This window comes from Solanum tuberosum, unplaced genomic scaffold, assembly GCF_000226075.1.
Source record: "Solanum tuberosum cultivar DM 1-3 516 R44 unplaced genomic scaffold, SolTub_3.0 scf00010, whole genome shotgun sequence".
Lineage (NCBI taxonomy): Eukaryota > Viridiplantae > Streptophyta > Magnoliopsida > Solanales > Solanaceae > Solanum > Solanum tuberosum.
In genome coordinates, this window is record NW_006238936.1 from 3,786,647 (window position 1) to 3,842,769 (window position 56,123).

Below are 56,123 nucleotides of genomic sequence, written 5' to 3' on the forward strand. Positions count from 1 at the left end.
CTCACTCGCCTCTCTCACTTTATACAATTGATCTTTTTGTATATGTATACCAAAGCAGATTATACAACTATTTTTTTTGTATATGTATAACGAATTATACATATATATGTTTGCTATGGAGCGCAATTATGCAAACTTTGTTATATCATACAAATATGAATTTTGTGTTTGCTATATGTGAAAGTTGCTCAAATTAAAACAGTACAAAATCAACATTCCATATGATGAACTTTTTGTCTTTTTCCTTACTTGTAACCCAAACAAAATACGAAATCGACATGAATAGTCGTTGATCAGAATAATATTCAATAAATATACATTTTATCAACGTATGATATATAAAAATATATTTATTTTTAATGTAAAATAATATATATTTGACTAACGAATGTAATTATTTTTAATCAGTAAAATATGTAACTTGTACTAAGAAAATATACAAAAGCCATGTAAGTTTAAGTAAAGGGTAACACTTGCCTATTTTCTTAGATGAAGTATTCATTTTCATTAATAATGTGGGGATTATAAAAAATAAAAAAAAAAAAAAAGCATGTTAGGTTTCTAATTATCTTAGTACATGATTTAATAAGGTCTTCAATTGGATCATTAATTACCTTCTTTAATCCTAGCAACTTGTATATAGATGCACAAATCAAGTGCATAAATGGGAAAAGTCCAACTTGAACTATTTCAAGATCCTTATTGTCCAAAGATATGAACATAATTGTAGATTCTAAATTTGGTTCTCTTTTTAAAAGAATAAAAAGATTGGTGAATATTAATCTTATCTACTTCATTTTCTCCTTTTAAATCCTTATTTCATCAGAGAAATGCAAGTTTGTATTTTATTCAATAGTGCAATTTTTAACTGTGGAGAATTCGTTATTTGAACTTTATGAGTTGTGTCCGAAATTTTGTCATAACTATTTTTCTTTACTAGTTCAAATATATTATTTATTCTAATTTAGTGATTTTTTAATACCCTCAACTAATTTGAATTCACCTTTGCTTCGAGGGACAAGCACCGCATCTAGGTAAGCGGCGGATTCTTTTTATATAGAGGAACGAAGTAACCTCATCCAATGGCCTCCTTCCTCTCCTTTAGAGTCGAGTCACTTCGTACCTTCCTAGCCGTCTATTTCAATCGTGCCAGTTGGAGGAAAGCCCGTCTTTTTTTGCCTCTCTCCATCTCAGAAGTGGGTTCCCCTGCAAGGGTACTTGAGTACGACTACGGCTATGAAAAGCTTATCGAAAGAGGAGGAAAGAGCGTAAACTCGACGCCCTCACTTGCTTTCCTCAGTTGATTCTTCTAACAAAATACATCTAAAGAGTTTTCGAATACTAGTCATGCTTTTAATTTTTTTAGTCTAAAATTAAAGGACTGGTTATTCATGGTCATGAGTATCTTAATCAGAAAGAGATCACAATTGATGAAGACATAAAACTACTACTACTTAGTTGCTAATTTTATACCTATAACCTATGAGTCTATGACCTATTCCTTTCACAAAATACATTAATATGTATTTTTTTTCCCTCTACCTGCAAGGTAGTTGCAACTTGCAAATCCATCTTCAGTATATATGTACATAGTAGTTTTATTACCCATTTTTGGGAGATTCACCTGATAGTGTTTTTCCTATTCACATAGAATTTAAAACGTGTAATTAAGGAGGAAGAGATTTCGATTATTACATCATGAATATTTATTATTCCTTAGACGTAACTTTAGTTCGTAGTGCCATTTTGGACCTAAGCGAATAAAAAAAGTTGTGTGCTTAGTAACTTTCTGTGGTCCAAAATTCTTTGGCCCTTTTCTTTTGCCACAGTAGTTGTGTGCTTGAAGTACTTTTAAATGTAAAATAGTCAATGATTATTTTGTTTTATTATTACTGGTTTAATTTGCATGTAATCAAAAGAGAAATAATAAACAAACACAACAATCCAAATATTGTTTCTAAAGTAAGAAATTGAAGAACAAATAATGGCAAGGGACTATAATTATTAATTAATTACATATAAAAAAGTATTGGGAAATGAATTGAATTCGTTACACTTGAGTTGAGGGTCTTTCGGAAACAGTTTATCTATCTCTACGAGATAGTATCAAGGTTTGCGTACATCCACCCTTGACAAACCTCACTGGTCGAATTTTACTTAGATATGACATTGTTGTATTAGGAAGTGAATTTTGATTTGTATGGCTGAAAGTTGTAGTAGGTTATTTTGAGGTACATAAAAAATATTGATAATACTATAAATTTTTGAAGGCAATGTATGTGGTCCAATCCAACAACATATTTAGTCAGTTAGGGTATCTCATCATTATAAAATTAATGGCCTCTTCAAACAGCGGCGATTTTGCTAGTTGCCTGGCCATAGCGAGAATTATTATACAACTAAGCATATTCTCCACGACATTTAATATTATTATTATTCGAAAGAAACGTCAAGTAACTTCATGATATTTTGATCATTATGTTTATGCCACGATTTTCTAATTTATTGTCTTTAATTTGTTATCTCCGTTCTTTTTATTTTAATTAATAATGCATTTTGTTGTCTTTTGGCATAAAACAGTATACGTGATTACGCGTACCTAACGTGTAAGCTATATTAATAATTCTATAACAAGGAACTACCACATATATTATACTATATAATATAATATAATTATATTTATGACCTTTTCATTTCAGTTCTGTTCTTTTTAAGTTTTTTTCCCTCTGATTATTTCATGCTGTAAAAACAGCATTTTATAACCAGAAATTGCTAATCCGACGGAATTTCTGATGAAAAGGCGAGTTGGTAACGTTGATTTCGACGAATTTTCGTAATATTAATAGTAATTCCCTTATTAGGTTACCTGCCCTTTTCGATTTTCTGTTTAGCAATTCTTATACTATTTGGGATTATTGGATCACCAAAATTGGACTTGTTCACTAAGATGACTTTATCCGCACGATCGATGACCATGTGTTAGATTTTTCTTGCTACAAAACATGGCTTTAAGTTTCTCTTTTCTAATAAAAAAATTAAAATTATAGAAAACATCAACTAGGTAACTTACTCAATATTATGTATATATAATTGTTTCATAGTCCTCTTATATTTTTATATTTACTTTGTTATGCGATGTAATGTAGAAAAAAGTGGCAATCTTAATTATCTTACCCTTCCTTTGTTTTCAGTATACTCTTAAAAAATATATTTTAATAAGAAAAGGAAAAAAGAAACAAACAAAAAATGGTGAAAAGAAAAAGAAGAAAACCAGATCTCACAGCCAGGGTGGCTAACTGGAAAAACATAATTATCGGCAAAATTAAGAAAAAAAATAAAATTCCACTTGATTGTTTTGCACGTACGTATAATAAATAGATAGTATATATTTATATAATATAATAATATAATATGTGTAGGATGGTATATTTTGAGGATGGAAATCGCAAGCAATGCACAAAAATTTGTCAATGGCAAGTGTAGCATACGTTTGATGAATCTTCTACTTGTATCCATCCACTGCACATGTGTGTATATCTTTTTGTATAATTCATTACACACCACATGACTAATGTACATGCCAAGGTGTATTGCTTTTATTTTTTTTAAAAATTTATTTGGAAAATTATTGAAAACACCCTTAAATTCGGAACATAGAGAAGACATATATATGACCTCTTCATTAGCAAAAATAAAATTGTTCAACATTTGTTTTTAAGGTTAAGTTTTCACTGTTTGATTTGTTTCTCTAGAAATATTCAAATTATTACGCTAGTAAGGGATTTTTTCATTGAAATATATCATTTCATATTGAGATCATGTAAAGAGAAGTTTCATGAAATACTTAAAGGGAAAATTGTATAAAATAGCAAATTATTAATTCAAATTAAATGTTATAACCATAGTTTGATTTAATTGTAACCTGTAGCAAACTGTTGTCATTCGCCTCTCTCTGAAATTCTCGCTCGCCACTCTCCTTTTTTCTCACTGACAGTCTCTCCCTCGCCTCTCTCACTTTTATACAAACATAAATGTATAAAATGTGTTTATGTTTGTATAAAGTGAGAGAAAACTATATATATACATATCTTTTCGTTCGCCTCTCTCCCCAATGAATCTTGCTCGCCACTCTCCCAGATCTCACTCGCCACTCTCACTTTTATACAAACACAAATGTATAAAATTGTGTTTGTGTTTTGTATAAAGCGAGAGAAAATTGTATATACAAATATAAATACATATATTTTCGTCCTACACACTTATAATTATACAAATACAGATCTTCCCCTGCCCAATTTTCTTTTATCTTTCTCTCTTTCTCGCTTTATACAAACACAAATTATACAATTGATTCTTTTGTATGTGTATACCAAAACAGATTATACAATTGATTCTTTTATATATGTATACCGAAATATATATATTAATAGCCATAGCAAACATAAAATTTGCACTTTGCTATGAAGAGCAATTATACAAACTATAGCTATAGCATACAAATATGATTTTTACATTTGCTAAACCTAAAATTTATTCATACTTAAAAGATAGGGAAACATGGGCCTGCTAAATTAGTTGGGCCAATGAGCATGTGCCCATATTGTTATCGAATATTGATTCATGGGCTAATGACTAATGAGCATGATTGTCAGATTGAGCATAAAAATGAAGGGAATTGAATATCTTAGGTCATTAAAATTTGAATTCATTTTAAGGTAAATTTGGTTGTTAAATGGTATGTTTGATTATTGAAATTTGAAGCACAAATTACTGTTTTTGGAAAACTTTATCCACGTGAACTCCATGCCAGAAAATGTCTGACGTTCAGCCAAATATATTCCCTAACATCATGTCAAAATATCTTAGGTTCATAAAATTTAACAATAAATATTGTGATCCTCAATCAGTATGTTGATGAAACTTTGTGATGATTGGAATCTTAGACCAAAATGATAATTATATTAGTACCTTTCTGATTACGTTTCATACGGGAAGAATTCCCATATAGCTATAAAACACAATTATCAAAACTATAGATATATAGACTTATTATGTTTGCTATTTTTGAATTTTTTTCTGATATATGAAGTTCGACCTTTGGGAATCCATCAAAATCAAAATGGTGGGTTGGCCTAGCCCAATTAATCAAATCTCTAGGTATATCAACACCTCTATATTTTTTAATCAATTTCTATGAGTTTTCGTTTTTTTTTTTTTTTTTATGATTTGAATTCACATATCTATAAATTGAAGGCGAAGAGTTTAACTATTTAAGCAACCCTTTCTTGTCCACAAAATTTGGTAATCAATGTGCAGTAGTATTACATGACTTTTTTAATGTTTAATTGACTGATTATTTTGATATTCTTTTTACTACTCTCTAGTTACTCTCACTCTTTTTTGCTTTTTTGATGACTCGAACTCATAATCTTCGGATTGAAAATACTGAGGATGCTTACCATCCGAACAACTCCCTCTCATCTTTTGACAAATATAATTCTTAGTTTCCAGTAATTTCTTGACCATTTTAACGTGTTAGTAAGACGATACTCGAAGTTTCATACCCAAAAAAGAAAGAAAAAAAATTATGGGCCACAAGTATTATAGTACGAATTTCTGTGTTTGGTTTGATATGAAAATATGTGGAATATATATAGGGAACGTAGAATGTTAAATAGTAAAAAATAATTAATTATAACTTAGATATATAAGTATATTTCAAAAAACATATAATACTTCTATTTTTGAGTTAGAATAAATATCACCTGCATGTAACCATATGAAGCTTATCCAATAATAATAGCATGATAGTATGATTATTGGCAACACTAAAATATAATGAAATGGAATTTTTTTTATTGTATGCGTATAATTTTGTTTATCCCAACTTGGTTCTTTTCTCCTACATTTTTTGAATGTAAGAAGATACGGATTTTCTTGTACTTAGATTGTCGGAAATATTACAATATTTTAATATTTCATATTTTAAATTTTCTCCATGATTCGAGAACGAAAGTAAAAGGTTTGTTTATCAAAATTGTGATTACAATTTCCTCAAACATAGAATAATTTCGCCCTCCTTGAAAAATGTTTGATCTTCAATAACATCGAGTCACACTGCTAGTTGATCTTGAAAAAAAAATATCCTTTAAACTCTTCAACTTTGAGAAAGACAAGGTTTGAGAAAAATAAATATTATGATATTTTTGATCTCTTGCTAAATAACCAAGAGTCTATGAAATATACATCATTTTTATAGGTATAAATTCAAAGTTTTAGAATGAAATAACCTCTAATGAACCTTAAGATTTAAAGAACATGAGGACTAGTAGTATAGAAACTCATCTTAATTTGAAAACTACTAATGATTGACGATAATGTTATGAAAATATTTAACAAAATAACTTACCTAAAATAAGTAAGAGCATATTTTTTTCTTATTTATATAAAAGTAAAATAAATAAATACCCCTTATAAGAATTTGTAAATAGGTACAAAATCAATTCTTTGGAAAGGTGCGGACAAAAAATTTCGTTATCTTTTTCTCCTCCTGTCAATCACATTATCGTTTTCTTGAAGTTTCTCCTTCCTAAACGTGTCAGACAAAATCAATCTTTGCACAGACCATGGCTGCCACACTTAGCCTTCTCAAACTTCCAATCTTGCCCTCAAAACCCAAATTCAAGATTTCAATTCCCAGCTGCAAACATTCTCCAGTTACTCTTCTACCACAACAATGTCATCAAGATTCTTACAACCCACAAAAGTTGCTCCTTCATGACACCATTGAACAGCTCAAATCAGCTTCTCTTCCTCTTACTGCACTCACATTTCCTTTCTTTCTTGATGCCCAGGCATGTTTTTTCGTTTTTTATTGAGAAAGTTTTGATCTTTTTGTAATTTTACTCGTCATATTGATGATTTTGAATCTTGGGGTTTTGTGAAATTTGATGGAATTACAGGATGCATTTGCAGCAGGTGGAGAATTTGGGATTTTTGAAGGGAGGAGTTTTGCTCTGATTCATCCCATTGTTATGAGTGGTTTGTTTGTTTACACTTTATATGCTGGTTATCTTGGATGGCAATGGAGGAGAGTTAGGACTATACAAAATGAGATTAATGAGCTCAAGAAGGAAGTTAAACCTGTCACTGTGACTCCTGAGGGCACCCCTATTGAAAACCCCAAGCCATCCCCTGTTGAAGCTAAAATTCAGCAACTCACTGAGGTCCATTCTTTTTTTGTATCAGTTTAATTTTGTTCTTTATACCCTTTAAGAATGTATGTAGAGGATCTAGAGGGGTCCTAGGTTGTTCACCCAAGCCCCCTTGGCAAAAAATTATACTGTGGCAAGTTTTTACATTTTTATGTATATATACAGAATTTGAATACCCTAATTACAAGACTAGAGGTTGACTTAGTGGTTTAAGGAGTTCACTTTTCATTTTGAGATTCCAAGTTCAAATACTAGGCACTAGGTTTTCCGAACTCTCTTAGTGAAAATCCTAGATCCGGCACTTCACTGCAGTGGGGGAACTATGTGTGTTTTTGAGGAAGAAAACATTATTGATCCTTCGTAGCCAAGCTATTGCAAAGTTTACAACACATTTTGTGGATCTATGTCATCTAATATGACTAACTGGTAGTAATTCTTTGGTAGTTCTGGCTTTTTGCGATCTTAATGATCTATTTTGAATAAACTTTCCATTGCAATTATTGTATGTCACAGCAAATGAAGAGATATTTTACAACGTGTTGATGGACTTTATAGTTTTAATCTTGTATTCCCTTTTGGTTGAGCTCCTAATGAAATGACTTGCAGATGTACTACTAAAACTGGTGGTCATGCTTTATCCACTTTCCGAGTTCTGAATGTTTTATGTCGCCTCTTTTGAACTTTCAGGAGCGGAAGGAGTTAATCAAAGGTTCATTCAGGGATAGACACTTCAATGCAGGTTCAATATTGCTTGGTTTTGGGGTGACTGAGGCAATTTTCGGAGGTTTGAATACCTGGCTTAGAACAGGAAAGTTATTTCCAGGGCCTCATTTGTTTGCAGGGGCAGGTAATGTTCACATCTCCTATCAATACATGTATCTACATTAATATAAATGTGTCATATGTTTCATCCTCTTTTGTGTTTCTTCCCCTTATTTGTGAGTACTAAATGATTGTATCATCTTTAATTTATGTGACAAGAAAGGTAGTAAAGACTTTCAAAATAGGACATTGTATAAATATCTTTGTTGTACTTAAACTCAATGTGTTATATTTTTCTCTCAACTTGTAGTTCTAAGTTACTCCAAACTAGTAACAACTAGGGGAAACAGTTCTATAAATAAGAATCTTAGCTTCTGCGTGTATGTGGAATCCTATACTTGTATTCAGCTATAGTATAACAATTTTTTTTTATTGTCACCCCTATGATTTTCGACTTAAATGCTACCTCACAGATTAGAAGTTGGTTGAGACTTGAGAGCTTGCTTACGGTTTTGAGGACTATCCATAACTGCCTTACTAGTCCCATGCCTCTTGCATGCATTTTCCTCCTATGGTTGATAAACTTTGTCCATATTACTTCCATTCACAGCAAATATAGTTTTAGGCCATAGTTTGCCTTCATTAATCTAAACATAGTACTATTTTGAGATTTTAAGCAACTTTATTCATATTAATCATTACTCCATCTAGTATCATTTTAAGAACTGTAAATATTTTTGGTAATACCTTAAATAAAATCATGTATGGTTATACTTTAGTAGAATCATGTGGTCCGCAGAAATTTTTTTTGCCTTTTTTTCCTTCTATATTTAATAGTTATGAGCAGCAGTCCTTGACTGTAAATAGGAAAAGATGTAGAGGTGCATGCCACACTCATGAGCGACTGAAAAGTTGACGAAGTAGCGAGTCAAATGAGAGGCTAGAGTCAAAGATACACGGAATAAAACACAAAGAAGGGAAAAAAGAAAAAAACAATACAAAAGCAACACGGAAGCAGAACTATTTGTTCTTGAAACGTTATTTGCCTTTTAATTGAGACGGAACAAATATGCCTTGATCATACTTTCATTCCACTTCTAGTTCCTATGTTAATAGGTGTGGGACTAATTCTTTTTCCAATGGCAACAAAAAAATTTCGCTGTATGTGGGATTTTCAGAGTGTTCTATTGTTGATCATAGTCATACATTTTTCTTGGAGAAGTATTGAATAAAGCAGCAATATGGTCAAGACAGTGTTAGCAACAATCTCTTAATAGGAGAACTTTGTAATTGCTGCCTAAACGTGTTTTTTAATTAGAAGTGGGAGCAATAGATCTACAATCAGTGGAAATTGGGAGTTTTACTCCTGCCAAATTAAAATATTATTATAGAAGACTTTAAGCTCCGAATAGTTCCTGTTTACAGAGTTCCTTGTATTTACAGATGACTATTTTAAATATATAATATTCTCCATATGTTATCAGTGAGTTTGATGAAGTAACTCATTGTTTTTTGAGGTGATCGGGTCCTGCATTTCTGAGTACAAGGCTTTAAAGCATGTACACCTTTTTATAGTTCTTACAAGCTCCAAGGGTATAAAATGCTGTAGAACATAATGTTGGTGTGAACTTGCAACCTTATCTACATGACTTGATTTATTTTAACTTTCATGGAACAGGGATTACAGTTCTATGGGCAGCAGCAGCAGCTCTTGTACCAGCAATGCAAAAGGGGAACGAAACAGCTAGGAGTCTGCACATAGCTTTGAATGCATTAAACGTTATCCTATTTGTTTGGCAAATCCCAACTGGAATTGACATTGTCTTCAAAGTATTCGAATTTACCAACTGGCCTTGAATTGGCTCGAAGTTTGAAGGTCGAGTTGTCTGCATTCTTGTGTGTAAACATTCACAATAGAAGAGATCCTACTTAGTGTGGCAAAGTTGTTGTACACCAGATGTAATGACCCTTTCAAGGAATTGTCTAGAAACAAAGAAAAAAAGAAAAAGGATGGATGTCAAAACTAGTTGTGTAAGTATTGTTATATCAATCAAAAGCTACTATGCCTCAATTCACAATCAGTTGGGGTTTACTATATTAAATCTTTTGTATCCATTCAGTTCTGTTCTGGTATTAGAGTTCTTTGTAACAATCCTTTGAATTCATATTCCTTAATTTGTTTAAGCTAAAATACTTCATGGGATCAAAGTGCCAGGAAGATAATAATACACAAAATGTAAGAATGGATGGTTGAAAAGAACTTACTATTCTACAACTTAAATGGACGTACTAGGAAATCAATCAAGATACACAAAAAGTAGTAAAGGACTAATGAAAAGAAGCTGATTTATCTTAGAACCCTGTTGAAGCCTCTTGAGAGGGGGAGACAGCATCATATTTCAAGCAAGCAAAGTCAAGACAAAGACAGTTGAAGTGAATTACACCCCATATCAAAATACCCCTTTTTGTTAACCTGTTATTCGTTATTGTTCGTTGATTTTCCTCTTTTTGCTTTTGATGTCTGTGTTCTTGTAACAAAAATGAATCTTGAGGCAAGGATAAACAAAGGGAAGATGACTCTCCAATTAAAAGGACCATATATATGCTGTCTATGTATCATAGATAGTTTGATCAGAGTCTGCATGATCAACAGTACTGTACAATTGTAGAAGCCGCAATTCAAACATTTTACTTCATATACACACAATATCTAAGACAGATTCTGCAGGGAATATGAGCATTTCACTCTCATCCCCTGTCTGTTTCGAAAACGGCTTGTTCTAGACTCAGAACTGTTGAAAATTCTGTTACCCCACCAGCAGGGTTGTTTCTGCTGTAAGTTGTTATTAGTTGTCACCGAGTCTTTGAGAAGCCAATCAAAGTGAAAACTTCATTCCACTAACAAAAAAGTATGTGATGTATTCTTGAGGAATGCAGACAACAAAGATTTTATACCAAACCCTGTAAATGAACCAGATGCTTTTCTTACTTCTTTTTCATCTTTTTATTTGTTAGTTTAGGTAACTTTTTGTCCCCGTTTCCCACGGTGAATTCATGAAGAATCCTTAGTCATAGACATGTATAAATTTATGTGTGCATCAAAGAATTGAATAACCAACTCATTGAAGTTACCTAAATTCGAGTTCAATTTAATTAGTCCAGTGGGGGTTCTCTATTGTGTGGTGTGTTCCTGAAGAATGTCCAACCAACAAAGACCATTTTCATGGTTCCGTTTGGCTCCTTTTGGTCGCCAAATGCAACCAACTCCAGCTCCCACTCCACCACCAACCCCTCGGCCAACAGCATTTCGATCTCCTGCTCCACGACCATATAGGCCTCCTGCCCCTCAGCCTCGACCACCTGCTGTCACATCTCCTCCTCCACCTGCTACTCCAATTCGAGCATTGTTCCCTGGCATTACTGCACCAAAATCTCCAACACCATCTACTGCCCCTGTCTCTCCAGCCAAATCAATACTTTCTTCATCACCTACATCTCCTGCATTTCTCCCAATTGCTTCCTCTTCCTTCAGCTTAAAAAGCCCTGAAACCAAGACCCCAAAACCAACAGCTAAAACTGCAGCACCTCCACCCCCTTCCCCTGCCACCACCACTCCTACTACTTCAAGAATTGTCAAGCCTTGGAACGAATCTCCACCAAAATTACACCCCGAAACAAAGCCTCTGTTTCGTCTACCTGGGAAAGAAACCGCTGGAAATTCTAAGATGAATGAGAAATCTGCTATGGATAGTAGTACAAAATTTGAAAAATTACCAAGGAGGTTGGTAACACTAATTGGCGAAAACAAAGGGGCAATAATGCTATTGAAACCAAATTCCACCAAGAAATCTTATACTACTACTAATAATGTGTTTGGAGGTAAGTCCCAAACTGTTGGCAAGAAAGAAGAAGGCAATACTGTTGAAGGAGATCAAAAGAAGAAGAAAGAAGATCAAAGTGACATTAATTCAATGGAGATGGAAGAATCTACTATGTTCATTAACAGTAATGTACAAGGAGTGAACAACTCGATTTTAGACGAATCGAGTTTCACTGACCATGATCCTGGTTTCCATATCTTCTTCTCAACGGATTAAAATCCTCTGCTTTGCTAATTATAGATACAATGGTGAAACGCAAGCATATGAAGTTGAGGTAACAATAATATTCTATATACTATATGATGTTTGAGAAGTTGATAATAAACAAATTAAAATGAGGAGGGCGTGGATTCTGGATTCTCCATGTTTGAGTTGTAGTCCACCTTTTGATGTAATATGTTATCGGCATTAATTTATGAATTTCCTTTCAAGTTGTCCTGTTTTGCAAATATTTGTGTTACAAACTATTATTATTTCTGTAATGTGAATCGGGATAACATAAATAAATAAAAAATATAATGACGGAAACCAAGCTAAATCATCAGTTGATCGGCCTTGATGACATAACTAGCTAGTTACGATTTTAATTTTAGCTAAGATATTCGTGTTACATTTAAGATATGATAGCAAACGCATGCATGTCATGCATCTTTGGAGGCGGATAAATTTTTACCTCTTCCAGTGAAATAAAACATGTCGGAATTCTTCAAAACGTTCCATATGGAATTGATCTACAGAGTTGGGCATTGGAAGGACATCTGCAACATTGCTTCATTTTAGTACAGCAATTTACGAAAGATTATAAACTGAATTTGACTATTTATTTTCAATATGTTATTTACTACCTTCTTTTTATTTGGAATATTGGCTTTCAAGTAAACTAATTGTGTACATGGCCTGATTGCACATTTAAGAAAAATTATAACGTAATTAAGTATAGGGTGACACTTATGCTCCTTGTGCAATTAAGTGACAGTAACGTAACGGTGCCTGGACTATTTTAACTTTTTATGTGACAGTGATTCAATTGAGAAAGACGTGAGATATAAAATCCTTTAAAAATCTACCAAAGTCTTAAAAAGAATAAAGATATTTTTGCCTCTAAGTCGCTATTTGATTATTATGAGCATAAAGATATTTTTGATTATTCACTCATCCTCAATTTGGGATCAATTGCTTTAGGGCCCCACCAACAACCCGCCAATATTATTCTAGTAGTTTCTTGGCCTTTGATTTTGATTACTACATATACTGCGACTAGTTAGCATATTACTTTGTTATAGTTTTTGTTTTGTTGCTATCGGTTATTTTTATTATTACCGACTGTTTTTTGTACTTGGGTTATTTTGTTTTGGGACCTCTTTGGACTATTTTTCCTTAAGCCGACTATCTATAGGAAGCAATTTTTCTACTCTAGATATATACACTCTGCTCTCTCCGAAACTCACTTTGTGGGACTACACTGTGTATGTTGTAATGCACAACAGTCAAGTATTAGTATTGCGACTTTAGATAGTCTTTTTAGGACTACTAATACTTGACTGTTGTGCATTACAACATACACAGTGTAGTCCCACTACAACAAGCACAACAGTCAAGATGATGGATTCTCAATTCAGTTTGTGAAAGAGTCATAAACTGATGAAGCACTTGCTATAATAAGAATGACACTTGAACGTGCAATCAAGAAGGATTGGAACAATGCCAAGATTTAATCAAATGAAAAAAAGAAGTGTTATTCATATAATTAAATAAAAAACATAAAATTACTACCTAAAAAAAGTCTAAGCAAACTAGCACTGTATTTAATTATTAACTGATTTTTCTATTACTTCGTTGAAGAACATATCTAGGGTAGCACCTGTACGCAGAAGTACTATAATATCTATCTTTAATTTGTCGAAAAAGAAACGATAAAAAAATAAAAATAAAAATGAGAGGACCAAAATAAGAGAAGACCCACGTCTAGAGGAACAAATGCAAATGTACATGTTGAATGAAAGACCATAATTCTTGTATACAGAGAATCCAAAGCAAAATTCTTACTACTCATCATATATAACAGACTGGCAGATGAGAAGAAGGTGCAATAAGACATGCCACAACCCGTCAAAATTACAGCCTCTCCACAAAGCTTGATCATCTAGCTATCGTACGCTACGATGTCTTTGCTTAATTATCATAATATATCCATTGCACGTTATGTCCCTCTACATTTCATTCTGTTTCTCAACTAATATTATTATCTCCAAAAGTCTCATTTCTTCTAGATTTCAATATTTTTTTCAACAAAAAAAAAAATGAATTTATGACATAATAAATAGTTGAGTGATCATAAGAGAAATCAACTCTACGCTATCATATTGATCGGATATAACTTAAATCTATAACAGTAATTGTTTGATAGAAGTACTGTTTTAAAATTTAATCTTAAATATCTGGATTCATAGTATATATATATGGTTTTTAGTTATCCTAGGTGCATGATCTTTTGTATTATTTAGGTGACTTTTATAGTGTCAATGTGGATATTGGTTCGATTCTAGTGTTTCGGTGTGAAAGTACTTGATAGGTGTAAGACTATGATATCAATATTAAGCCCCTTTTGTAATAATATTATGCAAGAGTGGAGTTTTTCTAAGTTTTTCTAGGAGGTGAACTAATGTTCATCTTCATCTTCCATATCTTTTGTATCGTATGATATTATATTATTAAGGGTCCGCCTAGTATTCCGACATAAAGAAAAAGAAAAAGAAAAAGGTATCAAAGTAAAGATTCCAAAATCGAAGTCTCTTAATTATTGCAATAATGCAAAAGGTAGCAGCTTGGCGATTTGTTAGTTCAAGGAAAATAATTGATGAAAAATTAGAATTTTAGTAATAATAATTGGTAGCTTTATTGTGTTTATGAATTACTATTTCTTTCGAAATATCGAGGTAAAGTGCAACAATTATTTGTATCGTTGCTTTTTTTTATGAAACAAGGACTTGACCAAATGCATGCACTACTAGATGATTGTCATCATGTCATGGCATTCTTGGATTAGTAGTAGCCTCTGCCCATTGCCTAACTCATATAGTGGTCGGGTTTATCATATGAAAATACCTTACAATTGACGTCAAATGACATGACAAGTGAATCAATTTGTGGGATGTTCTCTCTTATTTGCCATTTGCTTCTACTTTTGAAGGTTCAAGTTGATTGATGACATTAATTATGAGCTCTCTTTCGTGCAATGACACATACCAATAAGATGGGTAGATGGCGTATCAGAATTTTAAAAAGATAGGCGCATAATCATGAAGAAGTAGATTAGGATTTATATTTAACGGGTTTTACCTTTAGGTTCTTAATATGAACTTACTATAGTACTTTTGATCATATATGTTCAAGAAAAAATTGTTGCACCTCATGACCTCTTGATTCAAACTCTTGAACCACGTAAATCAACCTAAAGCTAAAAGACGTTGAACAAATTAAAGTCAATTAAAAGGGAAAGGGATCATAATCAATATTAACATTCTCTATGACACGAAATCAAGACTTGATCTCATCCATTTCGCCACAAACGTATATTTATTTGGTACTTGTGGGCTGCATCGAACAAGTCAGAGAGATTATAGAGATGGAACGTGCGTAGTTTTTTTCTACAGAAACATGCAATAATATATGACATGCAATATAATCTTACAAACAAAGGTCCCTCTATTTAGCCTTATACATTTGTCAAGTAGTTCAACCTTGTACCTAATTGGTCCCCCTTAATTCCCCCACCCTTCACAGCGCCACTTTATTATTTATCTGCCCATTAAGAGTCCACTCCAGTACTGCTTAACGTGTCACATATTTCAACTTCAATCAATTTCCCATAGCCAACTTCCCAAACAACAAATGAAGGTATACAATTTAATTTAATCATCTGTACCTCACCGGTGTTTTCTTTTTCTTGTTAATTTCTCCAAAAGTGTATTTATTGTCTTCCAAATTGTTGTGACAAAGCTCTAAACTCTTTTCTTCTTTTTTTGTTTGTAGATCTTCAGTTGGGTTCATCGTAAACTTAATCAGAAAGGTGAAGCTATCCGATCCTCCTTTTCTGGCTAATAATTGATTAGTATTTTAAAAAAAAAAATATGTTTGTTGAAGATTTTACTATATTATGGCAGATGGATTGTTTTGTGGGAATGTGAAAACAGATGAGGTTATAATTAGCAATGATGAGTACTCTATGTTGGGGGGCTGGAAAGAAGGAATTCTTACAATCGGCACATTTGGATTCGATCCAATTAAAGATCAGTTAAGTAGTGTTGTAAATGACGAATATGAAGTATCTGAGATAATTGCAGTTAGTGATCCTGAAGAACATAACGCGTTGATGTCTGCAAATATTAATGGACCTGAGGAGTCACCAATTATGGCAAATGTGATCACGAACAACAATCCTCTTGCTGCTGAGTCAAACAGGGATATTAAGAAGGAAAGGATCACACTAGCAGATTTATTCTCAGCTGATCTTTCTGATGATGATGATGATGATAAGGAGAAAGTTCAGCTTCCAGATTTGTACGATGACCTTACTAATATAAATAAGAAATCTTCCAAATTACCTCAAGTGAAAAATGGTGTTTCTTTTGCTAAGAAGATTATTCCTCGAGTTAAACAGGATTCTCGTCGCATACAAAAAGTGAGCTAACAACTTAATTATGAATCACTTAATTGACATGTTTTCAATTGATTATAAACGTAATGATTTGATTTGATTGTGTGTACTGTACGTACGTAGTTGATGACGAGGGCATTGAAAAGGAAGATTCATCCAGACATAGAAGGAAAAAATATAAAGAACAGTCAGGCGATAGCAGCAGCAGCAGCCAGTACTATGATCGAGCTTTTCCCTATCACCTCCAAATCTATTTCACTTCGCCAAATTCTAGGTGCTCATTACATTATACATGTTCCCTCTATTTCAATTTATTTGTCTGATATTTTTTGACAACATTTTAATTCTGCGTTGATATTTATTTTTCTTTCATTGCATGCATTTGCAGAAATCCCTGCCTAAGCTGCGCTGTTGCTGTGTACTGGATTCTAATTGCTTGGAAATGAGAGGCAATGTTTATCCTTATAATAATGTTTGTGCAAGTTGTAGTAATTGTTAATTTCTCATGTGGTGACCATATATTCGTTATGTCATATGTTGCCAAAAGCTAGACCCTGTGAATTCTACATGAAAAGTGGCTTTTGGTCTTCGATCGTTGTAACAAGACTCTATTTCAATTTATGCGAATCTATTACTACACTTATTTGACAGCATGGAGTTTAAAATACATATTTATATATTTGTGTAGTTATAATTGAGGCTCTTGAAACTAACTTTAGAAGATTTGAAGCTTATTGATTCCTGTAACAATTAATCTTAAGTTAATATATAATAACGGAGTTGACAATCAACTATATTAATTCTTTCATACATATATATACATGATACCCCACTTCGTACGTGCATAACATTGCGATGCAGTTATGCATGTGTAATGTCAAAGCACCACTTACATACACCAAAATAGAATGATATATTCTTAATTATCCCATGTGTAATGTCAATTGTTGTCAGCTTGCAAATAGGTCTATATGGCGAACATATTTCTTCTTGTCACAGGGAATCGCTATCTCATTCTGTAACAAACCCAATTCTCAGCAAAAACTCATAGATACATTCCAATTACACAATAAGGATACAATAGAAATTATTGTAATTAATAATAGTTACACGACTCAAACGACTGAATTAAAAGATAGAAAGAGATGAGAAATCAGATCCTTAGAGAGGGGGACGAGAGAATATAGACTCTTCATAATAATTTTGCATAAACCGTTCTTTTTCATCCATCATCCTTTTAACCAGTTGTTAATTGGGTCTGGATCCCAAATCAACCTTTGAGAAGGCCTTCCAATTTTGTTGCTTCTTGTCGGCCCAATAACTAATTGCATGGCATCCGTGTAGATGGTATTGACATAGGTTCATAACACATTCCCTTTAGTCAATCCTTAGCGTTTAGAAGTAGTACGAGTATTATTTTTTGGTGTTTTTAATTGGAATCCATCAACTAAGGATCGATTCAGTCATTTAGCTTAGTTCCCATGCTATTTTCTTTGTTTTTTTGGTCGAACAGGGAACTATTACAGATATAATTACTGGCAGGGCGGCGGATGCGCTACAAATATTGTTTTGAGGGAAATCAACGTAGCTATTACAATTACCCGAAATTGATACTCCCTCCGTTTCTTTTTAGTTGTCAGTTTTCTTTTATGAGAGTCGGACGATATGAACTTTGACTAACATTTTAAGATATTTTTTATCATCATATTGATATGGAAAAAAATGTAATTTGTAGTTACTTTTCATATAATTTTTGAATATCTAAATTTATATTTTAAAATATGGAATTAATGTAATCTAATTTAGATTTGAAACTTAGTCAAACTGACTCTCGAAAAATGCAACATAACAACTAAAAGAGAGCGGATGGAATATTAAATTCAAGAGTTCGTAAATTTTCTAGTAATGGAGAGTGAAAAGTGAGTGGAAAAATTGCAGAATCATAAAATATTGTTACATTATTGTAAACATAAAAAATTTACCCAATTTATGTCTGGCCTCCACAAGAAAAGTCTAATGATCGTTAGAGTTTTTTGGAGGTTACTTTATCTTAAGTTCTAGCTCATGTCTATATAAGTAATTGTAAATTCATGTGATGTTGCGTGATAATTTGAGCCAAAAGAACCTGGGCTTTTGATCTCTATACAACTTTTGTACTTCATACTTCATAAAAATTCACTTCAAACCATTCATCAAAACTACAGAAATGGTGTGTCCAATTTTCATGTTTAAAATTAATATACATATTTTTTCAGAAAAACTATTTGATCATATATCTAGTACTAGTAATGGATCCATATTATTGTCATATTGGCTCAAGACATTTACCATATATGCAAGGAAATTCGGACAATTATAGAATTCAATCTCATCTTCTCACAAATTTTTATTAAACTTATACTTAACTAAAAAATATCACTGTATAGATTGAATAAAATTTGTATATCACATCTCTAAATCTTAAATAGAAAAAAATAATGAATAAAGAATTATCTAGAATAGTGTTGGAGATATAGTGTATATTGGATACTCCAAATAAATATCCTAAAATTGAGGATGAAATCAAGGACAACGAAATCTTCTAATTTGAGTTCAAGTTTCCCTTATAAGTACAACGAGTATTTATTTAAATATTAAAATTTTAAAAATAATTAAAAGTTTTACCTATTGTAAGCCTTAAAAGCCCTTGACGGTGTAAAATAGACTTCCGCTGACTATGGATATTAATTAACTTCAAAAAATAAAAAGAAACTCTATTAGTAACCGTGGAAAATAGAGTTAAACTGAAGATACTAGTTAAGCTTTTCTATTGTACTCCCTTCGTCCTATTTTATATGTCATATTTTTATTTGCTCTTGCATTAAGAAATTATGTAACTTTACCTTCTACACTTATTTAATTTTTTTGAAACACAAATTTTCAATCAATGAATATGAATTAATTTATTTTGATTAATTAATTTAACCAATGAACATGAATCATTTACTTAACTTTTCTAAGTTGGTCAAATGTATGTTTTCAATGCTAATAACTCACAAGGGTAAAAAAGGAACAATAAGCTAATTTATGCATTAATTTTATGAAATGACAAATATTTTGAACCAACTATTTATAGAAAAAGATGACATATAAAATGGGACGGATGGAGTATGACCTAAGGGTGACCATTCAGTATTCGATTCGAATTGTCTAAATCGGTAATTGGTAGTTAAATGGATATCAAATATCAAAAATTTAAATTTGGGTTCAGTAATTCGGTAATCGGTAAATTAAACTTCGATTTGGTACGGTATGTGGTAATATCGTATTGAAGTTATAGCCGATTGTATTACAAAGTTAATACTATTCCTCCAATTATTTCTATATTTTTTATGTGGAGGCACGATATTATAGAAGATCAACAAGTAAGAAGTTATCAAGAAAAACAAAGACATATATATTTGGATTGTTTATGCTTATTCTTTAACTTTGTCTTTGAACTTGTACTAATGAATAATAGATATGTTGATATATGACCTTTTTTTTTTTTTTTTTTTTTTCAAAAAATCCATCTGTGATGGAGGGGTTTAGGCGTAGCCCCAACCTGTGCATTGCTTCAAAAGATCACACTTACAAAAGAAGAGGGTGGATATTTGTCCAAGCCCCCTTGAGTTACATGGAGGATGTAGATTTCCTCTTTGTACAAGAAATGTCCCCTACTATTAGGAATGAAATAACCACATATGAAATTTGTCAAGGACAAATCATTTACAATGTAAATTCTGTTAGACATTAGAATACTAACTACAAAATATACTAAACTCTTGTTAAAATCAACCATGATCAAAAGAGAAGGTTTTCGTTTGAGCTCTAATCCGAAAGGTTGGGAGCTCTTCTATTTCGTTCTTCATAAGTTTTTTAACTCTCATAGGAAGAGACAAAAACTCTTGAAAATAATTTTCAAATGAACCCATTTTGAATTTACTTGGTGAAAATTCTGACTCATCATCGCTCACTATAGGAAAGTCTCTATTGCCTAGCAAAGATCTAGAATGGTATTTCTTCAGTCCCCGTGACCGTAAATATCCAAATGGATCAAGGACAAATCGGGCAACGAAAGCTGGATACTGGAAGGCGACGGGGAAGGACAGGAAAGTAAATTCACACATGGAGTCAGATTCCACCAAAATGTTTGTAAATCCCTTATTTAGGCACCATTCGATACCAAAGAGAATTGCTTTAGCTTCAGACATATTGTTTGAGCATTCTCCAAAATATTCAGCATATGCCATAATCAAGTGGCCTCTCTCGTTCCTCAAAATGCCTCCACCTCCTGCCTTTCCTGGGTTGCCTTTACTGCAGCCGTCGGTGTTTAATTTATATTTTATTGGTTTAATCCATTTGATGCATCGAATGTCTAGTCTCGGCTTAAGTACTTCAATCTGCTGCCATGCTATATGCCATTCCCTGTCCAATTTAAGACAAGGAAAATTAGAATTTATTAACAACTTTACCAAAGAAATTACCTGAGAGATAACTCTGAGGGGATTGCATTTGATTCCTTCATATCGATGACTGCATCTAGCCTTCCACAGCTCCCAACATATGACAATAGGTGTGCATTGTTGAACAAAAGAATGAACTTTGTTTTTCGCATCAGACAGCCACCAGTTCATCAAAGTACTTCTAATGTTGTTGTGATTATCAAAAATATCACTATGGATATTAAAATAATTCCAAACTTCATCAGCAAGTTCTCCATTTCTGAAAAGATGGTTTGTGTCTTCTGTAGCATAGTTCTTACAACAAGAACATCTAGATGGTCCTGCGACACGAAATCGATGAAGAGCTTGATCAGTAGCCAATTTGTTCTTAAGTAGTCTAAGCATAAAGAAAGAGATTTTGAAAGGAATTTTATGGTGCCAAATTTTTTCGGCAGTCAAAGTAGTATTCCTTCCTTCCCTGAGAACTTTCCAAGCAGATTTGCAAGTGAAGAAACCATGAGTGTCAGGAGTCCATATCGGAAAGTCATCTTCTCCCTCATAGATGTTTATATTTTGGATTTGCTTAACCATATCCATAGGAAGAATACGGAGAAGCTTGTTTTCATCCCAAGTGTTGCCAATCATAAAGTTTGCAACTTTGAGTTTTTTGGATCTTCGAGTATGAGGAAAATGTTGTCCAAGATTACCGGTACCCAACCAATTATCCCACCAGAAAGAGCAATTTCCTTTGACAATTTTCCAAACTAAGTACTTCTCACAATCACTCCTTACATGAAGAATTCTTTTCCAGGTGTGAGACTGCCCTGAAACCCATTTTTTCTTCACTGGATGAGCTCTTGGGCAATATTTAGCTTCAAGAAAGTTCCTCCATAAGGTATTTCTAGTTCTAAAGCTCCACCAAACTTTAGCACTAAAGATATTGTTAATGTCTTGGATTGATTTGATTCCTATTCCACCCTCGTCAGTGGGATAACAAAGATTTTTCCAAGCAATCCAATGATGTTTCTTTTTTCCTTCAGTCTCACTCCAAAAGAAATTAGCAAACAACTTTTCAATCTGAGAAGTAGTTGTTTTCGGAAGATGTATCACTGAAAGCATATGAAGGGGCAATGATTGAAGGACTGCTTTTATCAAGACAGCTCTACCCCCACAAGAAATCATCTTGCCTTGCCAACCTTGCAATCTACCAGTAATTTTAGAGATAAGACCATCAAAATACTTGACTCTTTGTCTACCAAAATAAATGGGACATCCCAAATACGTGAAAGGAAAGCTAGATTGAGAGAAACCAGTTATTCTCTTAATGTCATCTGTCAAGGACTCATGAGTATTTGGAGCTACTAGAAAACAAGACTTGTCTTTGTTGACGAGTTGTCCAGAACATTTCTCGTAAACAGAAAGCTTATTCATCATAGCCATTAAAGACAGAGGATCCCCAGAAGAGAAAAGAATAGTGTCATCTGCATAGCTGAGGTGAGTAAAAGAGGGACATCCTTTATCGACTGAGTAGGGAATGAAGCTTTCACTTATGAGTTGCTCCATAAGTTTGGTCAAAAGTTCAGCTCCAATAATAAATAGAGAGGGTGACAAAGGATCTCCTTGTTTAATTCCTCTTCCCGATTTGAAGAAACCATGTCTGCTTCCATTTATATTGATAGAGTACCAATTGTTTGCAAGAAGCCTCCATATCATATCAATCCAGTATTCAGAAAATCCAAACTGCCTGAGAACTTGACATAAGAAAATCCAATCAACTCTGTCAAATGCTTTAGTCATGTCAAGTTTAATGATAACATTACCATTAACATTTGGATTCTTAATGTTGTGAACTAGCTCTTGAGTGAGCATGATGTTATCAGTGATAGATCTATCCCTCATGAATCCTGTTTGGTTCGGTGAGACCACTTTATGAATGACTTTAGATAGTCTTGTGTTCAGCATTTTGGATATGATCTTAGAGCTAAAATTGCTTAGACTTATTGGTCTCAAATCTGTAAATCTTTGAGGGTTTGGAGTCTTTGGAATAAGGATAAGACATGAATGAGTGAAAGATCTTGGAAGTGGAGTACCTGCAAAAAAATCACAAACCATGTTAAATAAATCAATCGAGATAATATCCCAACATTTTTGATAAAATGTTCCTGTTAAACCATCTGGTCCAGGAGCACTGTCCGCACTTAGTGAGAATACTGCCTCTTTCAACTCAGTCATAGTAGGTAAGGCATCCAGTATATTATTGTCTTCTTCATTTATCACACATGGTAGACAATTTAGAATACTGAAATCTTTGTGAGAATCGTCCTTACTGAATTGGGATTCAAAGAAATTTATTGCTTCCTTAGCAATTTCATCACTTCCTTCAATCCATGTGTTATCATCCTTTTTGATCTTTTTGAGGACTAATCTTCTTCTCTTATTGTTCATGATGGTATGAAAAAATTTGGTATTAGAGTCACCATCTTGAAACCATTTCATACCAGCCTTTTGTTTCCAAAAAGCTTCTTCCTTCTTGATATGCATAATAAGTTCAGCATTTGCGCAGTTGTAAGCCATTCTGTTGCTATCAGAATTGTTGGTCAAGCAAATTTCTTCTAAATCCGCAACCTTTTTTTCCATAGCTTTAGTGTTATCAAAAATGTTACCAACACTGTTTCTCGACCACTGAGATAGCTTTCTGCATGTGTTTTTCAATTTCAAGTGGAAATTCCACATGGGTGATCCACCAGTATCTTCATTCCAGGCAGCCTTCACTGTTTCATTAAAACCAGGTTCTTGAGTCCATAGATCCAAGAATCTAAAATATTTCTGATGAGTTTGATGAGAAGAGGATATAGAAATCAAGAGAGGGCAGTGATCAGATCCAGTCCTGATAAGATGGGTGACTGTGGTATCAACATACTTGAGTGACCATTCAGTATTTATTAATACTCTATCAAGTCTTTTCCAAATTCTTTTTCCTTTTCCTCGACCATTACACCAAGTATAGATAGAACCAAGGAATCCAATATCTATCAAGGAGCAATCCATCATACAATTTATAAAAGGTATACTTTTATACATTCTATGAGAGTTACCCCCTTGTTTCTCCTCTGGAGCCAAAATAGCATTAAAATCTCCTGCGACCAGCCAAGGAAGATTCATGTTATTAGCAATGTATCTCAAATCATTCCAAAGTGGCTCCCTTAAATGATCCTTGCATTTTGCATATATGACAGTCAATAGAATGGTTTCCTCATGAGTAGTGATGCTACAGGTGACTTGCTGCTCTTTATCTTGAATAATGACACAATCATAAAGCTGATCACAAAAAATCCAAATCTTATTGTTACAATTTGAGTAAGCGAAGTTGTAACCTAATCGCCTTTTGAATTTGTCAAGTTTGGTCCTTTTGCTAAAAGGTTCCATAATAGCAATGAAAGCAAGATTGTGAAGTCTTTTAATTTGATTAAGTCTATCAAAGGCACCTTGACTGTTGATGCCTCTCACATTCCAAAAGATGGACTTAATCATCAAAATTGATTGGAAGTTGAGCTTTGGTCCTGTGTTTTTTCACAGGTTTTCTAATTCTACCTCCTCTGCCTCCTCTATTGAAATTGCCACCTCTAGTGTTTTGCGAACCTCTAGGTGAGAGATTCATTTTCCCTGATAAATCCTCAAAAGCTTTAGCGACTTCTGGTTCCTGTTGGATAGTACTAAAAGTATGAAATTGATTCTCGACTTCTTCATCACTTGTTGAAGCATCATCATTATCCTCCACACTTTCATAACTATCATCACTGCTCTCTCGAATTTTCTCATTTTCTGTTTCGGTATCTTCTTCTGTTTCTTCCTCTTCCTCAGAGGATTGATGCTCGTGGGTGTCTATAGCTTTGGTTGTGATTTTTTTGTTGTCGTGGGCTTTGCGTATTATTTTGGATTTGTCAGTGGATTTGGTTGTAGTTTGATTTGGATGTGGGTTTTGTTGGTTGTGTCTAGTGATTTGGTTCTTGGGTTTGATTTCTGGTAGGACAGAGGTCTTTTTTTGTTTGGACAGAATTTGGTCAGTAGTGGAGCTGGCTTGCATCTGATCAACCGGGTGCTTTTGAGGCTTTTTTATTTCGGTAGTATTTTTCTGTCGTGTATTGGTTTGATCTTCCCAATTAACCTTTTTGTTGTCATTCTTATTGCTCTTATGTTCATTCTTTTTTGAACTATCATCCTTTTGCGTCTTGTGTTTATTGCCAGAGATATGAGTTTCTTCATCCAAAATCTTCTCCCCTTCATTTTGGTCTTGCTTTTCTTCTTGGAGTCTACTTGTTTCACCTTTTTCCGTTCTTTGTTGTTGCTCCCCTATTACAACATTGTTTGTTGTCTCATTTGTGGCGTTTTTTCCTTTCCCTTCTACAAGAGGCAAAGTTTTTTTCTTTTGATCATGAGCATTGGGTTCACTGATGACCACCCCAACATTTTTCCTGTTTTGTTTTCCTTTCTTTCTGCTAACTTCCTGAAAGCCATCTTCAGTTTCTTGAGATTGAGGTGTAGTAGTCTTTATATTTTTCATTTGCTCTTCTCTCAATCTTTTTTCATTTTCACGATTTATCTTGGTTCTGCATTCCATTTCTGTGTGTCCCTGAAGTCTGCAATAAGCGCAGTAACTAGGAGCATCTTCATATTCAATTTTCAGCCATTCTCCATCTTCAGACCCATCCGGTCTTTTATATCCAAGCCAAATTTCCTCTTGTTTTGGTCTTAGGAGGTCAATCTCCACTTTGATTTTGGCTACATTTCCCCTAGATTTGGAAAAAGTGGCTTGATCTGGAGCAACTGCTATACCAATAGATTGTACCAATTTAGATAGAATATCCCATCTAAACAAGTGCCAAGGAAGTTTATGGATTAAAATCCATATGGGGACAGTAGATGTTTCTTGCTCAGGTTTAAAATCAGGTGTCCATTTCATGACTTTCATAGTGTATGGACCAATATCAATAAAAGGCTTAAAGTAGATATGCTTGAAATCTACTTCATTAGTAAAGTCCATGTAAACACATCTGTAGTCATAGAAAGCAATTTTGACAGTACCTAACAGTTGAAATTGCCCAATGAAAAGTTTCCTTAGTTCCTCCATAGTTGGCTTTCCTTTAATGAACTTCCCCACAATGGTCCATTTGCAATCTTGAGCTAGGCTGCCGAAGTAGTCTTCGGCTGAGAAATAAACTGCAGGTTTGCCCAAATGTGTTCCATGTTTAATGTCTACATGAGTTTTTCCAGCACTAGAGGATGTGAGCCTAGATTGAACGGCTGCTGCGAACGTGGGCTTTGAGGGTCCGCTGGGTTTCGATCTTTGACCTCCAGTAGCATTATTCATCGCATTTGATATCAAAATTTGTTGATTCAGATTTTGATTGATATGATCCTCAGTTGCTGGCTCGTCTGAATCAATATTTTTCTGAGTAGAATTTGGCTTTGGATTAGGATCGTGATTGTCGATTTTGTTAGAGGCATTTCCTTTATTGTAGTTTTTGACGGGTCGGTCGTAGTTAGTAGAGACCTTGAATTGATCGTCTCCTTTTCTTTTTTTTGCATCCTCTGCAGTGTTGTTTACCTTGACCAAAGCTGATTGAAGAGCTTGCAAGAAATCTGGGTTATTAAGGGCAAGATTGATAAGCTCTTTATATTGATTTTCATCTGGGTTTCCTTGAGGAGTTTTCTGCTTGAGGGCAGAATTGAGGTTTAAATCCTCCAAATCTTTATTGGCCGTGATTTTGCTAGTTGGGATGGGCGGAGGATCTGGCGGGACTGCCGGATTTTGCCCGGTTGGGTTCATCGGAATCAAAAAATGTTAGAGAGAAGTCAGAGAGAATTTTTTAGAGAGAGAAATTACCGTTGAATATAATAATAATAATTGAATCCATATATATGACCTTCATTAAGTAAATAATTTGGTATTTCAGAAATAACGAATACCAAATGGTACTAATATCCCATACCAAATCCAAACTCGAATGGTCATAATTCTAAAATTTTGAATACCATATCAAATATCGAATACCAAACTATTTAATAAATAAAATAAAATTTATTTATAATATAATGAACAAATAAAAATAAACGGAGAAATAACATTTAAATAAAAGCTTGGTACGTGTAAAAGGGATAAAATAATAATACATCGTATTACAAGGGGATCGGGCATTGGTAATCCCAATTTGGTAGTATATGTATAGACAAAAGTGTATACCAAACAACTTTGACTTGTGGCGTGCGTTCGGCGGAAGTTCAGAGGTAACCTCAATTTCTGCATTCTATAAGTTTGATTTTAATTTCTGGGTTTAATTTTTGTGTTCCCATTTGAATTTTGATAGATTGTAAGCAGTGATCTGTGAAGATGACCAAACTTCATGCTTTTAGTGACTTGTTGGAGCACAACAACAAAGATGATTGCTGGCTTCTCATCTCTGGAAAGGTAAGCTTATTAGTATCTACAATTATCATTTTATTCTCGATTTGCTGCTTCTCTGATACGAGTTCCGTTTTCTGGTTTTGATAAATTTTACTACTAATTTTTTGTTGTTGTTGGGAGTTTTTATAGCTTCCCAGTTAGAAGGATGCTACGCCTTCTTGGTTAAAATTTTGGGGAATTGATGTTCATAAGTAGATTAATCAATCAATTACAACTAGGTTTCAATCTCAAACTAGTTTGGGTTGGATATATGAATCTCTCTGTATTCATTCTGTGCTATTATGTTAATTTTTCTTTTGAGGTAAATTGTTGTTCGTCTAAAATGATGTTTTTCTAAAAAAATAGAAAAGGACTAAAAATGTCGGTCAGTGGGATCCAGGATTCTTAGCAAATATCGGTCAGTGGGAATTGGGATGGAAAAGACTCTTGACGAATATCGGTTAGTGGGATCCAGGATTTGAAGTTTATGGGTTGCTACAACGTCCTTAAGTTCATGCATAACAGTAACTGGGTTCATTTTCAGATATTTAGTGGATTTCTTAAAACATATACAATGTTTAAGCAAAGTTTATGGGTTCTGTGAACCGCCACTGGCGAGTATAACAACAGCTGCTAAAGTATCAGTTGTAACTAGTTAGTATTGTGTATATAGATACTTCGTGTTAAATGTGTTTTGTTGTTAGCTAAGTCCACCTTAATTCTTAGAGACTAAAGGTCATATGAGATGCTTTTCGTCATAGCATTCTCTTATTCATTTCTTGTACCATAACTATATTGCAATGTAGTCTGTCGAAATCATCACTGTATCTACCGACATGTCCAATCAATCTTCCTAAATATATTGTTGGTAATTTGAAAGCCCTTTCATCAAGGTGGCCATATTATTTTTAAGTCTAGGTTTAGTTTCCTCATCTAATTCTATTTGTGGAATATATGCATTAATGTTTTTGATTGTCTAATTTCCCCTTACCAGTCTTGGAGGTAGCCTATCACCAATTCTCTTCTACAACTTTATTCTTATTCTGGTTTAACAACGATTACCATTTCCTCCTAATTTTTTATAATCCGTGGTGTCACAATTTATAACACGTGTTATCGATCTTTTTTAGCATTTTACTCTCACTGGATTACGTATCCTGGAATTGGTTAGTAGATTATCTAAATGATTACTAAACAAAGCTTGCAATCTTTAGATCATATTTGGTTTGGCGCAGGAGATGGGATGAGGAGTCATCATCCTCATCCTATTGTAGTACAAGGGAACATTTAATCCCAGGAAAGTAGTATTAATCATTCCAAAGACTATTGAAGGAATTTGGAAAAATATGCTTTATGGCATAAGAAAATAACATTTAAAATACAAGTCGAATGAAGAACAGGGTAAAATGCACCCCCCACCACCAAAAACCCTCCATGGAAACATAAATTGTAGATTCCGTTAGATATTACATGCTGTTTAGATGAGGATTGGAAGAAAACATTGATGTTGTTTGCAAAAAGTGAGAAGAAAATGGACTAGAAAGATATTAAACCATTTAAGTTGTAATATTCCATCTTTAGTACAAGTTGTTGTATAGTTGAGAAAATATCATTAGGATGCAAACAAATGCCCACCAAAATTCATGGCTCCCAATTCCATAGCAAAGATAGTATAAGGAGGTAGGGATGAGGGAGGGGGCACGTGCGGGAGAAGGCATGTGGCTAACATATGTTATGAGTTCGAATCCCAACTGTTAAATCAAGTATGTAATTTAGTGGAGAAAGCTAAAAGGGCAGATCCATTGCCCCTTTTGAGTTTCAAGAGTAGAAACAACAGGATTTATAGGTTATCAAAATGAAATACCCATAAGCATATGTTGTTAAAGAAAATTTAGAACTTAATTTTGCACGACCATACTATACATATGTCTAGTAAAGAAATACTTGTATAATATTGTTCACTTTGCCATTACTCAAGTAATTGTTTATAAAAATTATCTCTTTTCTAGAAATACAAAATAATTCTTGAAACTTAGCTTGTCACTTTCAAGATCAAAAGACTTAAGTATCAGAAAGTTCATCATACAAATGTGCAAGATGGTTCTAGCAGTGATCATCTGGTGCATTTGGGAAGAAAGTAAACAGCGCAGTTTAGAAGGGATTTCAACTCATAATCACTTCCCAAAGGCTAGAGTGTTGATGAATCTTTTTTGCTTGGAGTAGGGTCTGTAATGTAAATAGTAGTGAAACTTTTTTGGATTTAATAGCTCTTGAAACTTTGTTAGGAGTAATTTGGCAATGTACAGGATCTATTTTTGTTTTTGTAATCCTTTGCATCTTCTGGATGCTGAGTGTGATGTTTACCTTTACTTGATCAAAAAAATAAAAGTTGAAAATTCAGTAATAGGATTGCTCATCTGAAGACTTCTCATAATAAATATGGTTTATATCCAATAATATAAGCTCCAATTTTCACTTTATAGAGTTGGGAGACTTATGTAGTGAAACGGGAAACTGAAAATTTAATAAATGCAGTAAATAGAAATAAGTTAAGCAGAACTAAGAAACGAAATTAAGATGTGTAAGTAAGAAAGATGCACTGGACGTTTTCTAAGTAAGGTTTGGTTCAATTAAATCGCCCGATATTTTTTGAAGCTATAGACTATAAAACCAAATACTTTTCTTTTTCGACATGTTTTTGATCATTCAACTAAACTTCCAGTTCAGACTCCTCTTAGACCAGGAAGATTGCTTATGACATCAATCAGCTAGGTCATCCTGTGTCAAATAGTTTGTCAATGTATGCTTTCTTTTCTTATGCTAAAGTTAGTCTTTAGAAAGTTCTTTGATGAGTGCAAGCACCTTTGATCACATTTCTAAGTATGGAAAGAAAAAGATCGTCCATTTGCAGGAAAAATCGTTCAAAAGCACGGGATGGACATCCACAGCTCTGTCCTATCCACTCTCCCCAAATCTCTACTCGTAATTCACCGGAAAAAACCATATGGAAGTTGCCATTTGACGGCCAAATATAGAAGAAAGAAACCCTTTTACCCCTTCGTTAGCATTTATTTGTCAAGGAAGAATGACAAGTATCAGGTAGGGGGATAAGAAAAAGTAGTAACAGAAGGGAGAAAGGAATAGAACATTGAAGATAGAGAAGGGTGAAAAGCGAGAGGGAGAATGAAAAGCAAAGGGGGTATAGTGCATGATACAACTCCGAAAATAATAACTAAAGGAAATGAAGCAACCATTTTATATTGGTTAGCATCAAAAGGTATTAATTGCAATGAGATGGATTGGGATTTGGGACGTGATAAGTCCATAAAATTGAGTGATGAGGTGAAGGTAACAACAATAATTAAAATATTAAAGTAAAATCAACATTAGGATAAATAACTATTCGTTTTCATCTTATCAAAACAACTAAGGGACATTTTTCCTCCTCCTTCCATTGCATGTCATCCCATGACTCAAGGGCTCATAGGATTAGAATTAAGAGAAGAAAAATATGAATATACTGAAGTAAGGTGAATTAGAATTTTTAGAGTTAAGAGCACTAAGGAGATAGCTGGAAAACCAAAAAGAGAAAAAAAAAGAAAAAGGAAAGACGAAGGGAGAGAATAATGTAGTGTGTTAAATACTGGTCTTAAATTCTAAGTACTTTTTGGCATTGGTTTGAATATCAAAGTGACAATGAACTTAGAAGTTTACTGTTTACCTTACCTTGTCGGGAAAAAGAAGGAACTTAAAAGTGAAGTGGTCAAAGCAAATCCCAGGTATAAAAGAATCAAAGATAAAAAAGCATGTCTTCCTGAGAATAAATTGGGATAAGAGGTACCTCGAGTGTTAGGGGTATTATTGTGTTACATTAGGGGAAGGATGCTAGAAAAAAATAAAGAAACTAACAAAGTATTACAATTGAAAATGTTACAAAAAAATTTAAACTAAATTGATAAATTTGAATGTTTGTCCAACAGAAAAGATAGTTTTGCGAGACTCCTGCAAATCTGTGTTTAAAAAAGTATACAGTAAAGAATAGAGGAAATCTGAGAAATATTTTAGATTTGGTTTTCAACAATTAACTGAGATAAAGTCTGTTAGGGGAAGGTAATGCAATTTGGTTTTATTTCTTCTATGATATTTGGGAGTGCTAAGAAATGAGCGACTTCTAACTTGTTCCTAGAAGAATAATTATGCACCAGCATATATAATGGTCTTTCAACTGGACACAGGACAATGTTTACGAGGTAGATGAAACTCTTTTTATTGCTGTTCTTTACCACTAGCCTTTATGATATCACAGGTAAATGGTCAGTCTTGACCTGCTCTGTGATCGTACTTCTTCCCAATTATCTGTTGGTATCAATAACTTCTAAATCACCATTGATTTCCAGCTAGACCAATTTATTCATTATCTCTTTTCATTTCATTCTGACACCTGCATTCCCTGGTTTCAACTTTCTCTTACAATTGTAACTATTACCCTTGATCAGATTTGAGTTACAAGAACATTCCTCACCATGTAATGGGTACATGTCTATATACAATACATGGAGAGAAGTTTTTCTTCTTGACAGAGAACTGTCTCTGATGTTGCTGAGGTTTCAATTTTGACCAGAATGTTATAACTTGGAACTGTTTTGCTGAGGTTTCAATTTTGTTCCAATTTTAGTGTTAACTGGCTATGATGCATTGTAGAATGGTTTGATGTTCTCTAAGATTTCTAGTTGTTGAATAAGGTAAACAAAATCTAGATGAACAAATACATGAGAGCACCTGAATCTGTAATAATACAAGTTTGTCATCATTTTTGGTGTTTGACATACTCTCTTTAGTAAAAAATATTGTTCTCATCAGGCATAAATCAAAACCTTTTCGCTAGAGGCATTATTAGTGGTGGTGTTCTAATCGTTGTTTACTATTGCTATCATTTACTTTACATCATATTGTCTCTGAATTCCATGTTTGACAACTCTATGTTAGGTTTATGATGTAACCTCATTTTTGGATGATCATCCTGGAGGAGATGAAGTCTTGCTAACTGCAACAGGTAAGCCTAAAATCTTGGTATTAGATTGCTTATCGTGAACTGAACTTAGATATGATACATGTAAATTTGTGTGATATATAGGTAAGGATGCAACAGATGATTTTGAAGATGTCGGTCACAGTGATGATGCAAGAGAGATGTTGAAGAAATACTTCATTGGTGAAATTGACAGTTCCACCATTCCTGCAGAACGCAAACATACCCTGCCTTCCTCAACGACACCATCAGCTGGAGTACAGGGTTCTGGAAACTCATGGAAGATATTGCAATTCTTGTTACCTTTGTTGATATTGGTTGCAGCCCTTGCCTTCCGTTCCTTTTACCAGAAAGAATAGATCAACTGTCATGTTTCAAGATGCGACTGGATACAATAGAACCTTCTCCTCTGCAGCTTGTCATTTCATATGTTGTGCTTCCCTATTCAGCTTATTATGTGTATTTGCTACCTTTGTTGGATGTCCCTTACTGGGATAATGAGATATTAAGATGTTGTTAGCTCTGTTGGTAATGTTTTCTGTTAGTGGATGTTAGAATAAAAGTTCTATGGTAAAAAACAAATGGTGAAACAAGCCATATGGTTCTTCCATGATTGGCATCATTTGTTACGTAACAACTTTTACGTAATAGTTCACTCAGGTCACACTATATTACGTAAACATGGTGTGATATTGTCCGTTCAAAGTTAACTTCACATGGTCCCCCCTAAAGGTCTTTTCAGTTGGTGGGAGGGTGCACACTACCATTCCCTTTACTAGTAGGGGTCCTGTGGTTCCTAGGCCGCCATGTTTTTCAGACCTTTTCTTTTAGCACTTCGACATGATGTGATAGCTTTAACTTTAATTGAAAAGTTCTAAATCATTACGAGTATCATGTGATCTGTTTATTTCTATTACCGCGGTTCAATGTGAGATTAAGTTCACACACGAACAAAATGAAAAAAGAGAAAACATACATCATGTAGATAATGCTATCAAAAAAAAGAGGGGAAATATACATAATTTACCCCCATAAACTTGTCTAGAAAAATCTGAACACTGCATTTCAGGAATGTTTTGTGCTGCTTCGAACAAGAAGATGTGAAAGCTCTGTAAGAAGGGTGCGTTCCGAGGTGTAAAGTGGGAGAGAAGGAATGTCACTATTGAGGTTTTGAATAAAACGACCATTTAATTTTTCATTTTCATATTGAAAAAGGTAATATAAGAACGAGAGGTGTTAGGCTTTTTATCATCCTGGGATCAGCTATTTTTTCCGCAGCACCTCCCCTACATATCGTCGCCGCAGAATAAGGGATAAAAAGACGTAAAAAAAAAATTAACTGTGCAACCCATTTTTAGGAACAACTTAAAGAGGCATGTATCCCCCCACCCCCAGAAAAGAATTGCATAAAAGTAGAAACGTTTAAAACTATGAAAATACTACTCCATCCTTCTGTCACATAAATTAAAACAAAAGAAATAGTAAAATTAAGAAAAAAGAATTACACAAGAGATTTAAGATCCTTTAGATCATAAAAATTATACGGAATAATTCTTTATTTAATTTAAAAGTTACTATATAGTCACGAAAATTTCAAATTCAACTTGATATTGTATTTCAACCTTAAAAAACAACTTATAATATATTTTTAACTAATTTTACTTTTTAAAGTCATATTTTAAGAACATTAAAGCAAAAAAGAAAATATAGAGAAATTCATTCATTAATAAAGCTTTTGAATCGACCGACAATACATTCCATACTGAACATTTTTCAATAAAAAAATATAATCAAACACACATTTATTCTCCATTTCAATTCTATAAAATTGAAAGAAAATGAAAATGTTTAATTAAACGCCTAGTAAGTTAAAATAAAAGGAATGGTCCATTTATATATATTAAAGATGATTGACAGTCCCAAAGTGTGTAGGGGCAGATGAGGTATCAACATCAACATCAGGCATTGTAGAAAAAGATAAAACACCGACGCAAAGTGTAACAGTAAATTGAAATGAAGTGACTTCAACAAGAATCAGGTGAAATCTATCCACCTGTCCTTTTTAGAATCTTTTCTGATTTTTGTCTCAAACTATTTTAAAACACCTTTTTTATATGGGAAAAAAACTTAACTAGCACCTAAATAACAGCTATATAACAATAGTTTTTTTTTACAAAACAATGAAAATATTTTTTTTAAATCAAAACAATACAATAAATAGTAAAAAGAAAAACAAAATAATCAGAAATTAAAGCATGACAGCTCACAATTTATTTTTTACTTCCTTAATTTTCTCCTCCTCTTTATTTACCTTCCATAAATATCTCTAATATAGTTACTGTTTCTCTCTCATAATTCTAATCAAAATCAAACTCTATAGTCTATACCTTCACTATTCTGAAAGTGAGTTCAATGAAAAATATGAATATTTTTTTAATTTTAATTCAGTACAACGGGAGATGGAATGAAACAGATATTCACCATAGTAATTGCTTCGATTATGATTGTTTTAAAGTATATTTATTTGTTTTATTGATTTAATATTTTTTATAAATATATATTGTTGTAGCTTTATTGATTGGTATTTTTTTGGATGGGATCTGTAAAATATAAGCTATATTGTTCTCAATTGCTTTGCACCATACGTAGGTACTCGCCTACGGTTAAATTATTGGTTAATTAGTCCTTTACGTATTGGTGTAGTCGATATATTTTGAATGCATATGATTTTTAGTTTATGGCGTATACACCAAATCATTATGGTGTATTTTTGTTGAACTTTTATGTTATTTATCGGGTTATTCTGCTAAGCAGTGTTATTTATTGTGTATCTACCGAAAACAAAACTATCAATAAATATAAAATAATATTTTATAAATTTTTGTTATATGACCGTGGTTAGTCTGTTTATTTAGTTTGTGGTGCAAATGATGATGTATATCCTTTTGAAGTGTACACAATTTTTTAACCCTAATATACACCATAATAATTGTAAGTAATACCAAAATTTATACCAATTCTGCATAGCAATTAAATAAGTAAATTAATTTTAGCATTCTTTATCATTAATTATACCAGTATAATACACAAATATAAGTTTGGATTGTTTTAAAGTATATTTATTGGTTTATCGATTTAATTTTTTGAATGGGATCTGGAATATAGGGTGTAATAAGTATGTATCAGTTTTTTAATTATTATTTTTTTAGTTTGATTGCTAAAATATATAGTTCATTTTTTATTGTTTTTAGTTTTTGTTGTTGTTTTTGTTGCTTGATTTTTTTATATAAATAGATGTGTTAACTATGAAAAATATTGCTTGAATGAATGTTTCTTATGTTGTTTGGCACACAAATTTTAATTAATTTGATTATATAAAATGATTATTGTTTTTAGTTTTTGTTGTTGTTTTTGTTGCTTGATTTTTTTATATAAATAGATGTGTTAACTATGAAAAATATTGCTTGAATGAATGTTTCTTATGTTGTTTGGCACACAAATTTTAATTAATTTGATTATATAAAATGATTGAAAAATTCTTGGTTAAATTATGGTGTATATCTTGGTTTAGTTTATGTATTTCGTATTATAGTGTACTGTACATGGCAATGTTAAACTATCATGTGCACATTTTTTTAATTAAGTTGATTATACTTAAAAGAAATGGTAATTTATTGATGAGTTTGTGGTGTATATATTGGTGTGCGTCACATATTATATATTAGATTGAATTGTACACCAAAACATCACCATATTATACACCAAAGAGTCACCATACTGTACACCAAAACATCACCATATTATAGACCATTTATAATTAATTTGTAATTTAAAAAATTATAAATAAGTGGTTGTGTTATGGTGTTATACATTGTTGTAGGTTAGTATGTGTCTAACTATTTATCAAAATTTATCGCAGAAATATATGTGAATTTCAAGATTGAAGGAGTGATACATGACACAAACACCAAAAAGACGTTTACCAAATAGATACAATACTTTGTAATTAATTTTATTTTTTTATGAATGAATTTTTTACTAATAGTAGTGATTTTTTCATATATGTTGGTATGATTATTTATTAATTCGATGATAAATATTGATAGATAGTTGATAATATTATGGTGTAAGGCAACATATAGTTGAAATATATAACAAAAATTAATAGTTATAATCATGATTTTTACTCATGTGCAATTTAATTATTTGTTGGTGTAAGTTATTCATTATAAATAAAATTAATTGTACACCAAACTTAATCTACAAAGTACATTATTTAATATACTTTTTAAAAAAAATTAAAACTATAGAACAGTGCTTTGAGTGTGATGGTTTATAATAGGAATAAAATTTGATTATATTTGATATAAGTTATTTAATATAGTTACAAAAAAATGTCCACCAATATAATACAAATCTATACCATTTAATATACTCCCCCCCCCCCTTCCGTCCCTCCCCACTTCCGTTTCTTTTTAACTAATATATTACTAATTATTACTAATATATAGAAGAGTCTAGGAAGCAGGTTGGTAAGTTACTATCTAATTATGCTATGGGAAAATACATTAAAAAAAAATTCTGAATTTGGCACGAGAACTTACTTTAGTACTTAAACTACACGGGTGTTTATATACCCCTTTAACATCTTTTATGTGAATTATTTTCAACCCTTCGAAAGCCTTGTGCACGTGTTGTTACAGCTTAGAATGGCGTGTTAGTCATCTTTTAACATTTAAAAAAAATTAAATTTGCTCCTCCAACGGTAATATCCGACCCATTACCCATTTGAAGAACAATCTTCACTTATTAAGAATCCTAATTACCTCTTCTCCAATCATCCAAAAATGGTGACCTAATTTATTATATTTTTCTTGATTTTTCTCAAATCTTAGCTCTTCAAACCTAAAAGTTGAATCTTTGAAGGAATTATTGTTCTTCAAAATGTAAGATTCAAACTTATTCTTCTTCATCTATTATTTTGATTTTTGTTTCCTCACTTTTCAGTTTTTTCTAGATTGTTTATTCAGTTTTTCTAAGATTGTCGTTACTTCTTGAACAAAATTGTAGCACACAATGCGATCAATTACTTCACGCTAACGAAAGAAAAATCTTGAGATTAGGGCTTGTAGATTTGAGAGAATGAGAATCGGGCTTAGAGATTTAGGGATATTTGTTTAGAAATGGGTCGGGTTGTATTTTGGGAACGGGTGAATTATATAAAATGGGTAAGATATTTTTTAAACCCTTAGCAACATGGACCAATGAAAATGCGTGTGTGTAACAATGCCCAGCCTTCAACTGGGCTGATGTTCGGAGGGTTGAAAATAATTCACATCAAATATGTTAAGGGGGTTATATAAACACCCGTGTAGTTTAAGTACTAAAGTAAGTTTTCGTGCCAAGTTCAAGGTGGTTTTTATGTATTTTCCCTTCTGCTATATACTTTGTTGTGAATGCTTATACAATTTGCTTTGGAAATTGTGCATTTCATGATTTTTTTCCCCTCTAATTCCTATTGTGTCCTTTTGTTTATAATTTCCTAGACAAGGGTAATTTGGTAAGTTACTATCTAATTCTGCTATATACTTTACTGTGAATGCTTATACAATTTGCTTTGGAAATTGTGCGTTTCATGATTTTTTCCCTCTAATTCCTATAGTGTCCTTTTGTTGATAATGCAGTACTTTTTCAAAGTTTTATTTACCCCTTCTTTTGTACCTTTTTACAATAAATCCACTGGTACATATTGGTAAATATATTTTGAAATGTGAGGCTTTTTTCAATGCCTTAAAGGCATAAAAGTGCTGATGTTTGCACTTACTCAGACCCATACGTCCCATCAATAATATTTAGTACTATTCTTTTTTTTTGGTAGACATATTTAGTATTCATTTATAGTTATTTTAGGCTTTCTTTGTTATTGTGTTTGAGATCATGTAGAATAAAATTAACTAATAAAATTTAATATTTCATATTTCATTACTAAGACTAAATTTAAATGATAATATGATTGTTCATTACTAATATTTAAAAATAGTATTAAAAAATTATCGACGCTCAAAATTCTATTAATGTCACATAATTTAGGATAGAAGAAATAACATATATTATTTAAAGTTTATTTAAAAAGTACTATAAATTATTGTAATTATTGAATTCAAATATTGAAAAATCATATAAAAAATGATTATCTCTCTAAATTCTATTGTGCCACATAAATTAAGATAAAAGAAGAAACATATATTATTTATAAAAATGATGTTAAAAGCACAATAATACTATAAGTCACAATAATTAACAACTTAATTTTTAAAAAATAATATATACAACACTTAGCTGCCTCTTCAAATTTCATTTGCATCACATTAATTGACCATTAATTCTGCACTTTTTTCCTTTTAATTTTGTCTTACATTTCTTTTTTAACCTGTTATATATTTGAAAATTACAGTAATAATACTTTAAATCACAATAATTAATAAGTTAAAATATTTAAAATTAATATAAAAAAATCATTTGACTTTCAAAATTCTATGTGTGACACATAAAATGGGTTAGAGGAAACGACATATATTATTTGACAATGATGTAAAAAGTATATGAATCACAATAATTAACAACTTTGAAATTTAAAAGACATAAACAAAATTGGCTAACTCTCGAAATTATATCAATACCACATAAATTGGGACATGAGAAGTAACAAAAATTATTTAAAAATTACGTAAAAGGTACTAACAAATTACAATAATTAACAATTTAAAATATTTAAAAGACATAAAAATGATTAAATTTTTGAAATTATATCTATGCCGCATAAATTGGGAGAACGAAATAATATATATTACTTTCAAAAATACGCTTAAAAAATTATAAATCACAGTAATTAATAATTTAAAATATTTTTAAAAATCATATAAAATTTTGAATAACTTTTCAAGTTTCAACATGCCTGCTTGTAGCCAGGGGTAATTTGGCAATTTAAAGTTTTCTTTTTTTAAAATTTGTCTTTTATCACTTTATATATATTAAAAAATTATGTCAAAAATATTATAAATCATAATAATTAATAGCTTCAAAATATTTGAAAATATATAAAAAGATTTTGTTAACTCTCAAAATTTCATCTATACCACATAAAGTCGGATAAAGAGACAGAGATATTATATAAAATACATAAAATATATTGTAAATCACAATAATTAATAACGTAAATATCAAAAAGAATTTATAAAAAAATGATTGACTTTTGAAACTTCATTTGTATCACATGATGAACACAAAAAGAGTAATATATATTATCTGAAAATTACTTAAAAAATATTATAAATCACAATAATTAGCAACTTAGAAAATCTCTCTCTCTCTGTCTATATATATATATATAAAAAATTGGTTGACTCTAATATATAAAAACATGTTAAGAAATTGGTTAACTTCAAATTCCACATATATCACATAAATAAATTAAAACACAAAGAGTAATATATATTGGGCCCCGTGCTGGCACGGGATATGTATCTAGTATAAAATAGAAGAGAGAAGTAAAAAAGAGATCTTCCCATAATAATTGAAATGAAATAAAAGAGAGAAAAAAGAACTTTTTTTTAATAGTAATGGAATGAAATTAATGTGAAATGTGCTTAAGGATAGAAATCATATTAATTAGATGATAAAAAAACATATTAATTAGATGATACATTTTCACTCCCTAAAAATTAGCATCACAATCTAAAAAGATAATAAAAAAAAACGTAATTGAAGAGAGAGAAAAAATTAGCATTAAAATCTAAAATGATAATTAAAAAAAACGTAATTAAAGAGAGAGAAATTTTTTTTTTACCATAGTAACTGTATTAAGTAAGAAAGAGAAAAAAAAATCTTTAAGTCAAAGAAATGTATGCAATTATAATTGTGATTGATAATTTAAATGGTAAAAATAATAAATAATAATTTCCATAAAATCAGATACTATGCCAAGAAAATAGGTATAAAAACGTGTGAAGATATATATATATTTAATAAGTTGTCATATTTATAATTAAAAATGTTATTGTTGTAAATAAAAAGAGTAGACTGATATTATGTAAATTAAAGTCTTAAGTTATATATTCTTGTAATTTTTCCTTTTTTATATCTCTAATCGTCACTCAACTATGAACTATTTTCTTAGAAAGTCACTCAGTTTTGGTCTTTTAACTAAAACGTCACTCAACTATGGATTCTTTTTTCAAAAAGTCACTCAACTATAAAAAAAAATCTCAGAAAGTCACTCAACTATGAGGTATATTAATTAGATATCGAACTTCCTTCAAAGTTTATGTATTATAACTCTCTCGGTATCAATTTAACTAGATATGAAATTTAAAGATATATATATATATATATAATTCATTAAATTTTGTGGTTTTAAATTAATTATCAGACAAAATGTTAAAATTAGAAAATTTACTATACAAAGAGATACACTCTTTTTGAGCAATGTTGTTTAACGAGAAAATGATAATGTTGAATTTATTTAAGGTCAAGAACACAGATCTTGATTTAATTCGATAAGTTTAGTTATTAGCATTTAAATATTTATGTTTGTGAATAAGCTATAAGAGAGTCGTATGAAGTCGTAGGGCTCCGACTGTGTTCGTTTGTATTAGATCTGGTGATGCTCAAGTGTTGGGTCTCAATGAGTAAACAATTGAAGTAAAGGACTAGTAAAATATGAAAAAATTAGAGTAGAAAAATATCAGTAAATTGCTTTAGTATTGTTAAGAATCAAAATATATTATAATTGTGTTAAGACTATTATTTATAAAATAGCATATGTGATACATCAATTAACAGAAAAGCTCTACTCAAGCTCTAAAGTATTATGTCCAATGATTAATATATTTCACGTGAAAATATTGTCAGCTGTGCCAACTAACATTTCATTGTCGTTAGCAATATATACAATAATACAATCATACGAATATATCTTGTGAATCCGTCCTTTTGTTAGGTTATTAGGATATGAGTTTTTTTTTATCTTTCAGTTATAAGTTTCCATCTTTTTTTGATAAAAGTCATTTTGATATCTCGATAACAAATTGAGTTACATCTTTACAAGACACATTTCCAAACTAATCAATTCCATCGAATCAGTTTCTATAAGCACCCTTTGTAAGTTTGTTGGTGCCACGTGTTCGTAATTCATACCGCCATGAATATTGATTATTTACTATTTAATATATCTAAAAATAAAATAAGATACTCAAATTGAGACCGAAAAAATACTTTTTTTTTCTTATGGAAACTAGATAGCAACTTCCTAATTAGAAGTTGAGGGCCTCATGCAATACACAAAATATTTTTAAAAAAATTGTTGAGTCAATCGAATGATATTTTCTTTCTAATCAATATTTCTGATTTTTAAAAAAAACAATGAACATGTGGTGGCTTGTCCTATGAATATGATCAGACATGTCTTCAAAACAGTTGAAGAGTCGCTAATTGTTATAACAGACAAATGAATGTGACTTAAAAAAAATAAAATGGGGCAGCGATAAGAAAAATAGGAGAGAGGACTACAAGTTGAGAAATTAAATTTTCATAAATAAAATTTAAGTACAGATAATTAATCAATTGAGTTATTAAAATTTACATACATACGAATGTGACAGAATGCATGTGTTACTAAGTAGACGTTTGTTCATGCAATATGAAATCATGATTTTAAATTTTAAATTTTTCAAAAAGCATGACTTGGAATTTAAAATTGTGATTTCAATATTTTTTGTTAAAATATCAAACTTGAAAAGATTGTTTGTACCATGTAAAAAGATCTATTATTTTAAAATTTGTAAAAAAATAAAAAATCATACTCGACATGAAGAGGTTGTATCATATAAAAAAAAAATATTAAAAAATAACTAGTTACTATTATTGTTGCCAAGTAGATCTGTATAAAATTATGTGTATATAAAAGTATGTAATCACAAACATTATTTATAAAAAAAGAAAACATTGGATATGCGGTCAATGATACCTTTAAAATATTTAGATATTTGTTTATGAACTATGATTTTGCTTCTTTGGTCATATATAATATATTATATTAGAATTGAGAAAATTTTAATAGTTTTCACTAACTCTTCATTTTTGACAAAAAAATGTCATCTAAGAAATTCAAATTATATATCTAAACAATAATTTTACTTGACATCAATCTTATTTTAAATTATGATTTTATATTGTATGTCTAAACGGACCCGCAAATAAAGAATTCACTGACAAAAATATTCTTCCAGCAACTTGTTTTAGTAGTACATCTGAATGTCCACATAATGTGCTAGGGATATGCCAGCAATGCATCAACAATAATAATTAATCTATATTACCTATTGCCTAGTTGAAAATAAATAAACTACTACTCCCTATATAAGAAAATCCATACAAACACAAAAGAGCTGAATTTTTGTAATCCAAAATAAGCATGATTTAAGGTCTGGTACTAGGAATATCCTTTTTCCTTAATTAACATGAATATAGAGTCATCAGTCATGCCTTAAAAATATGTTTCTTTATTACTTTAGTTCTCAATAACCTTTCAACAGAATTAGAATATAATGTACATGGGAAACTTACAAAAATAAAATAATTTTTTTTGGGAATGTAATTGACATTAAATAAATAATTTTTGTGACAAGTGGTACTAAGTACAATTAATAGTAAAATTTCAAAATAAAATAATTCAGAAAGTGATAGAATCCTCTCTAAAGACTCTTTTAAGTTTTGAAAGGTAACATAATGCAAGTTGGTATTTGAATATGTATTAATCGTACGATAAAAAATGTTAAGTCATTGTACAAATTAAGTTGGCCCGACATGAACCTAAAGCTTCATTTGTTTATATAATAAAGTTGTAATTAAAACATTGTAATCGTACAAAGAGACCATGAATGTGTACATCTGATTCGATATTAACATCTTGTTCCTTATCCAAACATTAGAAATCGTACGATTAATTTGTTGATTAGTGTTTTCAATATAATTTTGGATGTCTCCATCAATTTAATATATATATATAATATTCATAACATAACCCGCAACCCACCCTTATCGATGCGACTTGAAGTAAAATTTTGAATATATATATAGGTGAAAGGTCGTTTTCAACACATTAAATTATTAAAGAAAAGGTTATAGGATGTTTGTTCATTACAAATCGGAATTGGTCATGGAGAGTATGTTTCATATATAATGTCCGCCACTAATTTATTTGCCTCCTGGTTGATTTTCAAGTGTTTTTATTTCAAGTTGTATAAAAATGGAGGAGGCAAAGGCCAAACCTCTTCAATCAATTGGTGAAATAAACACTCAACCATTATGTTTGATGAGCACGCAGTAATATATTGTTTGATTCATTTGTTTTTGATATGATTGATACTTCTTGGCTCTTTTATGGAAACAATAATTCGACATAAAAGATTGTTATCTTAATCATGTTTCACGGTGTAAAATTAACTACACATAGGTCCACTTTCAAATTATGACTAGTCGAGGGTACGTATCATATATTGGATCCAAAATTTTAACTTCACATAGGTTGACTCTTTGTGATTTTACCACTATTTATTCTACTTTTAGAACTATAGATTCAAGATGTATAATATTTTATTAGACATTTTGGTGAATTATATACATGTATATCTTATAATTTATGTATTAGAAGTACTGAGTTGATCAGTTTCCGTCACTGGCCAGGTGTGTGACGTATGTCTCAGACTAATTGCGAATTCTTTTACCAGAAATGAGGAGAATATTATAAAATAGAGAATTGAGCTCTCACTAATATCGTGAAAGTTTCAGATAATCAATTAATTAATTGAGAGACTAAAGTCCCAAAAGAACTACAATTGGGATCTCGTAGCTTGCGTTCCTCAAGATGATGGCAAGTTGGAAACATACTTAATTTCCAAACACAAATTCTTGGAATACATCAAACAGAAACAATATTATTTGATTATTTGAAAACTAGGCAATTAGTCATGGTCATTAGCAACATACTTTATAATATTTTGTTCTAGTGGTAGACTTGTCCAAGAAAAGAATTAGACAAATAAAAACAAGGGAAAAGGGTCTGAAAAATATTTCAACGTTGGCCGAAATTGTTGTTACGATACCAAATTTTATGGAGGACTTTTTTTACCCCTGCACTATTTAATAGTGTATTTTAAAGATATATATGTGCCCACGTGGACACATTACTATTTATAATGATGCAATATTTATGATGTCCACGTGGGCACATATATACCTTTAAAATATACTATTAAATAGTGTAGATGGGTATAAGGTCCTTTCCAAAGTTCGGTATCGTAACAACAATTTCGGTCAAAATTCAGATATATTTTAGACCTTCAACCGAAAACATTAATTGGACCAGTTACATGCATTATTAATAACCATAATTTAAATTTAGCATTAATTTGGAAGTATCAACACCAACAAATAGGCGTTTTTTTGCAAGTCGTCACCAGTTCATTAACAGCTAATTATTCCTGACGATATTGTTGTTCTTAATTTTGTAGTATATATGCCAAGTTGACAGGACAACTTGTAATTTGTTGCAGGCTTGAGGCTTTCAGTGATGTCATTAAGTTTTTAATTATACTAGTTAACTGCATAAATCATGTAATAGTATTCACAAATCCTATCCTTAGTCAACTTTAAGATTCCTTAGGGTGCCGTAAAAATGTTTTTCTCAGAATAATAAATTCAAGAAAATAGCTAAATAAAATTTTTAATTTTTCAAACAGATCATGAATTCACATGTAACAAAATCATTTTGTAGCATCTATAATTTTTTTGACTCGAACACACAAACTTTTAAAGTTGAAGATGAAAGACGTTTAATATCCGAGCGCCGTGGATGTCGATCTAATGACGATTATTATTACATAATCTTTGTGTTTCTTTTAATATATCTTTCCTTTGTTGTCGGAATTATTTTAATTTAGGGCTTACTTTCTCAAATTCTACACATCATCCAAGATTCATTTAGTTGAATATTTTGGATAATTACATTATTAGTTTCTATGACGTGAAGCTGACTTTTGCTCTACTAATTTTATTCTAATAAGTATATTTAGCTACTTATTATAGTAAAAAAAAAATCTAGACATACTAGCGTACTATATTCCATGTATATGTAGAGAGAGCTTTGTTAGTGATATAAAATTTATTTCGTTGTACCCAAAAAAAATGTTGAAAATTTTAAATAATACAAACTAATTAAAGTTTCATACATACGTATGCAAGTATTTATGTATTGACAATGTACATTAGATTAGGACGAAAATATTTATTATTTTCAACAATGAAAGAGAAATACGCGTCTCTGAGGAATTAATTGGGTAATCATGGTCCAACACTTGGATCAGATGAAACCCCATGGATAATGCACAATATACACCCTACAAATAAACAAATTTATTTATTTATTGGCTTAGATACATAATTAACCCCTTAATTCAATTGAATACCTGAATTCCCAATAAATTGTTTCAATTGCACACTTAAAGGTTTAAATTTTGAATTTCTTTTGTATATGTTCACGATCGTTTATTAGGTAATTAAGTTAATCACATAAATATATCATTTTTTTTAATATGCGCATTCGCCTTAATAAGTCGTAAAATCCTAGACTTTTTCTAATCGAGGTTGAAGCGAATATACAAAAGATGACATATTTTATGCGGTTAACTTAACCATATTATAGACGAAACACGTGTAAAAGTGCTTTTTTTTAAAATGTAATTAAAAAGTGTAGCTAGTTGAAACACTTTATTAATAATTGAGATATTTAATTAAAACACATTTTAGTTTGACTGTCTAAAGATTTTCATTGAGCCTTAACAATATAGAGAGAGACATTTTAGTAGAAACCATCTGATTTTTAAATTAGGACTTCTTAATGTGAATTCGAAGTAATTAATTAAAGATTTAATCGGGTATTATACATGGAGAAACCAAAAAAAAAAAAAGAACAAGAAAAAGAGTCCACATATTTATTCAACTCATCATACAAAATATAATGCCCATTTCGAATCCATCAATTATTGTGTTATGCCAAAAGTAGAACCGCATAAAAGTACAGTGTGCTATATTCTTCTAAGTTTTAATATTGTACAATAAATATTCTAATGTAAAACAAAAGCATTCTTTTACGAATCATACGTAGATTCTCATTATAATAATTAAAGAGAAAAGTTGTAGTGCTGCTCATGATTATTCTTGTAACGGTGGTATACATTAATCATAAATGTCATTTCGTATTAACAATGTTAGCATAAATAACGCTATTTGCGCTCAACTTTGTGAAAAAATAGAGTTTGCTTAATTATAAAAGGTAGTTGAATTTCAATTTTGAAACGTAATCAAATACTATTTGTGCATATAATATTAGTGAAATACATTACATTGAATATGTATATAATCTCGTATCCATACATAGATATGGAGGGTGCTAACCCATATAATTTTTCCTTTTCTTGAATAGACATCTGACTTTAAGAAGCATCCATCTAGTTTTAACATATATAATAATATTTTGAATTAACATTATAAATGCATAGCATATATGTGTCTTATGTTTAATTTAAACATATCATTTGTACATCCAAAGTCAAATGAACTCTCTAAATATCAAAATACAAATATAAAACAAAACATTTAAGACATTTTTATAAAGAAGGGATTTCAGAAGATAAAAAAAATAAAAATTATTGGGTTTGATGAAGAGCATGTCTTGGTCTGACCCTAACGGTAAGTGGGTTGACCATTTCACAAGATAGCCTCAATACCTCAGATAAGTCAACAGGCCCGTTATTCTCAATGGGCCCAAAACGGAATTCATGTAGAAGCGTTGCGACCCAAAACGTAACTGTAGTAAGGCCCAGTGTTTTACCGGGGCAAGTTCTCCTTCCGGATCCAAACGGTGCAAGCCTCAAATCGGATCCTAAAACCGAAAAATCCGGCCCATTTACGAACCTTTCGGGTTGGAATTCAAGTGGGTCAGCCCAAACATCTGGATCTCGGGTTATGGCCCACATGTTTACCATGGCAGTGGTCCCAGCCGGCACGTGATACCCATCCACCGTTGTATCTGTTATAGCAAGGCGGGCCCACGAGAGTAGTGGACCTGGAGGGTGTAACCTTAGTACTTCTTTTATTACAGCCGGTAGATATGTCATCTCCGATACATCGGACTCCGTCAAGGCACGTGATTCTCCGACGATCCGGTCCAATTCTGTTTGGACCTTTGATTGAACTTGAGGATGAATTAGCATTCTTGCTAATATCCATTCTATTAATACCGCTACCGTATCAGTCCCCCTAAATATCATTTCCTACAAAAAAAAAAAAAAAAAGTTTCAAGTTAGTACAATATCTTCTCATTCCCAATTCACTTGTCTTACTTTGCTTTTAAGAATAACTAAGAAACTTTGCGTATTACCTATTGAATATCACAAATACAATTGGTCCTATAATATAGTATGTTCTTCCAGCCTTAACTCATGTCAAAGACTTGTGGTTGTGTTGAATTGTATGATCTATCTCATCTAAAGTCTTAAGTTGTTATACATAGTACACTTGTCTTTCGCCCCATGAATTGGTTATTCCTAAACGAGTCATGAAGGGTATAACGAATATACCTTAACTGTATGATTTAAGAGAATTTAGTGCATTCTTTTTGTGGGATTTGATTTTATGTCCGCGTGTATGTTCAAGTAGAATAAGATAATGTTATTACATCAAGTGCAATGATGAATAGTTTCTTTTTATTCTTTTTAAAGGTGCCATCCTATTTGTTTGTAATATTTAAAGGAGTTAAATGAAAATGAAAAGGCAACTAGTTCCACGTAAGAAAAGAGGGAAATATAAAAAGTGGTTGCTTTCAGAACAAGTGCGATTGTGAAAATCAGAAATTGACCCTGAATATATTCTCACTAGCAGGGATGGCATGGTTGAATTTTTTAAAATATACTTTTAAAAGGAAAGAAATTTACGAGAAAACTAAATATTCACAGAATCAGTTCATAAAAATATTACTACTACTAATTGCACAGAAAGTGAAAAATGATGAGTAATTAATCAACCATAATTGTGAAAAAGGTCTAAAAACCATCGTGGCATAAAACTAAAATCCAAACTAGTATTTTTTTTTATGCTTACATATCATTAAAAGATATAGTGACATATTAACAACGAATTTCATAGGGAGAATTGAAGTGATTAGTTTTTGTGCTATAATATAATATAATGCTTACCCAAAGTACGGCGATCATATCAGAGTCTGATAATCGTTCAGAGCCTTGAAGAGAGAGCAAGACATGCACAAAATCAGGATGAACATCACCCAATTGAGCCTTATGTTCGTTGATGATCCTGCTAACAAACTTGTTCACTTTAGGTACCAAACGAGAGCATCTGAGCCGTATTTTTTGTGGATCAAATTCAGCTAGGCAAGATAAATGATCAGACCAATTAAGCATACCCAAAAGCTCATAACCTTCCTCAACCAATTTTCCCAATTCCTCTGTTTCTGCGTTACAACAATCAAGACTATATTTTCGCCCAAAAACAGAACACATCATGTTATTTAAAGAAGCCAATTTTAAAGCATCTCTAACTCGAACTACGTCCTGTCCGCCTAATTGAAACATTGTAACCATCTGTCTTACAATTTGAAAACGTTGAGCTTCCGAAGCTTTAATTTGCTTGGGACAGAACAAGTGCGTGGCCGCAATTTTCCGAAGGGTACGCCAGTAGACACCATATGGAGCGAAACCAATTGCTCTGTTGAACATTAAACTGTATGCTGATTCTTTTACAGGACGATCAGCGAAAACAGAGCTATTCAAAATCTCCTTAGCTACGTCTGGATTACACGTAACGATAACTCGGGTTTCGCCTAGGCTTAAGGACATGAGACGCTTCGCTACGCAAGATTCAGCCATCGCTGCTATTTTGCGGTGTGCTAAACCAACCATGAGGTTCATACTTCCTACTAGGAGAAATCCTTTTGGGCCGGGTATATTATTGTTGTTATTAGCTAAACAGGAATTTTTCCTCCTCCAATTATATTTTCCCCAAGCAGGGCCTCCAGGATGAGACCAGTAAATGATGTTCATGACTAGCCAAAACAGAACAATGAAGAGAATAAAGTAGATAGAGTTTATGGAGGTGAAAGATTTGCATTTTGAAGCTAATGCAAAAATCCAAAGGCTTTCTATATCTGTTCTCATTTTCTCTTTGTTTATTTGCAGGATTTTTTTTTATGATAGGCAGAGTATTGCAAGAGTTAGAAGAGAGCAAGAGTGAGAAAAGTGTTGTATTTGATTATGGGGCATCAAAGAACCATTTTATAGGCAAAAGATAGGACATACTTGGGAAATATTAATAGTACTATTTTACTTGACATAAACTATAAATGTGTAACATAAATTAAAACATAAAAAATAATAATATTGTATCAGTCGCGCCATTCTATTTTCCGTCGCATCGATATTTCATTGAACATAAAATTTAAAAATAAATCAATGTTTTTTATAAATTTTGTAATCTAAAATATGTCATACATAAATGTTTATATAATTATAAATTATTCTATTAAATATAAAATAATAAGGTCAAAAATCAATTATTTTAAAATTAAAAATATATGATTGTTGGATTAAAAAAGGGACGTATGTTACCTAAATTGGAAGGGGGAAATACTAATTTTACTCAGTTGTATAGTTTTCTGTTGGCGTGCGATTAGTAATAATCTTATTTTCCTGTTTACTTTCAAATTGACAAATCTATTAACAAAAATAATGATTAACATAGTGAGTTTATCATTTGACCCTTATTAATTATGAAGTGGATGAATTAAAAATTCAAAATTTTTCAAAAAGTTCTATCTCTTTCAAAGTTGTCCTTCTTGATTTGTCAAAATAAACAAGTAATTATGAATATCTAAAAAACAATAAAATAGACAAGTAATTAGGAACAGAGTCCTAAACATAAATAATATATGTAATTAGTGTTATGAAAAGGTGTATGTTGACATAATTGGATTGATGCATGACGAAATTAGAAAGAGCAAGACACCAAGGCGCGTGAAGCACGCTCCAATAGCAATAGATTGCTTGTGCTAAACAGGATTAATTAAATAGTAATGGTCCGTAATTAAGTTAACAGTATAGGGGACTTGGGAATTATTATTTATTTAGGTCAACCTCCCCATGAGGTCACCTGGTGTCGGCACTATGCAGTGATCAATAAGACCCAACATTTTTTTAAAAATCTAATCTATGTGCCTCATAATTATAATCTTTTACATGAATTATTAGGACCTTAATTTGTGTTATGACAAATTAATCTATTCCATTAGCTTCTGATTGACCAATTTTCAACTCCAACTCTATCCTTTTGTTATAAGTGTTGAAGTTACTTTACCTATATCGTCTGATGTGATTTTATTTTTAATCGTAAAATTTTATGTTTTTTAAAATTGTTAATTATTATAATTTGTAATATAATGTTTAAAATATGTAAATTTATTTTAATAAAGTTAAATCTTTTGTGACAGAATTCACTCTATTAAAATTAGTTTGCCAATCGAAATTTGAAGAATAAAATATAAAAGGCATAACACTGCATGTCAACAAGTGTAATTATACAGTTCGAATTGATTAGTATAGTAATCACAGGATAATCAATAGGTTCGTCTTTTTAATTTTTGTGAAATTTTGATATTTGATAGTCTAATATTTGTCAATTTTCGAAGAGCTTCGTTGTACTCGGTATGCATATATATGTTATAACAATGTCAATGTGTGATCCAAATTTAATCCGAGCTTCAGAATGAGCCTTGATCACCAGGTGAAAAATCCAAAAACAAATTATAACATACAACAATGGAGATGGCTAGAGATCATTCAGTAGATTAGTTAATGAAATAAAATAGTTTTTGTTACTGACAGACGTGCTAACTAGTAGCATATTTGCGGGATATGCCATTCACAATTAATATCTTCGTGCTTTAATGTGAGATTGTTTCTTTTGTCTGATTATGTATTTCACTTTTAAATTTTATTAAGTAATACAAATCATTATAAGTAAAATTAATACCTTCGTGTTTTAATTTATGTAAAGAGTATTTTGATTGAGCACGTAATTAAGAAAATATTTCTTTTTAAAAATATAGATTATATATATTCTGCAATAAATTTTCTCATTAATAAAAAAACCTATGTTTAAAATTCATTTATTTTTAACAAAAATATGTTAATTTTTCTTTTAAAAAGATTGAAAGTAGGACACATAATTATGAGATAAATGAAGTAGAATAGATTCTATATCTCATTTTTGTTGATCTCAACTAAGGATTTATCGAAAATACATTGTTCACCTTAAAGTAGATAAAGATAAAATTTGGGTATACATTATCATTTCGAAACACACGTTATGGAGACCATGGGTGGAGCCGCCTTGATTTCAGGGATCATCCGAATCCGTTCGTTTGGCAAAAAATTATATATGGTAAAATAATTATTTTAGATATATGTAGTAAATGTCGTATTCCTTTCCACTAGTTTGTGTGTCTATTTTTCAGATTTTGAACCCTCTTAATGAAAATCTTGACTCTGTCACGAATGATTAAGAGTATGACGTACATTTGGTGAGTTGTATGTATACCTCATCTGCCGATCCTAGTTTTTCAGTAATCGGATGCATGTCTGAAAAACGGAACAAGTACAATGGATATATATAAGGAGTAAGGAGTGGTAATATTGAGGAGAATAGATACTACAATAATTGTAGTTATAATAGAGTATATAGGATGAAAGAGAGCGCGTGAAAACCGTGGGCAGCATCTGATGAGATGATGAGTAAAGTGTGTGAAGACAAGAAAGGGCAAACTCCAAAGGAGTGTGGGTGTTTATTGTGGCGTGAAGTTGTCGGGAAAGCACATGAACATCAAATATTGTCAAGCCAAAACGAGGCTCAATTCTTCATATTTATATTTATATTGCAGTCGTGCATTTAGTGGTTGCCAGAGACTGCCCATGAGATTAATCAGTCCATCGAGGTGCACAGGTTTTATCAATGTTGTGTATGGCGCCGCCTGGTAGTGTTTGCCTGGCTGTTGCTACTTAGCTTCTCTTTTCCTTCCTCAATCATCTTTGTTATAATGCCACGTTTCAGTAACTAAACATGCAAAATTTTCCAACTTTACCCTTATCCAACAAGATGGTGACTACTCCTTCTCCCCATTTCCCCAAGCTTCTGGCGGTTATGACTACTCATTTTTACACGTGTACCTTACCTACCATAACCTTTCAAATACCACTCTCCCATGTTGTCATTTTCCTTCTTTTTTCTTTTTTGGATTCTTCATATCTGATATTTGAAGATGAAAATTGAAGCATTCGAATTTAGACTTTAAATTAAATATCGGGTTAATACCTCAGATGGTCACTCAACTATCCATTTTTGCCTCAAAAAGTCACTCAACTTTTAATTTTCACTAAAAAGTCACCATGTGAGTGACTTTCTGAGGAAAGACTAGATAGTTGAGTGACCATCTGAGGTATTAACCCATTAAATATGAAAAAGTATTTATCATTTCATCATAATTTTATTTGGTTTGTTATGTTGTAATTTTCCAGTCGTACACTTACTGGCTTACTTTCATTATTGCATTTAATTATTATAGATCCACCTTATGCTTGTGTTGTGTATAAATATCTTGTTGATGGCCTACTAATAATGATAATCGTTCTGAGATGCCTTGGAAATTGATGCCCTAATTTATGAACTAAGATGCTCAAGACCAACACGGTATACAATGAGATTCAATATTCTTTTTAAAACGTAGAACTATACAATAAATTTAATTAACAGATCATATTTTATTACTTCTATACACTAACTCGGACCTTATTAACTATTTAACTGATGCTAAATAATTTTTCGGGTAACGTTGACATTAAACATGTATTGTAACATGATTGGCCAAAAAACTAAACAAAACAGGCTATTAGAATGACTAAACGGCGATAAATATATATGGTGGAGTACTCACGGGGTACAATTGGGAAGTGCTATAACTCTGACCACAAAAGGAGCCTCTACCGGGAAAGGCAAAAGTTTTTTATTATTTTAATGTCTGAAGTCCATATTTGAATTTCGACTAAATTTGAATCACGTATAAGGCGAATTATGTTCCTAACATAATTTTCTTTATACTTAAAGCTCGAATCCAAAAAATTTAATCAAGGATGAGTCTGTTTCACCTATACATCAACCAACCATGTTGGTCCAGCAAACGTTTAACATAGATTAGGATTTGACGAACGGTGTTGATTCCTGTCACAAAATTGAAATAAAGCCCTGTCCATTGATATTGGCAGGGGAAGCTGCTCAAATGGGACCCACCTTTTAAAGATGAACTATGGAAATTGAAAAAATAAATAAGATAAAGACATTATGTCCTGGTTTATGTAATTAAAGAAGTTGAATATCCTCTCAATAGAGTTGAAGAAATCAATTGTTTTAGGCATTTAAATTTGAAATGTCTTATTTTATTTTAACTATAATAGATAATAATTATTTTTATTTTTTAAAAAAAATATATTGAGTACTATTTGTAGAAAATTATTTTTTTTCATATATAAAAGTTAAGAATTATTAAAAGAAAATTGACATATTTTGAAGGAAAATTAAATATATTGATCATATTATCAAGTGAAAAAAGAATAATCAGAGAAAATTGATTACAAAAAGTAATTTCTTAACAACTTCACATCTCATGATCTCAAAAAACTAAATTTTATTGCTAGATCACTAATATAATTGAACCGCTTCTATCATAACTTCTGACTTCTAAGTGCATATTAGCTATGACTTATTAAGAAATGACTTATGTATGATCAATTATCTCTTTTGTGGCCGAATAAAAATCCTCAATTAACTCTCAAAACCTAAATGTACACGATATTTACGTCCACTCAATTAGCGCTTACTCATTATATTTAAACATTAAAAAATAGTGATGGATAAGGGAGCCGATATGGACTTGTTGCTTATACTAAATAATTTAAAAGAAATTTTTTGGAGTATTATAAAAAGGTAAAAGCAGAAAAAAAAAATATTTGACTCCCGCCAGAAGGACAATAAATAGATGCGATGACAATATCACCAAATCTTAGAGGTGTTCATATCATAGATATGATTATTAATTATATCACTTATTCAAATAATATAATCATCAATAATTTAAATATTTTTTTTTCCAAATAATATCCCCATCATTTCAAAGCTATTAAAAAGAACCGAGTCTGTAAGTACATAAAGCATCTCGCGTTAATGTAAGGTTCGGAAAAGGATCACATTTTAAGACATGTGATATGGATATTTTATATTAATAAAAATATAAATGGCTATTTTCATGACTTAAACATGTAACAGATAAATAAGATGAAGACAATTTTATTATTACTTCGCGACTCTCCTTCAAATATATATATATCGTGGGGAATTTCCGGGAAAATGTTCCCTACCTAATTCTTCAAATATTAATTGATGAGTGCATGATTGTTGCAATTAGTGGTCCTTCCCTTTTCTGATGTTGTTTCGTACAATTTATATATTCAATTACGCTCTTTCTTGCTTTATTCGTCAGTTTATATTTTTTTTTTTATAGAAATAATTATGACAAAAAAACTTGAGGATTCATTGACTTAGGGGTAGAAAGATTTATTTTCTGAAGTATAGTACGAAAAAACAAATAAGGGAAATATGGATTTTGCGTCCAGTGAAAATTAAAGGGAATAGAACTTTATTTACGGCATTAAGATTCTTTTTTGTTTTTGGTTTTGTATAACTCTTTAGCTTAGTATTCAGAATTCATTGATTCAACTAGTTAAAAATTTGCATTATCTAAGATTCTTTAAGGAGAAAGTGCTCCTAGCTATGAAGGAATTCTCAATTCTTAAAATTCAAACGTAGCTAAGAGTCTAAGACCTTAAGTTAATGGTAAAGAAATTTTATATATCCCATCACATTCTTTGATAATATTTATAATTATGATGAAACCAAAAGAATTTTTTATTTTTATTATAAAAGCCTTCCAAAATCTATATTAATCAATATAGTAATTATCACTAGGGGTGTACATGACCGGATTGGTTCGGGTTTTTCAAATATCAAACCAAACCATTTGTGTAAAATTTTTAAATTTATAAACCAAACCAAACTAATAAAATTTGGATTTTTTCGGGTTTTTTCAACCTCGGGTTGGTTCGGGTTTTTCAAATACCAAACCAAACCATTGTGTCGAATTTTAAAATTTATAAATCAAACCAAACTAATAAACCTCGGATTTTTTCAGATTTTTGGATTTTTTCGGTAAAGTTTGCATACAAACATATAATTAACTTGTGTTCCAAATATTTCTTTAGTCCAACCAAAATACAATTATCTAAGGTGTTTCTTAAAAAAATAACACAAAATATGAGATGAGTACTGATGACACAAAAATATTCAATAAAAATAATAATGAAATCATCATATAAAATAAATATTGCAAAGTCATAATGAAAATGATCATAATTTAAAAGTACTAAATCATGCTAAAATAAGTT

The 56,123-nt window shown here is 31.5% G+C and overlaps 5 protein-coding genes across 5 annotated transcripts; 4 read left to right on the forward strand and 1 right to left on the reverse strand.

Moving 5' to 3' along the window:
* Positions 1-6,500: 6,500 nt before the first annotated feature.
* LOC102594273 (uncharacterized) lies at positions 6,501-10,078 on the forward strand. Its single transcript, XM_006339689.2, has 4 exons — positions 6,501-6,854; positions 6,963-7,226; positions 7,902-8,061; positions 9,655-10,078. The coding sequence occupies exons 1-4, from the start codon at positions 6,627-6,629 to the stop codon at positions 9,831-9,833; spliced, it is 831 nt and encodes a 276-aa protein (XP_006339751.1). The 5' UTR covers positions 6,501-6,626; the 3' UTR covers positions 9,834-10,078.
* Positions 10,079-11,173: 1,095 nt separating this feature from the next.
* Positions 11,174-12,073, forward strand: LOC107062263 (anther-specific proline-rich protein APG). The gene has a single exon (XM_015312683.1). The coding sequence runs from the start codon at positions 11,174-11,176 to the stop codon at positions 12,071-12,073; it is 900 nt and encodes a 299-aa protein (XP_015168169.1).
* Positions 12,074-15,608: 3,535 nt separating this feature from the next.
* On the forward strand, positions 15,609-17,164 carry LOC102594611 (uncharacterized). Its single transcript, XM_006339690.2, has 5 exons — positions 15,609-15,754; positions 15,890-15,926; positions 16,021-16,538; positions 16,638-16,788; positions 16,903-17,164. Exons 1-5 carry the CDS (start codon positions 15,749-15,751, stop codon positions 16,914-16,916), a joined length of 726 nt encoding a protein of 241 aa, XP_006339752.1. The 5' UTR covers positions 15,609-15,748; the 3' UTR covers positions 16,917-17,164.
* Positions 17,165-27,154: 9,990 nt separating this feature from the next.
* LOC102594935 (cytochrome b5-like) lies at positions 27,155-33,070 on the forward strand. The gene is made up of 4 exons (XM_006339691.2): positions 27,155-27,262; positions 27,343-27,443; positions 32,406-32,472; positions 32,554-33,070. Exons 2-4 carry the CDS (start codon positions 27,366-27,368, stop codon positions 32,805-32,807), a joined length of 399 nt encoding a protein of 132 aa, XP_006339753.1. The 5' UTR covers positions 27,155-27,262; positions 27,343-27,365; the 3' UTR covers positions 32,808-33,070.
* Positions 33,071-47,043: 13,973 nt separating this feature from the next.
* Positions 47,044-49,818, reverse strand: LOC102595268 (cytochrome P450 78A3). The gene is made up of 2 exons (XM_006339692.2): positions 48,759-49,818; positions 47,044-47,837 (listed from the first exon to the last, which is right to left on the reverse strand). The coding sequence occupies exons 1-2, from the start codon at positions 49,734-49,736 to the stop codon at positions 47,211-47,213; spliced, it is 1,605 nt and encodes a 534-aa protein (XP_006339754.1). The 5' UTR covers positions 49,737-49,818; the 3' UTR covers positions 47,044-47,210.
* Positions 49,819-56,123: the final 6,305 nt, after the last annotated feature.

Bases quoted from the DNA above. Each gene is read 5' to 3' on its own strand.
- LOC102594273 (XM_006339689.2), top strand. From the start codon at position 6,627: ATGGCTGCCACACTTAGCCTTCTCAAACTTCCAATCTTGCCCTCAAAA. The intron at 7,227-7,901 runs GTCCATTCTTTT...TTGAACTTTCAG, and splicing joins AAATTCAGCAACTCACTGAG to GAGCGGAAGGAGTTAATCAA. The intron at 8,062-9,654 runs GTAATGTTCACA...TTCATGGAACAG, and splicing joins TCATTTGTTTGCAGGGGCAG to GGATTACAGTTCTATGGGCA.
- LOC107062263 (XM_015312683.1), top strand. From the start codon at position 11,174: ATGTCCAACCAACAAAGACCATTTTCATGGTTCCGTTTGGCTCCTTTT.
- LOC102594611 (XM_006339690.2), top strand. The intron at 15,927-16,020 runs GTGAAGCTATCC...ATATTATGGCAG, and splicing joins TCGTAAACTTAATCAGAAAG to ATGGATTGTTTTGTGGGAAT. The intron at 16,539-16,637 runs GTGAGCTAACAA...GTACGTACGTAG, and splicing joins ATTCTCGTCGCATACAAAAA to TTGATGACGAGGGCATTGAA.
- LOC102594935 (XM_006339691.2), top strand. From the start codon at position 27,366: ATGACCAAACTTCATGCTTTTAGTGACTTGTTGGAGCACAACAACAAA. The intron at 27,444-32,405 runs GTAAGCTTATTA...ACTCTATGTTAG, and splicing joins GGCTTCTCATCTCTGGAAAG to GTTTATGATGTAACCTCATT. The intron at 32,473-32,553 runs GTAAGCCTAAAA...TGTGATATATAG, and splicing joins AGTCTTGCTAACTGCAACAG to GTAAGGATGCAACAGATGAT.
- LOC102595268 (XM_006339692.2), bottom strand. From the start codon at position 49,736: ATGAGAACAGATATAGAAAGCCTTTGGATTTTTGCATTAGCTTCAAAA. The intron at 47,838-48,758 runs GTAAGCATTATA...TTTTTTTTGTAG, and splicing joins ATATGATCGCCGTACTTTGG to GAAATGATATTTAGGGGGAC.